Source organism: Vanellus vanellus (genome assembly GCF_965231255.1).
Source record: "Vanellus vanellus genome assembly, chromosome: 4".
NCBI lineage: Eukaryota > Metazoa > Chordata > Aves > Charadriiformes > Charadriidae > Vanellus > Vanellus vanellus.
In genome coordinates, this window is record NC_138909.1 from 17,915,741 (window position 1) to 17,987,829 (window position 72,089).

At 45.8% G+C, this 72,089-nt stretch overlaps 2 protein-coding genes across 2 annotated transcripts; one reads left to right on the top strand and one right to left on the bottom strand.

The window, feature by feature from the left end:
* Positions 1–17,973: 17,973 nt before the first annotated feature.
* Positions 17,974–49,840, bottom strand: CDS1 (CDP-diacylglycerol synthase 1; the record flags this gene model as incomplete). The annotated part of the gene is made up of 14 exons (XM_082482458.1): positions 17,974–18,041; positions 18,712–18,836; positions 19,980–20,083; positions 22,102–22,221; positions 23,170–23,322; positions 24,140–24,208; positions 25,289–25,376; positions 26,853–26,935; positions 29,139–29,197; positions 30,748–30,887; positions 33,208–33,305; positions 37,874–37,970; positions 41,612–41,739; positions 49,751–49,840. 14 exons carry the CDS (start codon positions 49,838–49,840, stop codon positions 17,974–17,976), a joined length of 1,422 nt encoding a protein of 473 aa, XP_082338584.1.
* A 17,208-nt stretch (positions 49,841–67,048) lies between these two features.
* On the top strand, positions 67,049–69,912 carry NKX6-1 (NK6 homeobox 1; the record flags this gene model as incomplete). The annotated part of the gene is made up of 3 exons (XM_082482607.1): positions 67,049–67,664; positions 68,416–68,588; positions 69,661–69,912. The coding sequence occupies 3 exons, from the start codon at positions 67,049–67,051 to the stop codon at positions 69,910–69,912; spliced, it is 1,041 nt and encodes a 346-aa protein (XP_082338733.1).
* Positions 69,913–72,089: the final 2,177 nt, after the last annotated feature.

Sequence of the window (72,089 nt, forward strand, 5' to 3'; positions counted from 1 at the left end):
CTGAAGAGATAAACCACAAACGTTGCAACTGATTCTGTTTTCGCTTTCAGGCACTGACCAGAAAGGCACAGGGATATACTCTTGTCATCAGCAGGAGAAAATGCTGACTATCACAACTGAGCAAAGTGAGGGCAGTTCCTGCAAAACTCCATTCTGGGAACTTGGAAGCGGCCAACAGAGCTTGAAAAACCTCTCTTAGCTGTTTAATACTGGTCACTACGTGTGTCTAAAATGTTACACTTTCCAGCAGATGCTACAGGAGTTAAATCAAGGTAAAGGAGTGATATCTATAAGGAAAATAATGAACGTCATATTCAATTGCTTCTAAATGTTACAGTGATGGACCTGTACAGACAACACTTCAGCTGTTCCTTCTCCATGTCACCTGATGAGAGATTACGCAAGGAGACTTTTCATCCCCCTTTGAAGGAAAGCCACAAGCCACCTTTTTCGAAGAGGACTGCCCTGCTTAGCTCTTCTTGTCAAAGTCTAAGAGGTAATGCTTGCAGAAACAGTTGCTGCAGTAATTCCATTCTCCAGCATCTTCAAGACATGCCAATCTTTTGGCTACCCAAAGCCTCAGTTATCACTCATAAGGAGGTCTTTGATCTAGCCTTTTCTATTATTTGTGACACTATTAAATTATTACCAAAATGACTCACCCTCAGTCAGAGGTAAGAACTGCAGGAGAAAATGTGCTGGACTTCAGCCACTGTGATACACACTCGCCAGTTACAGATGCTTATCTTCTCATTCCCCTCCCCTGGGAATCAAAGCTGATTCTCAAACATACCTATTACAGGTTTGAGGATAAGACTCCCATGGAAGTGGTCTTTGCTCCAGATTTTACTAGAACAACTAGTGCAAAGGAAAAATGAAGCAAATTTAAACAAATACCAGGACTAAAGCATAGAACAACCTGAGTTCACAGCACAATTCATACTAAGAACGAAATTTGTGGTAGACTGGTAGTATTGGATTGATTTTGAGGACTTTAATCTTTAGAAATGATGCAACCTTAAACAGGAAATATTAATTGGGAGAAAAAATCAATATAATTTTAAGTTACAGGATTTTTCTTTTCCTCCATGACTGTGTAGAGACTGGGGGAAAACAAGACAAAACAAAACACTCAAATTATGTTGGCTCATATACCTCATAATACTCTGAGAAAGGAATTACATTTCTGTGACAATTTTCCAGTAGTAACATAGCTTCTAAACTCAATGTGAGATTGCTTTGTCAACAGGTCTTGATGGTATAGTTGTACCTGCTGTAGGGGATTGTATTACGTGACCTACAAATGCCATTCCATTCCTGTTTCTCTGTCACACAAACTTCTCATCAGATTTACCTAAAAATGAAAGGTGACTCAGTCTCCCTTTCCAGAAATAACGTTGATATTTTTTGCATGAGTGTAAGCTCTAGCTTGCACTATGATGATAAACTCCTTCCTGAGACACCCAAGAAAGATCTCTACCATGTAGGAGTTTCCATCACCATTCCTAGAGGCTTACTGAGCAATTCACATGCTTCCCACGTACCACATTTCTACCATCTGCAGCTTTCACATGGTTTCCAGATGCCTATTGCCACTAGCAGTCTCCAGAACTGGGTTTTCTCACTGTTTCCAGGGCGATGCCAACATGGCCACGTTGTGCACCCAGCACACCAAAACACCACGTTCAGCCTAGGCAGCATCTCAGCACCTTCTCACCACCAGCCAGAAGGCTAAACTCAGGCCAGACTCATCTTGCTTTAATCGCACAAAGCTGCTTGGTTTCTGATTTACAGTCACACCCTGCTTTTCTGCCTTTTGCCAGTCCATTTGGCAAATCCAGCCTTTCCTGGTACTCTACCAGGATTTTCAGAGCTGAGTCTGCCCTGCCCACTGGCAGCAACAGGCAATCACACACACCACACGTGGAGAGACTTTCCCTAATTGTCCTCCTACAGGTGCTATAGGGGTGGGAGTGCCCTGCACATACACTCGAGCTTATGTTTTTTTCTGTACCTGAGCAGTGATTTGGAGCAAGAGGAATTGTGTCTAACAGGCTGCAGAGGGGATTTTTTGGAGGTAGGCAGCAAGGGAAGAGAACTGCTTGAAAGAGCTAGGTGCAGGGAAGGGCACAGAGCTTTTTAAGGAAGGGAGTGTTTTATAAGTTGAGAAAAAAATGGAGATGGCCTGAAGAGTATGATTTGTGTGCCTGAATAGGTCTAACTGGGCTAGCCAGCTTCAGTCAGGAAATGCTGTGAGCTCCTTCCCAGGGCCAGACGCAGCACACTGGTGCATGTGAGCAGCGTACATCAGGGAAACAGTCAAGTACGTACATCAGCGAAATAGCCAAGTTGGCTATTTTGTACAACTGCTTTCATTTTGGGTCATCTCAGTCCATGTAGAAGAACCCTCACCTACTTCTTCCCAAAATACACAAAAGGCTATTTTTTTGGCTCAATGAGCAGATTAGAAGCAGAAGTGGCCAATTCGGAAAGATGGTCTGCCCCAAATTGTAGGAGACATTTGCACGCTAATACGACAAAGGTGGATGGATTACTTTATTTTCAAGTTGTTGCACCTAGATGGGTCATAAGTTAGAAATTTACTTGGTGTTTTAAATAGCTAATTCTGGGGAAGTATCATCTTTCAGGTTTGGGGTTTTGGCCTGTGAATACAGCTAATTTAAGATTTACAGTTCAGTTTCTGTGGGTGTTGGATCAGGTGCTCATGGCTCTGTGGGACCACCAGGTGGGTGCACTCTGTAAGGCCACCCTCTGTGCTGTGGGCTGCCCTCAGGGTGGATGGAACCTGAGTAGTGCCTCCAGTACCTAATACCCTAAAAAAGAAAAAAAAAAAAAGATAAAGCCATTTTTGAGCTACTTCCTCTGCTTTGAGGAATTCTTTTTACAAAGCCTTGCAGAGGAGATGCCTGGCAAAGTCTGTGTTTCACAACTGAACAGGCGGATCCGGCACTGGAGCTGCAGGTGGCAGTTTGCAAAGGGGGAGCTGACCACATGGAGGAGAGGGAATCAGTATCTGCTCTGAAGCTGCAAGTAGCTTCTTCTGGAGGCAGCTACGCAACCAAACTCCCCAAACTCTTGTACTTGAAAAATCAGGCAGCGTTCAAAAAAACCCAAACCAATCCTGGGTTTTGTGGAACGAAGGGCCATAATCTAATGACATTGGGGGGACGTATAGCATCTAGTTTGGTCCTTCAGTCAGACAAAAGGAGATAGGTTTCATTTGAACTACCAAAATATATTCTAATTTGGTAGTCCCAGCCAAAAGTACTGTTTTTCAAGATACTGCATTCAGCTGTCAGTCTCTCAGTATCCGTGTGAATGCACTTCATTTCTAAGTTTCTCCTTAACTTGTCTCTCAGAAGTCTTGGTGTAGAGATTTTTGCTTTAGTGTTTTGTGTGTTTGTTTTTAAAGAAAAATAATTTTAAAAACCCCAACAGACAGCTATCTTTACAGCCTATCTGAAAAGGCATACAAGTATAAAATAACCCATTTACTAATTGTTCGATAGAGAATAAAGCTCAATGCCAATAAGCTTGATTTATAATGCATTTTCTCAAAAAACAATTATCAAAACAAGAATGTGACAACAAGGCATAAGCAAAGAATATGCATAGCATTTGTAAAAATAAGTTGCTATATTAATCCTCAGTAAAAAAATAGTTTAGTCCCTCTCCACTCCAACAGTATACTAGAACTACAGTCTGAGCAAATGTAGAAAACAAGGAGGTGATTGGTGACAGCCAGCATGGCTTCACCAAGGGCAAGTCATGCCTGACAAATTTGGTGGCCTTCTACGAAGGGGTTACAGTGGCAGTGGACAAGGAAAGACCAACTGATGTTATCTAATTGGATTTGTGCAAAGTGTTTGACACTGTCCCACACAATATCCTTGTCTCTATATTGAAGAGACAAATGGACCACTCGGTGGATAAAGAACTGGCTGGACGGTCGCACTCAAAGAGTTGCAGTCAATGGCTTGATGTCCAAGTGGAGAGCAGTGACAAGTGGCGTTCCTCAGGGGTCAGTACTGGGACGTGTGCTGTTCAACGTCTTTGTCTGTGACATGAACAGTGGGGTCGAGTGCACCCTCAGCAAGTTTGCTGATGATACCAAGCTGTTTGGCGAGGCAGACATGCTGGAGGGGAGGGATGCCATCCAGAGGGACCTGGACAGGCGGGAGAGGTGGGCCCAAGCCAACCTCATGCAGTTCAACAAGGCCAAGTGCAAGGTCTTACATCTGGTTCAGGGCAATCCCAAGCACAAATACAGGCTCGGCGGGGAATGGCTGGAGAGCAGCCCTGAGGAGAAGGACCTGGGGGTGCTGATTGACGAGAAGCTCAACATGAGCCAGCAATGTGCAATCACAGCCCAGAAGGCCAACCGTATCCTGGGCTGCATCAAAAGTGTGGCCAGCAGGTCAAAGGAGGTGATTCTCCCCCTTTACTCCACTCTTGTGAGACCCCACCTGGAGTACTGCATCCAGCTCTGGAGTCCCCAGCATAAGAAGGACATGGACCTGCTGGAGCATGTCCAGAGGAGAGCCACGAGGATGATCCGAGGGCTGGAGCACCTCTCCTATGAGGAGAGGCTGAAAGAGTTGGGGCTGTTTAGCCTGGAGAAGAGAAGGCTCCAGGGAGATCTTAGGGGCCTTCCAGTACCTAAAGGGGGCTTACAGGAGAGCTGGGGAAGGGCTTTTTACTAGGGCACGTAGCAATAGGATGAGGGGGAATGGCTTTAAACTGGAAGAGGGCAGGTTCAGATTGAACATTAGGAAGAACTTGTTCACTTTAAGGGTGGTAAGGCACTGGAGCAGGTTGCCCAGAGAGGTTGTTGAGGCCCCATTGCTGGAGGTGTTTAAGGCCAGGTTGGATGTGGCCTTGGGCAGCCTGGTCTAGTGAGAGGTGTCCCTGCCTATGACAGGGGGGGTGGAAATCGATGATCTTCAAGGTCCTTTCCAACCTAAACCATTCTATGAATCTATGATTCTATGATTATTAATCCAACTGTATTCTCACTTAGGTCAAGTTTAATTAAGACTTGTTTTAATTCAAACATTAATATCCCATCCCTGATAGAGAGCAAGTTAAAACGCCCCTTGCATTGAACACCATCACGTTCCCAAGAGTTTCAGTGTTAGCTCAAGTTAATTATGTTTAAATTATTTCCTTTGGTGTACTGATGTAAAGATCATCATCTGACCCCTTAGAACAAGAGCAGCAAATCAAAGCTTTCTGCCACTTACAGTGAAGCCTACCTTATCATTGCACCCTTGTGGTGAACTTTGCCTGCCTTAAATTTTAACACTGAAGGACTACATCATTAAAAAAAAAAAAAAATCATTGATAAGTTACATTGCTTGGCTTCCTACCTCTTAAAATTCTTCCAGGGAAGGTTTCAAAGTCCTCATCTTCTAAATACCTTCCTTTGTTGGGCCATGGCATGAAAACAAAAATCACTGCAGCCTTCCTTATGCTTTTACTCATGGCTCATTGCACAGAACTTACAAATCACTGCAAGTCCTCAAGCTTTTAAATCTAGAAAACACATGAACTGTGATCACCACAATGTTGGTGGTTTGCAATCACTTCTTACTAATGTAACAGCAGCAAACTTAAAGGCAGTTGCAAAGGGGGGCAGCTGGTTTTCCTCACTGCCTTGATGGACATAAGTGCAGACTGAGTCTCCAGTGAGTAGTCATACGTAGGCATCACAACTATATAACTGAGCATAAACGCTCGCCTGTGGAAGCTTTCAAGCATAGAGTCTCGCTACAGCACAGTTAAAGACAGATGCCTTCCAAGTGTGGCAATTAAGAAAAAACCCTGCATTTCTTGGGCAACGTTCCTTTGTGTTTGTTTTTAAATGACCCCTTCAAAAAGGGAAGGAAGGAGTGCAAGAAACTGGACAAAATTGCTGTCAATTAAATCTGTTTTACAAGGAACTTTTCAAAGTTTTTAGCCTAGGAGCATTCAAATTATCAGGCAATTGGGACCTTTTCCACATACTGGGAGTATACAGATGCTCCAGCCACAAAACCAAATCAAACAACCATGAACCAGAAAAATTTGTCTGAAGTTAGTGTTATTGAGCTACTGTGAATAAATCATCCACGTGTTAAAGACATGCCAAATCTCCGCACAAATTAAATAGCAACCATGAAGTACACAAAGGGACCTTGTCTGATTCTGACAAATGCTCTCTTCTGAACTTTTGTGGTATGTGAGTTTCTACAGACTGTACATAAGTAAATAAATAAATAAATAAACATTTAAAGCTTTCTCCTACAGACTTATAGATTGCGATCTGGTGGCTAGACATGATGCCACCTGCAGCAGACAGCCCGTTCTGTTGTCCTGCTGTATGCGGGTCTTTGCAGAAAAAAAAGCTCATGAGCAGAAGTCTACAAGCTATTCTTTTTCTTACAGCTTCTGTTCAAAAGCAGTGGTATTGCGTTTGCTGCATACCAGATGAGAGAAATATCATAACCTTGATGCTGACAAATTATTTAGAAGAACATAGAAGACAAATACTGTGCTGTTTTCTACCCAAAGCTTCAGAGGATGTTGTCCTTGGTTTGAAATGGGATCAAATACACCAACACCTACAGACTAGCACTCTTTTCAATGTCATCCTAGCAGAAGCAGGGTTATCTACCAAGTCTTACAGTGACTTATTAGATTAGCAAAGATCTTTTGGTTTAAGGGTTAGCACAGTGGAGGCTTGTGTCCTCGCTCAGTGACATTCTTGGCCTTAAGAGCTTCTATGAATGCCAGTCTCAGGGCTTCTATCATAGCTATGCCTTCTGTGTCTCTTTAGATAGGAAGTGTTTGTAAACATGTATTTTTGCAATGTGAAGTTATTTCAGTTGCACAATGACTATAATTTGTCAGTTTACAACAGAGCAGGCTAAGGTCAAACTTACATTCTGCTTTTGAAAGTACATCTGGCATTAGAAGAGGTGGGGATGCTGCGAGCTGAAAGAAAAGCTTCCCCTCACCTCCATTCACTTTGCTGAGTGGCCTCCCTAGGTTTTGTTTTCAGCTGAAATTGGCTACCTTGGGACTAGTTTGAAAACGTGTCTTTGCTGGAGAGAGAAGGGTCATTCAAGCATGGGAAAAGCTATGTAATAACAGGGCATCAGATTGCTTTGGACCCAAGTTGAAAACCTAAACTTTTTCCTTTGTATTTACTAAATGTATTTAGCCTTGAAGTATTACTGATTGCATGGGGGCAATTTGGTCACTTTGCTCAAGTGTCTGGGTATAAAAGCCCTTAGGAGAAAGTCCATCAAGGTAAACTGAAGGCTTTCCATTCAACGTGGTGCGTTTTGATTGAGTCTATTCCAGTTAATATGAAAGCTTGAGTTAGCAGCCTTTGCTGCATGTTTGAGAAGCCATATCCTTGAAATGCACGTTAAGTTACTTTTTCTCAGACAAATGGAAAGGTTATGGGGGATTTAAATACCCAAATCTGGATTTGTGCTCTGCAGGATTCCTGCTCGGTTGTTAACTAACCCTAAAGGTTTTTGAAAATGTAAATGCCTATGCACTTTCAAACTAAAGCTCCCCAGGTTCACCACCTTCTGCTTCTGGGTCTACTCAAAACATGGGTCTCTTTCAACCTGAGGATTAGCCTGCAGATCCACACTCATCCTGAACACACCAAGCCTGCATACATGGCCTTCCATGTCCTCTCCTCTGGAGGTGCTTGGCATGCAGCATCTGCCAATGTCAAATTTTTCCAGAAGGGAGCAGGAAGACGTGTTTCCTTCCCAACACAAAACCAGCACTAGGAGCTGTGACGGAGACCTGCAGCTTTGGAGGTGAACGCCTTGACCTTTAAGATAACTGAACACGCTTTTTCCTTCGCAGACAACCTCTGCATCAAAGATTTCTGCTACAAACAGCCACCATGGGAGATAAAGAGGGTCTCATTCCTGACATAGCACAGAGGTGCCCTCAAAGACAGCAAGGAGACGGGGCCCTGAGCTGGGCAACTATTCTTCCACTGCTGTATGCTGGAGCAGACATGGAGGGGTGATGGCTGCACTCCTGCCTGCCTCCTGGGTGCAGGGGGAACAACGGTCCTTGCTTCGCTCTCAAGGGAGAAGAATTTGTTCTCTCTCTTCAGCAGCAGGTACTTCACTATAAATCACAGCAGCAAAAGATACTGTATTCTGGTCAGAAATTTAAGGGTCTGGAGGATGCAAAGAAAGTCTTCTCCAGCTGGCTTCGCTAGTCCCCCATTCTGAAACACCTAATTCTTACAAACATTTCAAAAAATTACCTGATCCCAAGATTATCCTGAAGTCCTCAGATATATTTGGGCATCCAGCCTTCTAGCTCCAAAGCGACATACCCCTGGTGAAACTGGGAGTCTGCTGAGACACAGCTTTACCCAGTAGAAGCTGTCCTTTCTGCCTGTGACCTGTGCCATGGCTGTCCCTTCCTGTGCTTGCCAAGGAGAGCCCACTCTCCCAGGAAAGGCTGGTCTCCTGGGAAAAGGAGCACCAGGGAAGCAACTTGGGTGGAGATGCCAAACTTCTGCAGGGCTCACTTGCTTGGGCGTGGACTCTCTAGCCCAGGTGGTTTGCATATCTGCTGAAGCCACCAGACTTGGTCAGCCCTTTTTGTCTGCTGTGGTTTCCTCCATGTGATAGCCATTCTTCAGTTTCCAGGTTTTCCTGTTTGTTCTGAGAAAAGCACTCAGGGAAACTGTAAAAATTATGGCTCAAAGGAGCAGAGAAGATCCCGTGACACAAAGGCTTATATCCCTGCCAGGAAATGGAATTCGTTTTTCCCTCTCCTGCTGCTCAGACATCTGGCTTCAAGACTTCGAATGTTAACAAAAAAAAAATGACACGCGGCTCATTTTGTTGAAGTTTGCAGCTGTTACACATCAGGTCTGGGAAGAAAAAATAATAGCATGTAATTGAGCCAGGCACAAGTTTTATAAAGCATTTCTTCTGATGAGAGAGGGTTAAAGACACTCTTGGAAGTACAGTAAAAGACTTGTCTTCAACCTGAGTTTTAGCTAGATTCAAATGCCACCATACTCAGTGTTTTGAAAAGCTATTGGTTGGAGTTCCTGAAACAAGCCCCGAAAGACTGATGTGTTAGCACCTCCTCTCCCAGTCAAACACAGGTGATTGGGAAGGTCCTCTTTTAGAGCACAGCCCAGGTCCTTTTTGCTGCTCACATCAATGAAGTAAAACCAAGTGGTCACCTAACCAACAGCAAACAGGCCTCAGGTGGAGACCATCCAATGCCAGGACCTTTGTCTTTTGTGAAGGAAATTGGGTATTTATTCAACTCCACATGGGTGTCCTCTGTCCAGAAAGCAACTATTTCTTAAAATTCAATTTAGAAAACCACCTCACAAAAATTTAATTATTATAAGCAGCTACTTAGTAAAGCTATGTACTGCTAGAGAGTTTATGGACGACTCACCTCACGTACACAGCAGCCGTAGCACTCAGAGCAGGTTTGCTGATGAGGAGCAACGCCTCCCACATTTAACGAAGGCACAAACCGGACCCTCCAAAGGGCTTAAAACTATTAAAAACTTACAAGTATTTTCCTTATGGAAAACCAAACTAGACATCTCCCCTTAATAACCCCCACCTCCCACTTCCCCCTCCCTGTGCCACGGCCATACCATTCTAGTTTGGTTTTCCCATCCAGTCTTGCAGGTGACCCTACACTCACCGCAGCTCATACCCGGGATACAGTTGTGTGAAGACATGACATGAGAAGCAGGAAAAGGATATTGCACATGTCTGCACAAAAAAGTGCAGTACGCTGCATGTACTGCAGGACTTACAGCAAGGTTTACACCCCAGGCTTGCATGTCTGGAGGACAGTGGGCAATTCCTGTCAGCACATCGCCTTTCACCAGTCTTTTTGCACCTCTTCCTTTGCTTAAGCAAGGCAGAAACCTCGTGGGCAACTACCAAAATGTAATGGGAAAAAAATCTGGGTGAAACCTTGTTCTGTTCAGGTCTCAGAGTCGAAAGGCAACTATGCAAGGAGCAAGTTTTTCAAGGTCAACATCCATAGTACTGACAGCAAAAACTGGCTGTGGGTCGTGGGGCTGGCAGTCAGTGGCTCCCACACACGGTGTGCAAGAGAAGAGTGTGAGGAAGAGACATTGCAGTAGCGATAGAAATGTCAGTCTAAGAATACCTGCTAATGCACAGACTGTCAGCGTCACCTCTTTTCAGATCACGGAAGCGGATCATAACGCTAGAAACTGCTGACTAGCTTTTAGTGGATTACTCTGCACTACTGAATTAGGGTTTTCAGAACACCGCCTGTTTTAACAGCGCACCTTGTTGCCTTGGGTTTTTCCTGAAGCCCACACCCAGAAAAAAAAAATGGTAGCAGGACAGGCTGTTGCAAACTGGGTCAATCTTAACTCTTAACTCAAGGTAATAAATGAGTAAGAAAATGCAGAGTAAAACAAACCCACAAGTTACTCAGGGCACACTTTGCAATGGGCAGATCTGAGCATCAGCTAGAGTACTTGTTCCCATGCTCTGCAATTGAGCTGCGTGGTCAGCTAGCTGACCATGTGGTCCTTGCTCCTGTTGGTATTAATAGGAGACTGGCTGGGATAACAGATGCCACAACTCTCCAGACAGTGACAGCTTCTCTATTTTTAAGCTGGTTATATGAGGGTGTTTTTTTTTTTTTCCATCGGGCCAATCATAATCTAAGATTTCCTCAGCTAAAGGGCTGTAGCTCTCTTCAGCATTGCGCAGCAGGAGGCTGCAGCATCTCTCTCAAGGCCATCCTTGGTCGTGCCGTCCCAGCCCTCAGTGTTTCCACATCCCCTGGCAGAGGAGGACCCTGCGTCTGCCTGGAAGCCGCAGTGTTCTGCGGAGCTGGCTCACACCTGGTGTATTCTCCCCGGTGTTCCCTGATGTTCACCAGCTGATTGATTTTTGGCTACTGAAACCTCAGGAGGCTTCAGTGCAATAAAAATTGTCTTGTCTGTGATGACTTCACCTACCAGAAACATGAGTTTTGTCATACCGTGATGAGGATGCTGCTGGCTTTGCAGGGATGTGCTCCCTGCAAGGGGCCAGTGCTCTGCAGCAGGTGTCTCTGCAGAGCTGGTCATTCCAGGTGTGTCCATTTGCCAGGAGTCTGAAGGTGGAGGCTGAAGGAAGGGCGTGGAGGAGGAGGAGGAGGGAAAGAAATGGGTGTTTGGAAGCATGGCAGGGTGTAGTACCGCATTTGTAAGTCATTGCAGGTGTTACCTGCAGAGATACTAATTTGTGCCTTGTAAAATCATTGGGGATATTAGTAGAAGAGCTTTGGTTCCTGAAATTAGCAGCCTCTGCATCGAATCCCCATGAAGTCAAATACGTCCTTTTCCTGAAGAGCTCAAGCATTTGGAATTACAGATTTCATAAACACCCCTCTGTGTGAACGCAAGCAGTCATTTGAGAAGCTGTCCACCGAAGCCCTGGTGCAAGCACGGCAAAGGCTTTGGTTTTACTGTACCCGGCAGGGCTCCCCCTCACAGTGCTGGCCCTCCTGCTGCAGTGTCTCTCACCGAAACTCCTCTCGTGGTCCAGGCTTGCCAGTTCTTTTTCCAAACAGTGACCACATTGCTATTTTAGTTGAGTCAGCAGTCTTGTCCTATCTAATCATAGAATCACAGAATAATTTAGGTTGGAATCATTTAGGAGGTTATCCTCCCCCTCTACTCTGCCCTGGTGAGGCCGCATCCGGAGTACTGTGTCCAGTTCTGGGCTCCCCAGTTCAAGAAGGACAGGGAACTGCTGGAGAGGGTACAGCGAAGGGCTACAAAGATGATCAGGGGATTGGAACATCTCTCTTATGAGGAAAGGCTGAGGGACTTGGGTCTTTTTAGTCTGGAGAAGACTGAGGGGGGATCTTATCAATGCTTATAAATACTTAACGGGAGGGCACCAGGAGGATGGGGCCAATCTTTTTTCAGTGGTGCCCAGTGATAGGACAAGAGGTAATGGGCACAAACTTGAACATAGGAAGTTCCATCTAAACACGAGGAGGAACTTCTTTACTTTGAGGGTGGCAGAGCACTGGAACAGGCTGCCCAGAGGGGTGGTGAAGTCTCCGATTCTGGAGACATTCAAAACCCGTCTGGATGCCATCCTGTGCAACCTGCTGTAGGTGATCCTGCTCTGTCAGGGAGGTTGGACTAGATGATCTTCAGAGGTCCCTTCCAACCCCGACCATTCTATGATTCTGTGATTCTGTGAAAAGACCTCTAAGATCATTGAGTCCAACCACAAACCAAACACTGCCAAGTCCACCACCAAACCATTTCCCTGAGTGCCACATTTACAGGTCTTTTAAATATCTCCAGGGATGGTGACTCAACCACTTCCTTGGACAGCATCTTCCAATGCTTGATAATCCTTTCAGTGAAGAAATTTCTACTAATATCCAATCTAAACCTCCCCTAGCACAACTTGAGGCCATTTCTTGTCCTATCACTTGTTACTTGTGCCCGTCCGCAAGGCTTTTTCTCCATTAAAACCTCCTGCCTTCCCAGGCCGGAGCAAGAGCTGCAAGCCCAGTGGTGGTGCCCAGGCAGGGGTCCCAGGATGGGATACGGCAAACAGCATGGGACCTCTGGTGGCATGCCTGGTCCTGCCAGCAGGAGCACACCGAGCCCAGGCATGACTTAGGTCCTGCTGCTCTGCATAGTTACTAGGTGAAATGCTTGTGGAAAAAGTAGAGTCTCCTTTGGACTATGCAGTCTGCTTTGTTTAAAAAAAGGGAAAAAACAAGTTCAGTGGGAGTGATGTCCATGTATTGCAGAGGGAGAACTGGCCGCAAACCTGTACAGTTAGGTCCATTAAGTGAGGCTATTTGCAGGTAACACACACTTGTTATTTAGCCAGACTCTATGAGGGATGTTTGAGTCTTACAAACTGAGCTTAAAAAGGGAGGTCAACGATAAAAAGGGTTGTACTTGGTCTGACCAAAGGTTCACCTAACTGTCCTGTGTCCAACACTGACCATAAGCAGATGGCAACAAAAGCATAAGGCCAGAGCAGGTATTTGGGATACTCCAAATATTATTCTGGCCTCCTGTAATTTTCAGCTCATCCTGGGCCACATACCAGTGTTATCTGTTTAACAAACCTCAGTGCTGTCCAGACTTGCCTTAAACCCATGTAAATATTATTTTTCCAGAAGATCCTTTGGCAAGAAGTCCTGGAGATTTGCTGTCAGTTGGGAGAAGCCATCTCCTCAACAGAGACTCGCTGCACAGCCATGCAGCATGAAAACCCTGGTTCATGTCCACTCAGCCCAAGCCATCCTCTCTCATGTATCCTCTGCGCTGCCCAGGATCCTCCCTATGTCGCGGGGCTCAACCTTTCCTCCCCACCACAGCACGTTGCCTCATACAGAGGGCCAGAAGGCACAATGGGACAGGGTCTGCCCACTGGTTGCCTTGTGTTGCCATCCATGCACTCAGTGTTCAGGGTTTCACCCCAGTCCTGGCAAGGACATGCTCTGGAACAGCAGATCCCCTGCTCCACCTTCTGCTTGTGTGTCTCTTAGAGTGGGTCTCTCTGTCTGCGTTCACAAGAAACACTTTTTTCTCCTCCAGTATGTGAAAACCCTGACTTCTCCAGTGGCCCAGCACAGGCGGGCAGCTCACAGCCAGACCCACGCTGACACAAGGCTTCTGCAAGGCAGACAGCGAGAGGGCTCGGGCCTCCCCTGCCAGCCCTTAAATATTCTGGGGTAGGTGTCTGAGAAAACCAGGCAGCAGGCAAGAGGCTGTCTGCTGGGCTCAGGCGTCCTTCAGGTGGATTGCAACGTGGTAGATGAAGATACCGCAAAGCATCGCTAGCGTCGGCTGCGCAGGGGTTGAAAATTAGCCTGAAGGACACTGTACAAAGAAAAGGTTGTATGCAATTAGGCACCATTAGATTAAGTGCAGACATGTTGGTTTTCACGTTGATTTTCTCCTTCAAAACCAATGTGAGTCGACTGTCCAGAGGCTTGACGGCACCTTAGTTGCTGCAGGAAGAAAGGATGAGGCCTGTAGTTTTACAGAGCTTCCATTTGAATTTGAAGTCAGAAACTTGTTTTGGTGCAGCTGGACATGGCATAGGAGAGAGTCTGGCAGAGCTTGCTTCTCACTGCCTCGGGATAGCCTCCATTTGGAGGGTATGATAGTGTGTCACACCAGAAACAAGGTCAAAGTACGCAGAGGTACGCACACCCTTCAAGTACATACAATCCCCAATGATTAGCCACAGTTAAGTAGTTAATATAAGCCACTATTTGGCAATTAGAACTCTTGCTATGTTTTCTTTAGGGGCGTGCGTGATTCTTGCCAGATAGCACAAGTATTTAATTCCCTGTGATCAAAGAGCAGGGTCCTCACAGCAGAAGTGAAAAGCTACCCCTTTGCTCTGAAAGCTGCGCGTGGGATTAGCTCAAAATGAGTGCGTGCTGAGCCGGGGGCAGCTGGCCTGGGCGCTTCGCACGGGAGCAGCAGGAAGCAAACTCGACTTAGGCAAGTGCGAGTGAACGGTTGGCCATTAAACGGGGCTGAACTTTCACACCTCGATTTCCCTATGAGAATACGTTGCCTTTTCACACTTAACTTGCAAAGGATATGTCTGTGCTAGTGAAATCCTAATAATACCAGTCTTTCTCACGTGGTCCTTTAGTGATCAAAACGCATCCCTGTAATTCGCAGAACAAGCATCAGTATTGGGACATCAGGGTGCAATATGTACACAATGAACAAATCATAGTGTCTGTAGTATTCCCCGGTACGTTAGTGGTGGACATGATAGTGTTAGGTTAACAGCTGATGATCTCATGGGTCTTTTCCACCCTAAATCTTCTATGAGTCTATGTTTATGGGTGACACTTACATTACCTGCTGCGCCATCATCCCCACACATAGTGAATACCGACAAGCCTGTGCCAGCAGCGCCAGGAATAACAAACCGGAAGTCAGGTTCCAAAACAAGAAGATTTCACAACCCACGACACCAAGAAAACGGAAAGATTACTCATATTTCTAGAGGCAGAATGTATCACAGTATCACAGTGTATCACAGTATGCTAGGGATTGGAAGGGACCTCAAAAGATCATCTAGTCCAATCCCCCTGTCAGAGCAGGAACACCTAGATGAGGTTGCACAGGAAGGCGTCCAGGCGAGTTTTGAATGTCTCCAGAGAAGGAGACTCCACAACCTCCCTGGGCAGCCTGTTCCAGTGCTCTGTCACCCTGTCATGTAGTGGGGTGGGAAGAAGAGTCACTGAGTCTTCCCCAAGCAGGAGCTTTAGTCTTGGCGTTGCCACACTCTCCCCTCTCTGCCATTTCTTTGCAGATACCTGGAGTGGAAGCACGACCAGTGGTGGCCGGGGGCAGCAGGGCCATCCTTGTGACACAGCCAAGGGCCCAAACACCAGAGCAAGTCCCACCTGGCTGCCCCAGAAAGTGCCCCTATGAATGGAGCTCCCCCGTTAAGCAAGAACCACACTCACTGCAGCACTTTTGCTTGTTTGGTCTAGCCCAAGTGAGTGACGTCTCTTACTGGTTGTGAACAAGGGGGAGAACCAGGGGAGGGAGCTTTGTATGCCTGTGGCAGCCTCTTCCAGCCTCTCACTGGTGTGCTGAAGAGGACGCGAGCAGCAGTATTTCCTACTGGAGGGAAGTAATTGCAGAGGGCAATGAAAGCGTCACTTTTTCATTCTGTCAGCTCTGGATAACTGCAGTACCCACGCTGTGTTGCGCGCTGTGCATCATCCCCTCAGAGGGGGAAAGCACACGACGTTGAAGTGAGCACCTTTTGGAAAAGATGACAAGTTTGCCTGTCTTTGGAGAGGAGGGACATCGTACAAGTTGCTTGCAGCAAGTTAAGGATGGCCTGAAGTCCTGAGAGGCAAAAGGTAGAAAATTAATAGCAGGCTTTGCTATTAAGAACACAACTTTAAGGAATAATATAAAATATTTCTTGTTAAGAAATCTCCACCCACTCTGCACGCTATAGGAAATAAAAGACAGGAGGATTTCTGTCCCAGTTTTATTTATTTTTTTTTTCCACAATGCCTGCTTCAACAAAAAATTGAAACAGTCAAACTAAAACAGACCAGGACATTATATGCTTATGCCATTTACAATATTTACATAATATACATTTTTTTTTGCTCAAGGGGTAATTATCGCAACTTGGAACAAAAGTGCAAGTGAAAAGAATCACCGGTGTAAAAAGTTAAACTTTCCTGTTGATCATGTTGCAACGCTTGAACTAACAGAAGTAACAAGTGGGGTAAATGCACTTCATAGAAAGCAAGCGTAGTTGTCACTTCACAGTGACAGGTCCTGCTGAGCTTTATTTACACCAAGCCTAAGCCTAAGCTATTACTCTATCCAGAAAATTGATGAGTGAGTTCGCAAGTGATCCCTTCTTCATTTTAACATTGAACAGCAGAATCTCACTGTTGAAGTTTCTATTGTGCAAATAGATAGCAATTAATTTCAAATGCTCTGTTGTATTAAATGCTAAAATATATTTTAACTTCCTTATTATACGTGCTATAAAATTACACTAAAAAGTTCAAGTTTCTGAAGTAACAATTACCTTTCTATATATATTATATATATATAATTTTTAATTTATTTCTTTTAAAATACCCAGGATAAAGATACACCAGCTCCAGTAGGGCTGTGTTTTTTCATAAGCATCTACCAAAGTCCCATACATAACCAAAGCCTCATCTAAAAGTTAGTTTTCCAGGTATGCTACTTTGGTCACCCTCTCATTTTCCCTTCCCTTCTTTTTAAAGCACCTTCCCACATGTCCCACTTGGTGGCTGTGCTACCTTTTGACCTCAGGCTATGCTGCCCTTCCAGTGGAAGGGCTGAAATTCAGTGCCCTCCAATTAATAAGCCAAGTCACGTGGCCACTGACGGACAAGCAGCTGGGGACATTTTTCACCTCTTGGAGTGTTCCTTCAATACAGCACTGCAGTCTCCAGGTCAGACATAATTTAATTCTGTCAAACACCTGACATCAACAGGAATTACTTTAGACCCGGATTTTGTTTCATAGCCATGTACAGGGGTGCTTTTCCTTCCATCCATCCATGGGTTGTACACATGCTACCATGGCCTAAGTGCAAAACAGAGTGCACGGTGGTCTCAGCTGGGTGGTGTTCAACAAAAAGCAGTCTGAATTTCACAGATAAAGCTTATCACCCACCCTAGTGATTTTCTCCATGGTTTTATCCTCAAGTAGCACCAACCATTTGAAATTTTCACCTTTTATATATATATATACACATATACCTTTTAATATTTTCTCTCTATATACATACACACACTTATGTGGCACCGGTATGTTCACCGCAGGAGAAACTTATTTACAATTAGTCGGAAAAATTAAATTGTATCAAGTCACAGTATACCAAACAAAATTGGCATTTGTGCTTTCTGTTTGTACAGGAGCCATTTATGTCATTTCAAAAAAAGTTTATATTTTTATTTGCATCAAGACACGACACGTAGAAAACAGCTAGGACTGAGAATTACAGAGCATCAGCTTTCCTCATATGCCCCATTAAGTCTACAGAATAGCTGCTTTCTACAAAAATTCTCCATTCAAACACCTACATAATTATCCAAGCTTGCTTGAGGATCTTCTTAAGAAATAACACACAGCAGAAGAACCGTGCATCCTGGCTTGCACTGTGCACATTCATGAGATAAAAGTTGCTGCCTTCACTGAGTAACACAATAATAACACAGCACTTAAACTTCACTTTTTACTCGGGACCTCAAAGTGCTTTTAAAAAGAAGGAAATACCCCCATTCTACACAGTAGTTAAGAGGCACAAGGAATAAGGCTTGAATTACTGTTTTCAGACACTGCCGTGGAAAGCAAGGGCTTAAACTCCAGATTCTCCCCAATCTGTTTACTGGGTTGGAGAATCCCATTTTCTCAGGTAATCTCTACTCTTGGATGTAGATGCTTGTTTATAATCTGTAATGTTAACCAAAAAAATAGCAGCTCCACAGCCCAAACAGCCCAGCTATACTTCAGTAAAGGTACTTTTCTCTTGAAAGCATGAAAGTTTCATAAGAAAGATGTTTAATTAAAAACAGAGCTAAGTTTAACCTTCATAGTGATTTAGTAAATACAGGTAGTCTGATACAGCAGGCTGTAAGTACCTCTCTGACTGGGCTAACAAGTATTTTCTGGCCAATTGTAATTTCAGCAGTGGGCTACATAAAAGTGACCACCTGCCTCACCTGTTTATTGCTTCAGTAGCCACTGGAGACCAAAAACATATTGCTAAGATTTACAATATTAAATAACTCATTAAAAACTAACAGTGAATTTATTTTTTTTTTAATTAAATACAAAGCCTGTCAGGCTGGGTGCTGAAGGAAGACTGCTGCCATCCACTTCAGGAACTAAAATATACAGCATGTGTACTGTTATTTTGCAAGCATTTTAATTATTTTAGGAGTAAGAGGTCTTCTGTGTCCAAATAGGAAGTCATAGCATTCACATTCATTTAAGGAAACATTCACCTCTTCCAGACCACAGACTACTCTTCCGTTAGTTATCTATGAGCACATTTGCAATGCTTTTCCACAGGCTTCTTGTAAATGGAGGTTTCTTCTAGTCCTCCATTTTTACAAACTACCTCTCAGAGATGGCTGCAGGATCCCTTTTTCAACAAGGTGAGATTTCAGGGTTTTATACACGCTTAGTTGTTGCTCAGGCTGAAGTATCAACAGCTGTTTCAGTAATTTGCTGGGATTTGGACCCCTGTCAATGAAAAAAGAATTTTTTTTTTTTTGTGAGCAGCAGCTCTAAAGAAACTTTTCGACAGCTTTCCATTTTCCTCTTGCTGCACAAACAATGCTATCCCTTTTTTGGGGACACCAAGTTATGGATTTCTCCCAGTCTACCTCCTCAGGATGTATGGGCAAGCAGTACTGGCAAAGCATTCTCCTTAGCTCAATCTGAACAGATACTAAAAAGCGTTTCTTGTATTTCCTGTCAAATGGGGATATTAAGAAGGCTTATGACAAATAAGATTCACTGATTCATCCTTAATTACTGTAGTCAATGTTTTTCATCAACAAATCTTTTTTAGTTTAGTATCTGTTGCCAGATAAGATGCGTACTATTGAATGGAAAGTTGTCCAAATTGGTAAAGAAAACCACAAATTAAACCAAGCTTTTCTAAATAACAGACTCTTTTTTAGGTAGTCACTTATTTACAGTCTACTTCTAAGATGGATCGAATACAAGGCAATGAATCTGCTGCTGATTAGGTATCTAATAATTATTTAGCCATATCCATTTACAAAACTAAAAGCATGTATCAGTTTGGACACCTACAGCCCCTTGATCCCTCCTGCCCCAGGAACTAAAATGACTGACTGTAAGAGAATTGTCATTCCCATGATTTCTTCTGTAAAGCTGGTATGGTTCAGGGAAGATGAGCAGTATTTTTAAGATGTTGTCTCCTCTCTTTAACCATAGTGTTTTCATCTTAAACAGAAAATCCCAAGTCAAGTGACTGAGAAATACCAAAACTCACAGGAAGAACTGCAGTCTCACAGCCTACAGGCTCTTCAGAAACCACACAGGGAAAGCAGATATTGCAGCAACCCTCCTGCTCAAAACCCCATCCTCATACCTCTCTGTAATCAGTAAACTCAAGTAAAACTTTGAAGAGGCTGCTACACAAAACTGTCTGGTACTTAGGATACACAGGTTACCTTTAACAGCAGTCACAGAAACATTAAGGCATAGCTTGAACCTGACACAAATCCATATGTTTAGAAATTTAGAAACCTGCAATCTCCACTACGCTGACAGTGCAGAACACAACTCATATGAAGTAACTATGGTACAGCTCCTATCCAAGCTTAAGTATTTAATATTGTAAAAAGTCCATACCTTATGAAACTGGTGATATAGACATGAACAAAAGTGGCCATCAAGTACTGACAATCAAAGCGATCCATTATCCCACCATGCCCAGGGATTGTGTCTGCGAAATCCTTTTGGGTGTGAAGGACAGGGGAAAAAGAAGAAATAAGCACGGTCAGTGATTCCCATGAAACACACTAACGATGTATCATGTGCCAGCAGCACATTAAGGCCGCAATTAAGCTACGGTTTCACTGCACGGAGCCAAAAGTTAGCAAGAGCCTCCTTTGCTAAAGGAGTTTGTAACTGCAAAGGTGAGTCAAGGGGTGAGAAGAAAAAGAAGAGATGAAGCAACTTGTCCACAGTATCACACAAGAGGACAGCAGTAGGTCAGGTGCAGGTTGGCCAGTGCTGAGTACACTTGCGTGCCCATACATACGTCATTTTGTAGCGAGCCTCTTAAGCTAATGGCTGTTTCTTGCCTCTGCAGAATCTAATTCTCCTCTTCAATACTTTTATTGCTTTATCCTCTACAGGTAGCTGCTGCTGAAGCACTTGTTACCAGGGAACACGTTTTGCTAAAGAGAAGCAGTGACCTGAGGACTCTTTCCACTGTCTAACACTGGCTTTGCAAGTTGTAGTGCCCATTCACCTGCCATTTTTTTCACTGGGTTCTTGGTAACCATAGTTAAAAACCATAATGCATGCATACAATATAAATATATTTAAAAGAATCTAAAAACCCTGTAGTGAAAAAATTATCACTACTTAAAAAAAAAAAAGTCTGATTCAAATAAAGCTTGATACACTACCTTTGTGTTACCTGATCTTGTCTGTAGAACAGCTTTATAAGTCAAATTACCCTCACGTATCCCTTTTGTCATCCACACTCATTTGTGTACTCACTGGGTGAAAACCCTGACCATAGTCATGTGGGGCGACTTCCAGCAAGTTAAACCAGTCCTGTGCTGGTGCCACTTCAGCCCTCCAGCACTGGGCAGGCATGGAGTGTCCAACCTAACCTACGTGCTGCCTTCAGTAACAATTCCACAATATCCCTGTCTTCCCGACAGTCCTTTGGTCACCACCTTGGGACCCTGAAGTATTAAAAACAAACAAACAAACAAACAAATCTACTTTTTAATGTTCTACTTATTCTTAAAGTGCTGCTTTTCAAAAGCATTTTTTCCCCCAAAAGCCTTTCTTTGCACAGTCTTTTTCTACCTGGATGTACAGATATGACAGCGCACGAGGCTGTAGCTAGCAAAGTGCTGGGCAAGCTGCTCGGATTGGCATAAGAAAGAGGGGTAAGTACAAGCATGTGTATGGGAGTTCAGCACAAACAGAGAGGTTTATATGCTTCTGTGCAAAGCACATGCCAAAACTGGTGGACATAGGGAACAATAAAAAGAACAACAACAAGCAACAGGATAAGAATTACAGCAGTCCTACCAAGACATAAAGAAGGTCGGGAGAAAATTTGGGGCTGCCCTCTTCCCATACTCCTGCTGCCACTTAATACCAGCCAGGGACAACACTGCCACAAGCGACAGCGCACACCTTGCAATAAACAGAGGTTAGCACGTCACAACATTTGCCAATACACACTCTTGTTACAAGACGGCACTGTATTGGCAAAGGCAGCCAAACATCCCATGCTTTGGTGAACCTGACACGTCAGTGTCTGCGTACGACACAAATACTATTGGTAAAACACAGCCAGCCACAACCTGAAGGGTAAAACGCTGTCGGTGCTTCTCAGGCATCTACAGATTGCCTTTCACGTCAAGTAAAATATCTCACACCTTGCCTGCCTAAACCACTTCTGCAACATGACTTGAAAGAGTAATTATCGACCAAAACACATAACCAAATTATTCTTAGATTTCCAACACTTAAAGTCACATGTTGATTACGCAAAGTTTTAAGAACAACACATACATATATGTGATAAAACTATGTACTGCTACTGCTAAAAAACAGCTCCAACACCATCACACCTTAGTAGAAACACTAAGTACTACAATGAACAATTAAAAAAAAAACACCACAAAACACCCCCAATCAAACCCAGCCCACCAATTCACCAATTTATCAAATTCAAAGAGAAAAATCAAAATGAAACTGGCTTACAGGACTCATTGCTAACCTTGATTTTGAAAGCTCTTTTAAATCCACTGGCAAAGAATCCTCCAAATGGTCCAATCAATGAGGCAAATGTTGAAAGTGCAATGCTGTGCATCTGAAATGGGTACATATTCACCGTTTCCTACAAGAAAAATATTTCAATATATTTGATTGTAGGCATTTTAAGCTTAAATATTTTAAAATGGGGCTGTTACAGAGCAAATTTCCAGAAAGCTCCAGTTTTCTTACACAAAGTAATACTGTAAAGAAAGGAAAAGCAGACACACTGTAGAAAGCTGCTGAAACGTCTAGTCATGTGAATAGGATGAAGTATTTGGGGTTGCTAGAGCAGTTAACTTTAACAAAGTATGTGGTTTTCAGCTACTCACTTAGTTGATCATAACGAATATAACTACTAATTCCATAATGAATGACGGGACTCTCTAGTCTTTCCTGGCTCTGCTTTTCCAGCTGCATTTCCTGTAAACGAAGGAGCTTTCCACAAATTCCTAGTATTGCTCTAATAAGTGGCCCAATGCTGCAGGCTGGGTGTGAGGAAAACGGCCGGTGACTACATTACATGGAACTATTATTGGTACTCCTTTTTCACTCAGCACAGAAGTAATGGCACTAATGCACACGATGCTACGTGGTGAAGAAAGTACAAGTCCAATCCTAACAGCAGTTACACACTAGCTGAAAATGCAATGAAGTTCTACAAGATTACTTAAGCTTGCTACTAATTTGGGCCATAACAAGGCTTTGTCCCCTTTCCATAAAAACTTAAAGGTTGCTCTTCAAAAATGGGTTTGTCTGCAAAATGCTCAAGTGACATCCATTTCCAGCACAAAGAGGATACAGGCCACAACAACACAGGCGGGTGTCCTTGAGTGACTCCAGCAATGCATATTAATTCTGCATAAATGATCACCTCCTCTATCTGAGGAACAGACAGGCTCGTGGTATCGGTTCAGTTCTTACCCTTCAAGCCTTACCAGCATTCATATACCTCTCTAAAAAGGTTTAGAAAACCATTCAAGCTGGGAAGTACAGTTTCAATTTTACCCAAAGCCTTGTTCTTTTTCCTTACCCATCCCAACACAGCCTGAAGCAATGGTGGCACAGAGTATTTCTTCATCTGAAAGAGCTCTGAAGGTTCACACTCTGTCACAAATCTGTTGGTTTCACTGTTATATTCCACAGGGCAGACAAAGTACTGATGCTGAGCCAAAAAATAGGAGAACTGAAAAGCAAAACAAAGACTCCTGAAATAGGCATTTGTTGTTACAGTCAAAAATCATACTGTAATGGATGGCTTTGTCATCACAAACTGAGAATAATGAAAATATTTTTAATAACAGAGAGACCCAGAATGGAGTAAAATCAGCCTGTTTAAGTTGGAGAACGCCTCAATAAGGCAGACAAATGTTCAATGTGCTTAGTGATGATTTACCAGCTTGTTTTCCTTTTCATATCTCTCAGATTCATACCTACTGGATGTGTCTGCATTATAAAATCCCAAAACGTTAGCCACTCATCGTTTTCTCCAGTTCATTTCTCCATTAAAACTTGAACTGTCGCTTCTACCCAGTTTTTCAGTTACGAGTTCTGCTGACCTTGGTGATAAGTTACTTATCAGAATAGTTACTGTATGCTGTTATTACCTTCTGTGTATATGGTTAGTGTAAACTACTTCTCAGGAGAAATGTCATTATAAAGTATGTAATACAAAAGTACTATTATACAAAGCACAAGTAATGCGATCAATAAACTTCAATTTCAAGATAGGGATGCAACTAATACATAAAACAATTCCAGGTATAGCAACAGTAATGGCAAAAACGGCCAATATAACTTATTCAGGAGAGGTGCAAGCCTTGCCCAGCCTTTCCAGCTAGTTACAAATTGGCAGAACTCTCTAGCCAAAAAAAAAAAACCCCAAGCCTAACTCTTAGGCTTTCAGCAGTTTGAGATTACCAAATTTGTCAGCAATTTTACTTCAAGTAAAACCAGAAAGTTGAAGACTGAACCTATACAACGAAAGTCCTGTGATTACTTACAATAAATCCAAATACAACTGTGGAAAAGAAGCCTCCAATGAACCCTTCCCAGGTCTTCTTGGGAGACAGCTAGGCACAAAAGAGATAGCGTTAGCCTTATCAGTTGTATCACTGAGCCCTTTTTTACTCTATTTCTGGATTTTGTTTGTGAAAATTAAGTTCCTACTTGGTTTTTCAAAGGTGTGTGTGAAATACTGAATGTCAGCAGCTGCAGCCACTGAACATGATAAAGAGAGGAGCATGGCTAAGGACCTGTGCCAGGCAAGGAAAGTGCCACAGCTTGGTTGGTGCCACTGGGCAGTTTGAGGGAACAGAGAGCTCCCTTCCCATCTGCTGCTGCCGTCCTGAGGCTGCTGCCTCCCTCTGGCCACGGCTCGCCCCTGACTAAGCAGCTGAGCTCCTTCAAGCAGAAGGCTTGGAAACCTGCATGAGCATGCTATGGCTGTGTTGGAGACCTCTGCTAGCAAGTGCACATTTAGATAGTGACAGAAGCCTGGTTGTTAGACAACTCCTGCTGGGGACGCTCCTCGAGAGACGCTAGCTTCCTACATACAGACTGGCAAACTAATACAGCAAGTAACGGCAGGCCTAGAGAGATCTGTGTAGAAAGCTATTTTCTTCATCAAATTCTATCATGTTTTCAATTTAGGAGCAGTTTAATATCAGAACCATCTAAAAACCTAAAAGTTAACATGGCAACATCGTGAAAATAATAATCCATGGCTTTCTGTGGGGTCTTGCATACACTACCAGAATAGAAAGATTACTACTTGAGCCCTTCTCAGTGCTATGTCAACGAGACCAGATGAAGAGGAGGTGTATATACCCAGCAACTTAGTTCAAATTACAGTTTCTGTACAGTAAGGATGCAGTTAAACCTGCATATGAAATCCCAAAAGGAAGCAATTATAAATAATGATGCAATAAGCTGGAACTGTGTTATACTGTAAGGTCAATATTACATTCACATTAATCCCAGTTTTCACTCACATATCTTCAGAAACAGGATAGTCAATTTGGTTTTTTAGTAAAGATGTGTATCATGCAGTACAGCAGAAAGTATTTTTTCCATTAACGTGTTTTTGAACAAGTATAAAAAATGCTATAAATTCTTAAAGCTTGTTAGTAAGGAAGTGCCTCAGTACCTACCTTAATTAATGGAGTTCTGCCAAAGAAGAATCCAAAAATGTAAGCGGTAATATCATTGCAGATAACACTGGAAATTGGAACCAGAAACCTAGAGAAAGACATAAAAAGTGTCATGGAGAAATAGAAAAGCTGCCCAAACCTAAACACAGGACAGAAATTGAAACAGCAGCATTTCTTTCTGGCAAGTTTTTCTATAGTATTTAGAAGGAATTATGTTTCATAACGCGTTTACCTAGTTCCCCCATGAGCAGCATATTTAGCTATACTGGTTTTAGTCTTCAGCCAATCAAGACCATTACAGATCCATGTCAGTTCCAATTAAATTACGATTTTGGTGCACAAGCTTAAAAAGTGAACAGGCTGGCTTTTTCCTATCAGACTGGAAGACTGGTACCACAGTTAAGAAGAAATCAACAGATATAAACACGTTAATGTTATTGGTAACATCAAAGCAAGCAAATTCCTTGTAAAATTTAATGATACCTAAATTTAAAAAATAAAAAAGTTTTATTATTTTTCCTCCTGTCAGTTTGGAGAAGCCTGTGTTAGCTTTCTAAGTATTCTTTGCATGCAGACAGCATCTGAATTTGTTACTCAAGCCTGTTAACCTTCCCCCCCCCCCCCCCCTTTTCAAAGCAGGGATGAATTAATAAGCTAAAACTCAGATTTTGTGACCATTTGCCAAATCGCCTAGCACCAATGGAAATAAGAAAGAGCAGGCTAGCAAGGCAACTAGGTTCAGTTTTTGGCACATGAACACGATCACTATGAAAAGAATCTGTTTATACAAACTTTGTCAAAGGCTCTGGGTTTTCTTTCTAACTATGAGCACTGCAATAATCTCTCCAGTTGTACATATATCAGGAAAACAAAAAGGAGAACATGCAGTAATATATCCTTGGAAGAACACAAATCATCTTGCATGTGCTTCTTCCTTCTTTCTCAACTTGTAATTTACCCCGTCGCTAAAGAAGTAGGGGGCGGGGAAATACACCCGCTCTTTGAGGAGCAGTTTTTAGTAATCAAGTTTAACTGCATCATCAGAATTTAATATATTGCTGGAAATGCAGCATTAGGATGACCCAACAATATCCAAGATCTAAACTCTTAAAATATTTTAAGTAATCTGAATTTATCTGAACAGGTATGGCGGCCAGATTGGGGATTTCAAAATAAATGGTCCAACTTCAATAGCTCTGAGAAACCTGAAGCTCCCAACTAATTGAAAAAGAATTGCTGGATATTCATCCATTCAGCAAAATGCTACGGAAACTATTTCACCAAGCATGCAAGCAATCCTATTCCTTGCAAGTGAATGAAGTGGCTGTTCAAAACCACCATACTTGTGGCTGCCAGTCTAGTTAAAGAGGTTTCTGCTTCATCTCCTGTATCCTTTACCTCATCGCTCCCAATTCCTCCAACTCCCCTTCCAACGAGACATTAATGCTCCTTTAATTTGTGCTGCTTTAACTGTTCCCACAATTATTCCCTAACCAGATCTATGTAAAAGAGCCAACCTTTCAATGCAATAGAGTTACAAATCAGTTTATTACTGTCCCCTTACCAGATCATGCCTTCAAAGAGATTTTGGATGACAAGATGAGATTGAGTTACAGTGATCAGCAAAGTGACATGAGTCCATGCGAACTGTTAACAATGCAACAACACAACAGTTAGTGAAAACACCAATCCATACACCTTGATAAATACTGGCGTGTCAGCTAGAGGAGCTACCTAGGAGCTCACAGGAAAGACCAGTTCTAGTGACAATGCAAGAGATGTGTGCATACAGTATATCACAAGTTAGCTGGCTTTCTGAAGCAAGTACTGAAACTTTAACAGGTTTCCCCACCACTTACCTCCACCCAGAATTTTTTAAAGTGCAGTTTAACATCTGATTTAATAAGACATACACCTTCAGCGCAAAAGCAGCAAAGAAATGTAAGCAATGTGATATTCTGTATATACATACAACAGACATGTTAGAACTGTAACAATAAAATGGCAATGAACTACTCATGAAAGAGTCACATTACACAGATGTGGATATCTCTCATAACAGAATACCAGTCCTCTTATGAAAGTTCTCAGGATTAGCAAAACCAAAGTGCTAATTTTTATGCACATGGTCATTTAAACAGTAATTTTCTTCAGTATTACTGTATGTACTTGGTGTTTATTCTGTAGCACCGGTGTACAATGAAGTGGTTTCCAAACAGTTTACCTTTAAAGATTCTACAATAGAATTTATTTTCCAAAAACTTTTAATCAAGAACTGATGTTTTTTCCAAGAAACACCAAATTTAAGCACTCTAAATGTCTGGGCAATTTAACACTTGGAACATCCTACTTTTTTAATTCTCTTGTCACATGTGTTTTCCTATGGCAGTCAACATCTATTTCCAGTTGAAACAACTGAGGAAGGCTGAAAGGGGGAAGTTCAAGAACTAACTAAGTCTGTGAAATTATTATCTGCAGGTTAATTAAAACATCTCTGCAGCAAAATTTTTAGTATTTGTACAGTGATATTGGAACACCACCTAAAACCAAATGGCCACTCCCCTTGTCTGTTCAAACACTGTGTTGCCACACAGCAGACACAGAACTTCCCTCTGTTATACTGCAGTTCTTAGGTAGTCAAACCTTAATGTTTTCTGGGCAGGTACCAAGTCATATGACTGACACCACATTTTTTCTGCCTTCTTTCCAGAAGAGGAAAGAGGAAAATAAAACATGGAAAATCTATGTGTTTACCTTGTGCGAATCTGAAGATGAGGACTTTTTTTTGCAGGTTAGAAGATAAAGACCACCACTCCTAGAAAAGCTGCATCTCCCTCTGAAGCAAGTTCTCTCACAAACAGGGTAAATTTTTTTGAGTAGAAGACTTTTTTACATGCTCATACAGGGCTCAGCTAAGTCCTAGCCTAGAGTTAGGGATCCTCAATGGTAAAGTGCTACCTAAAGCACTGTAGAAACAGAGGGGTTAACTGCATTCCCGGAGCTTTAGGAAATCTTTAAGGTTGAGCGATGCCCTGACTGCTCAAGTTCTTTAAAGACAGCAGCTGTACTACATTACTGTTTTACTGCTGGTTCTACTCCTTCCTATATAGAAGTGGGGGGGGGGGGGGGGTTCAGTGGTTTTTTGGGGGTTTGGATTGGTTTGATTTTGGGTGGGTTTTTTATGTTGTTGTTGTTTGTTTTTTTTTCTTTTACCTGTGATGTTACAAAATTAGTTTTCGACCTATAAGATACATACAAGAAAAGGATTCATGCTCTTGATTAGCTCCTATGCTGTTTATTAGGTGGACAAATACAAGAGACGAGAACACTGGTTTCTTTTAATAGATTAATAATCTATCGAGGCATAGCAGAGCAGAAGACTAGAACTGCTGTTAAGTGTCACAGAATAAATCTTCCATAAAGGGGTTAAGAACAAGTTCCCTTCATAGTACTTCAGTGAGGCCTCTACAAAGTAACACTTCAGTCACAAGAATCACTTCCCATGCTATGCTGAAGTATTTGCCTTCAGACCTGCGAGGGAGATGCACACCCCTTTCTCCAGGAATCTCTTTCATATCAACCTATCACTAGAGCAAACATATCACATTGCATATGCAGAAAGTCTCACCAATGACAGCTTGTATTGACTGAAAGGCCACACCTCGTGATATAATAATAAACTGCAAGGTGAACAGATACCAAACAGCCCAACACCACTTGATTTTGTGCTACTGATTTTCATGCACATTTTCCACACCCCTCTTCCAAGCTATTTTATGAACATAGGGACATGACTGTTTCTAGTGACATTCATAATGTGAGTGACCACAGCAAAGTGGGTAATACACACCATGTAAAACTGCAGGCGATAATGTTTCTTCACTAAACTCAAAACAAACATGCAGAAGCCTGTAAAACAAAGCAAGTATAGTTTGTACCATCCTATATTTAATTACACTGAACTGTGATATACCATTAATTCTCTTCCCTTGAAGCAGCTTTTAATCCTTCTACTGCTAGGAGCATTTGCTTGTATTTGGTTAAGTGTATATATAGAATTATTCTCACTAGAGCACAAGATTTCATTCACAGTAAAGAGCATCCATTTCATTACTTACAAGGTCCTGTTGTAGACATCAATTTTTAGGGAAGGAGACCATTACCTCTAAAAACCACTCAAAAAACAGGTTGACAAGCTAGGTTTGAATAATTAACAGAAATAATTGAAAGGAAAAGACCAGCTTGCCCCTTTCCCCAAGACAGGCATACGGCTGCATGCAATAAAAGCATGAAGGGCAGGTGTCAGAGAATTCAGCCGACTGGAAGAAACGTTCTGGGGGGCTAACAGAGCACCTCTTCTCCCTTAGGGCAGCTTCCCATGCCAGCAGGGTCAGAGGCCCTCAAAAGACCCCTAACCCTGGGGACAGCCCCTTAGTGCCCCCACGATCCCAATGAGACAGCCCCCAAGGGACTCTGCTATGCTCTGCCTCCTGCTTTTGCTTATGACTGGCTTCTCCCACCTCTCCCCTCACCACCCTTCAGTGGTCACGATGCATTAGTTAAGTTAGTTTCCTCAAGCCAAAGCCAGCTGAAAAAGGTCAAGTCTTGCAGAGCTGGTTTCAAGTTTGTGATCTAAGCACTGATTAAAATTGTTATTTGGTTTAAAAAAAAAAATAGCAGCAGACTGACAGTTCATCATGAAGATCAGGTTTCTTAATATATTTCACAAATATCTGTAGCATAGCAGTCTCCTGTCGCTTAAGCCAATCTGAGTCCTCAATTGATCTAATTTTAGGCTAAAGTAATATTAACTGCATTGCTGAAAACACCGTGGACTATATTTATATGTTCACAAAGCAGTACCTCCCCCCCCTCCAAGACTGCCAGCTTATGTCTCTTCTTCCTAGACAAGACGCTTTTTTAAAAGTCTTTCTTTGGATAGGGAGGAAAATGTATGCACAAGGCAAGCATCTGAATATCTTGCAGACAAAATGAAGCCTCAGGCATTTTGAATAATCAGTTTAAAATATATTGGTAAATCTTATTGTTGTAGACCTAGTAGAATACTTGCACAATAAAGCATCGACCCAGCACAGCAATTACTCATTCAAGTCATGTCAATAGACTGCCAAAATAGCGTTTGTGTATTCAGGTACTGAGCCTCAGTTCTTCAGTGATCAAAATTAATTCATGACAACTTCTCTTAAGAACTATTAGATCAACTTTCACAAGATCATCTACTTGTTTAAGCTGCTTTCTTATTCTCAGTGAATGCAAAATTTATATTCAGCTTTTTACAGGAAAAATGGAACTGCGAACCCTTACTTTCCTCAAACATCAAGAGGAAAAGGAAACTGAAAGTGCATAAAGCTGGGGAGCAATTTTTTTTTAAAAAAGAAATGAGCACAGAAACAGATGCAGCATAAAGTTCTTTCATTTTTGCAATTTCCTACACTTACCTGTTAAATAGAGTGCAAAAGATATAAACCTGTGGTAACGAATTAGGAATTGAAGCTGTTCTCTTCTCTGAACAAATGTAGCGAAGTAATCAGCTACAGTCTCTCCATAAAAGAAGTAGTTCACACAGAGCAAAAAGTACCTACAACATACAACAGCTAGCAGTTATTTTAACAAGATAATATGTATTTAAGTGTCATTCTTAAAAAGAAAACAAAACCAAACCCTAAACAAAAAACACCACACAAGGAAAACCAGAAGGGTAGAAAAGACATGCAACAAAAATAAGTTCAAGTATAAATCCAGTCTTATGCTTCCAGGTCGGTGTCTCCTCTGACAATTTACTCCTTCTAAACCAACAACACTAGAAAAATAAACACATTTTGCCTGATACGGTTGGAAAATTCATTTCATCCTTAACTACAGTATTGAATCCTCCAAACCTATATGTCATTTTCAGATATTCTAGAAGTACAGAACAAGTATCTGCTGTCATCAATATTGACACAAGCAATTCTGCATATTTTTTTCCTGCATCCTAATAAGAATAGTTTGTGATTTCTGCCTGACAAACAGAAAAAAAGGTACTTGCATAAAGAATCCTCTAAGCTTACAGGACAGTGAATTTGACATAGGGCTTGAGGATCTGAATGTAACTGTACTTTTGCCATCTGGCCTGAAGATTCTCATCTGGAAGCGTTACTGCCACATCTCCTGCTCAGTCCACCATGCACTTTGCCTTTTAGCTTTCTTGACAGAGCAATAATCTTACAGGGTTAAATCCATCAACTAACTAGTAAATGCAGCCGTTACTACAACCATTTCAAAACAATTCTGTAGGAGTGTGACCACACCCAAGGTTCAACTGAGGTAAAATGTCATCTTCAGCCATGTCTTTTTGAAAGATCTTCAAAGAAATGCCTTTCAGTCGAAACAGTCAGTACACAAGTAATTCTGTCACAGGTTTTCATACGAATTCAGTTACTCAGCTTTCCAGAGTTAAGTCACAATGGGACCTCAAATGCCAAGGCTGAACTCAATAAAACCCAATACATAGCAAATCCAAAACCACTAAGAGATGCACCTGTCTAGGCAACATACTTTTCATCTTATTACCAAAGTCAGCCACAGAAGATGGCTGTGGTTCAAGACTGGATCTCTGGATAGTCTCAGAGTAATCAGTACTCATTCTCTTCCCCCCAACAGATGTTAATGCTCACTTTGCAAGGCTTTGCGTCTCTACATAAGCCAAATAACTGATGTTCAGACTAGTAACAGGATTCTCTCATCTCACTGAAATGTCTTAATGTTTAGCCTCAGTGGCAAGATGTTGGACTCAAAGGAGCTTTGATGTTACCCAGTGTGGCAATGCAGAGGAGTTGATTTTGAGCTCCACGTATGAAAGTGATGGTGGTCAACTGCAAAAGCAGTCTAAGTGATAGATTGCACATCTCCTTGTCTAAAAATTTTGGCAAGACCGCAGAATCATTCATGTATGAGTCTGCTCTAGCTGTAGATCCAGAAGCCATGGACTAAAGCAGACAATAGATCAGTCCCCTGGATAATCCAGGAGTAACCAGAGGGGAACTGATTAGCATTTACACAAGAGCCGACAGCAGGAATCCACTACATTACACAGTAAAGTTACTTCTAGAAGCAAAGAAGCAATGTGACAAGAGACAGGGAATAACCTAGATGTATCAATTCCTTAAAAAACCAAACTCAACACAAAAGCAAAACAACACAACATAGGTCATGCCTGAAGACTTATGTCCTTAAGCACCTTAGAGATTACATGTGCCCAACACCTTCCCATAACGCTGACTCTAATCAAAAGTTCTTCCCAGAGCTCAGAAGAAGCGTTGATTTTCCCAGTTCTATCCAGCCCTATATAAGCTGGACATTGTCACAAGTATCCGGGATTTACCAGAAAAATTAATCTCATCTTTTGGCTTTCAGAAGATCCCCCAACACTATATTTACGCAGTCCTGTGATTAAGTGCAAGATTGGAATGGTTTTAAAACTTGTATATTATTATTTTCATTCTCTGTGTGCATGAAGAGGAGCCTTTAAGGTACCTATTCTATTTATTTCTTGTGCAAGGTTAACAGCCAAAAAAACAAAAAAACCAAAGGAGTTCAGGTAATATATATCAGGTGATTATTTAGCTATGCACATCTTTAGATAGCTTACACATGCTCAGTTACGACTTAAAGCATATATGCACGCATACATATATACATATTTATAACAAGTAAAAAATCGAAGTAGTAAAAGGCCAACTGACTTGTCCAAGTTCACAGGTGGGAGACAGCTACAGAATCCTGTATTAGAGGCAGATGTCGAGTTTTACATCCACACATGACCTACAAAGCTATCATTCCACCATGACAGGATATGAAGAACATGAAGTTTTAAGTTTGACATTCCTACTTACTGATGTTCTTTTCTTGCTACTCACCAGCTGAGGGATCTAAACCACGGTAAATCATACGAGTGGTAGACTCTGTAACCTATAGTAATGATTTCGTGGTAACACTTCACTTGGATGCTTAAGACCTAAAATAAGAGAAATAAAAAAACTATGTAAATATGCTGCAGTTGTTTCTTAAGGCAACCTGCATTAAGGGGAGAAATTATTCTGAATTCAAATTCCACACAGAAAACAGACAGCTTCAAAGCCTGTCCAAGGAAAACTAAAGCTCCATTCAAACCCCCCCAAAACCCAACCCATCAGGCATACTGAGAAAAAAAAAAAACAACACATTGGGCTAGCTGTAAGAATATGCTCGTGAAACAAGGGAAAGCTCCTGACCTTCCTTCATTAAACAGCTTGGCAGCAGCAGGTCAAAAGTACTTCCTACAAAGAAGGCTCTTCTATTTCTTTTGGCTATTTTATCTTTAAATTTAGTTTAAGAAGTGTTTTCTAGGCTCAATGGAAAAAAACTAGCTGTGCGACACAACTTGGACACCCAGGTCTTCCACTTGCAAGCATCTCATTAAGGGCAATTAGCATTGATTATTAGAAGCAAAGCTTGCCTAACCCAGGTCTGAATGTCACACCCTCCACGGCCTTCATTTTGTTTTGCTGATCTCACTACTTCAGTGCTTGCCCGTGCAAGTCTGGTAGTATGTCCTGTCAGTCTTTGGACTCCAAAAGACTCTCTGCGAGTTTTGTCTAATCCACAGTCACCAAGCAGATTGCCCTGCCCAGATATCGAGTATTGCCAAATGCAGGTCATCAGTAATCCTGTGCAGAGGCAGGAGTAAGAACCTACCCACGCCGATTGCGCATGTCGGCATGTTGGCTTTGCAGTATTCTCTTACCACCTGCATTTATGAATAAATTTCATCTTGCTCAATGTGTGAACGCAGTTTAAAACAGTCATACAACACCTGAGTTACTTCTGAAGGTCCCCTATCTCATGCTCTTTCGTCTGCTTGGCATACTTTGTAAAACTTAAACGCCATACGCAAGAGCAACATTAAAGGATTGTACCTTACAGTGGAAAAGGACGCTGGGGTCCAAAGCCATGGATATCTGTGCCTGTTACCTTAGTAGCAGGCAAACACACCTCTAAACTTTTTAGAGCAGTCTGAGGACTTGTTCTCCAAACTTCACTGGATTACCCTTCCTACAAGTCTCCGAGCATTTTCAGTTTCAGTGTTAAGATTTGGTTTTAGCATGACAACTCTTGTTTACATGTAAGCTATTTGATTTCAGTGAAATGAAATAATGAACAAAACTGTTTTTTCCCTCCATTATTCTTTTTACAGTCTCAAACGTCAACTTTATTAGCTGTTTATTATATTAGAAGATGGACTTTTTTGCTTTATGTTACAACAGCGCAAGAACTCTATTCCAATTCTATACTAACTTTAATTACTTTTTGGTTCATCTCTTGATAGCTTTGCCCATGATTGCAATCTCAGAGTATGCCATAAATATACCGAATCAGGCTGCAAATTGATTAGTTCCTTTTTGTTCATTGTCATTATTCTCAAGTGTAACAGACTACTAAAGGAAGGATTGGGGAAAAAAAATATCTCTACAATGACCAACACTTTAAAGGGGCTTTTTTTGTTGTTGTTTCTTCACACACAAAAAAGAAAATCACCAATGAAACAATGAATTACTAGTTTCTTAAGTCATTCATTTGAAACCAGGAAATATAAACCAGACTAATTCAGATGTAGAGACTGTAATGCAGACCATAATACTGGCAAAACAGCATTGCAGTCTCTCAAGACAATACAGGGAAAAAAAAAGGGAATTTATAGCCTTTGGAAGAAGGGGCAGACAACTCAGGTCTACAAGGAAGTTGTGAGGTTATGCAGGGAGAAAATTAGAAGGGCCAAAGTCCAAATAGAAATTAATCTGGCTACTGCCATAAAAGACAATAAAAAAACACTTCTATAAATACCATTAGCAACAAAAGAAGAGCTAAAGAGAAGCTCCATCCTTTATTGGATGCGAGGGGAAAGATAGTAACAAAGGATAAGGAAAAGGCTGAGGTACCTAATACCTTCTTTGCCTCAGTTTTAATAGTAAGACCAATTGTTCTCTGGGTACCCAGCCCTCTAAGCTGGAAGAGGAGACAGGGAGGAGAATGAAGCCCTGATAATCCAAGGCGAAATGGTTAGCGACCTCCTACACCACTTCGGCACACACAAGCCTATGGTGCTGGATGAGATCCACCCAAGGGTACTGAGTGAGCTGGCAGAAGTGCTCACCAAGCCACTTTTCATCATTTCGCAGCAGTCCTGGCCAACAGGGGAGGTCCCAGTTGACTGGAGGTTAGCAAACGTGACGCTTATCTACAAGAATGGTCAGAAAGAGGATCCAGGGAACTACAGGTCTGTCATTCTGACCTCAGTGCCAGGGAAGGTTATGGAGCAGATCATTTTGAGTGCCACCACAGAGCATGTACAGGACAACCAGGTGATCAGGCCCAGTCAGCAGGGGTTCATGAAGGGCAGGTCCTGCTTGAATAACCTGCTCTCCTTGAAAACGTGACCGCTTAGTGGATGAGGGAAAGCCTGTGGATGTTGTTTACCTGAACTTCAGTAAAGCGTTTGACACTGTTTCCCAGAGCATTCTCCTGCAGAAACTGGCTGCTCATAGCCTGGACAGGTACACTCTTTGCTGGGCAAAACCTGGATGGATGGCTGGGCACAGAGAGTGGTGCTGAATGGAGTGAAATCCAGTTGGTGGCCGGTCACAAGTGGTGTTCCTCAGGGCTCGGTATTGGGGCCAGTTCTGTTTAATATCTTTATCAATGATCTGGACAAGGGGAATCAAGTGCACCCTCAGTAAGTTTGCAGATGACACCAAGTTGGGTGGGAGTGTTGATCTGCTTGAGGGTAAGAAGGCTTTACAGAGGAATCTTGACAGGCTGGATCGATGGGCTGAGGCCAATGGTATGAGGTCAACAAGGCCAAGTGCCAGGTCCTGCACTTGGGTCACAACAACCCCATGCAGTGCTACAAGTTTGGGGAAGAGTGGCTGGAAAGCTGCCTGGTGGAAAAGAAACTGGGGGTGTTGGTCAACAGCCAGCTGAAAAGAGCCAGCAGTATGCTCAGATGGCCAAGAAGGGCAAGAGCATCCTGGCCTGTATCAGGAATGGTGTGGTCAGCAGGACTAGGGAAGCGATTGTCCCCCTGTACTTGGCACTGCTGAGGCCCCACCTCAAATACTGTGTTCAGTTTTGGGCCCCTCACTACAGGAAAGACATTGAGATTCTGGAGCATGTCCAGAGAAAAGCAATGAAGCTGGTGTGGGGTCTAGAGCACAAATCTTATGAGGAGCAGGTGAGGGAACTGGGGTTGTTTAACCTGGAGAAAAGGAGGCTCAGGGGAGACCTTATCGGTCTCTACAACTACCTGAAAGGAGGTTGTAGCAAGAAGGGGGTCGATCTCTTTTCCCAAGTAAAGAGTGATAGGATGAGAGGAAACAGCCTCAAGTTGCGCCAGGGGAGGTTTAGATTCGATATTGGGAAAACTTTCTTCACTGAAAGGGTTGTTAAGCATCAGAAGAGGCTGCCCAGGGAAGTGGTTGAGTCACCATCCCTGTAGGTATTCAAAAGACGCGTATATGTGGCGCTTAAGGATGTGGTTTGGTGGTGGACTTGGCAGTGTTAGGTTTATGGTATGACTCGATGATCTTAGAGGTCCTTTCCAACCTACATGATTCTATGAACACCAAAAGGTCTTTCCCAGGAGGCCATGAAAAAAAGTAAAAGCCCATTTTGACAGTTAGACAAACTTAGAGTAAAAAATCAAAGCAGTTATCCAGAAGTACCAATTTCAGTATTTTAGAAGCCACATTGCTGCCTGTTACTTGCCATGGCTGGGAAAGACAGTTAAACCATTATTCAATAAAAATACCAGCAATAAAAATGATGGAAAGAAGCAGTAAAGGCTGACCAGGTATGCAGGGTGTATGAATTTTTTTTTTTTTTTCATTTCATGACCAAAAAATGCATGTTATCTCTGTACCTTGGAAGGGGATCTAACTCCATTCTACAGATAAAACCAAGGCCACAAGGAAGCGCCGTAGAGAACTAGGGAATTAATGGAACAAGCTTGAGGAGAGTCTTTCAGTGCCGGTCACAGACAACAGACCAGAGCTGCCTGCCTTCCTCAGCCTCAAACATGAAACTCTTGTGTCTTCATTTTTTGGGTTTTTTTGAGGGTTGTTTTTTTTTTTTGAGGGGTTTTGTTTGGTTGGTTTTTGGTTTTTGGTTTTTTTTTGTTTGTTTGTTTGTTTGTTTGTTTGTTTAAAAAAAAAAAAAACAAACTTCAAAGAATGTAACAGCAAGTGATGGGAACTGGACAAGGAAATGGATGACAATAGTTTAGTAAACTTCAAGGCAACAATCGTTCAACTTCTTAGATTTACTTTAATTCCTACTTCCAAAAAAATTAATTACAGCATATAAGAAGTCCTTAATTCACAAGGCCCAGTTGTGAATCTGTCAAGTGTTTTTCAAAAGCATTTACATTTACACAAATGAGAGACAAATTGCTCCAAACTGTCTGTGCAGTTTGCTTCCAGCTGCTTAGGGACAATGAACGAAGAGATCAAGTAAACTCCTGCATGGCAGAACGTATTTAAACAAACTTACCAGGAGCATTAGCATAAATGATCCCAGGTATATGATCAGAAAAAACACAGAAATCATAGCTAGAGTGAGAATTCCACGAATCCACCAGTTTTTCCATCTATTAAAAAAAAAAAAAAAGATAATAAAAAGCAAGCAGTTATGAATGAAAATAAATACCACTTCCTTTACTAACTAGAGATTAAAGTGTGTTAGAAACAGTGGAAGTTCCAGAAAATTTCATGCTTAGTAAAACACATACCAGGAAACACAGAATCAACCAACTATCCAACTAAACAGGATACACAGGAAAAGAAATTAGCTGTCTTTTGTTTTCCCCCATGCTCCCCTGCCAAACACTGTTCGCAATTAAATGGCTCAACCCCATATTGAAGCTGCTGTGAAAATACATCAGGGCCCTCAAAAAGCATCACAATCAGCAAGACTGATGGGGCCCCAGCCATGTAAAGCCTTACATACAAAAGAACGGCTGTCAGGTATACTATTCTTTGAGGACTAACAGGCAGAAAAAACAGGCAATCACCAACTTTCCATAGCAACAAAGTAGCTGTTTTGCCAGGTAAAGGGTTATCTACTGAAAACAGTCCTGTGCTTTTGTGAGCACTGGAACTGGGACAGGAAAACACCTCACAATGAGGGGTGATGAGTCAAACTAGCTGTACTTTTTTGCCCTTGTAGACCTTTGCAGCTGCTTGTGGCTACCTAAGGAAAGGTGGAATAGAAATTCCTGTTACCACACAATCACAGAATCACGCAGGTTGGAAAGGACCTCTAAGATCATCAAGTCACACCATAAACCTAACACTGCTAAGTCCACCATCAAACCACGTCCCTAAGTGCCACGTATACACGTCTTTTGAATACCTACAGGGATGGTGACTCAACCACTTCCCTGGGCAGCCTCTTCTGATGCTCAACAACCCTTTCAGTGAAGAAAGTTTTCCCAATATCGAATCTAAACCTCCCCTGGCGCAACTTGAGGCTGTTTCCTCTCATCCTATCACTCTTTACTTGGGAAAAGAGATCGACCCCCTTCTTGCTACAACCTCCTTTCAGGTAGTTGTAGAGACCGATAAGGTCTCCCCTGAGCCTCCTTTTCTCCAGGTTAAACAACCCCAGTTCCCTCACCTGCTCCTCATAAGATTTGTGCTCTAGACCCCTCACCAGCTTCATTGCTTTTCTCTGGACATGCTCCAGAATCTCAATGTCTTTCCTGTAGTGAGGGGCCCGAAACTGAACACAGTATTCGAGGTGCAGAATGCCTTCTTTGGGAAAAAAAAAAAAAAAAAGTTCTTTAAAAAATGAAACAAAACAAAACAAACAAAAAAAAAACAAAACACCAACAAAAACCCACCTGAGAAGTCTTTGTTAGGTTTGGGTTTGTTTGGGATTTTTTTTGTAATTTCTAGAGTAACCAAAATGTTATTTCCCACACCTTCACACACCCCCCTCCGTCCCCAAAGGCCAGTATCAGGAAAAATCAAGAGCCCTGTTAATTTAAAAAAAAATAAATTGTAAATAAACACATCACATGCTCCACTCTGCCATGAAAAAGCTTCTAGTTATCAACAGTCTGTATTTTATTGTTCATATTACTTTTCAGTAAGTTTTTCTCCTCTTTTGCCTATGTTTTTCCTGTCAAGAGTTTTGCCTCTAAAAGCACACTGAACCAACTAATCACAAGTTACTGCTAAACACAAAAAAAAAACTACTAGAGCTTAAAGAAATTCTTTCTAATGTTTTGCTTTGTATCAGTCTTGTGTTTCATTGCTGCATCAGGAGATACACCCGTTTCAGGGGATACTGTTAGTTTTGCAGCATACTCCAGTTTTAAGCTAAACTTCAACTATATTAATTTGATTTTCAAGGACGTTATTCATCGGCAGGTTAATGGCAGCTAAAGCCACTAATTGGATTTGCCTTAAGTATCAGAACAAAGGCACAACGGGCTTTATCGCAACAGATGCTTTATGTTCCTCTATGACAGGGGCTATAGGGTAGCAGCTTGCTCCTAGTGGCATATCTATAGTGAGCAAGACTCTGTTAGAAGAGCTAAACTTCCCTTAAGAATAATGTTAAAACACCACATAGTATCTTTATGGTGTTGACAAGCACAGCACTGGAAAGACAGATTCAGTAAGTAAGACAAGAAGCTCCAGAACTTAGGAAGCCACCTCACAAGTTTATTGTATCTCCCTGGAAAGTTAAGGATATATTTCCTCTAAAGGCCGGATAGAAAGAAAAACAGTATTTCTGAGAGTTACAGTGCAACTCACTCATGTTGCGCATTACAACAGCTCTGGTGGGACTGCCAGGTACTAAAATAACAGGTAATTTTGAATCTAGCATTCATAAAGCATCAAGAATTTAATTTTGCACTCAAAGCACCTTTGCGCAAACACTCCAGTAAAGAATTTCAAGTATGTGAAGCAGGAAAAGTTTTGCCTGCACCTCTTAGTTGCAGGCTTTAAGGCATCACCACGCAAGTGCCCTTTGGAACGAGTCTGTTTTGGAGACCTAAGGCTTCTGCAACATTTAATATGACAAGAGAACTCTGCAAGTGATAGGAACTAGATATTCCTTGCAGTGCAATGGCAATAAAGAACATCACATTCTGCTCGAAGCCGGTGCAGTTTAGAAACATGCTTTTTGAAACGTGGGAACAGTACGCTTGTTTATAGCTCCCAAAGTTCACTACAGAAACAGACAACAGATTAGAAAAGCAGCAACTCAAAAAAACGTGGTTTCACACTGCTATTGGAGACAGCTACTGGAGATCAGGTTTTTTACAAGGACTTGGAAGTTTTTAATCGTAGTCTGGATTGGAGGTCCTTCTGACTCTTGCAAGACCTAAGTTGTGTCTAAAATGTGCATTGTATATTGCTTGGTCTGTTATGTTAAGCATAAAGTATATGTGATAGACACATTCTTTTTGCAAAGCAGTTTTTTGGTATGTGATCTATCAGGCACCTAAATGCTCTTTCATTGCATTAGTGGAAAAAATGTAATGTGAATTGCCACCTCCAAAAGGTCTGACTGATCAAGTGTTGTAAAGGCATTGTATAAAAAAATTATCCTAGGAACTTTATTTGCTAGCCTCCATGAATATGCAAGTCCCCACAATTATCTGTCTATCTACACACATACACACACTCCCGCATTTGTTAGTCTTTAAGCTCCTGTAAACAGGGGTTGAAGGCAGAAATATAGGTTTGAAAAGAGATGGCAGAAAAAAGGTACGAAAATAAAAGTGATGTTGTGGAAACACTGTCACAAAAAGCTCACACAGAGAATTTACACTTCTTCCCTTTCCATTTATACATAAATACCACCCCCTCCCTTAACCTTGGATGTAGGAAATCAGTTTATTATAACCCCCAGAAATAGTTATTCTGGATAAAAAACCAAATGACTATTCTTTAGACCATTTTATTGCAATGCTTAGACTGAGCAATGGCAAACATTTACATAAACTGTAGCTAAACATTGTAGCTTAGAAATGTATGCAACTTAGAAATGTATGCAATGGGCAATCTTCAGGTATACGCAAAAAGTATTACACTGAAGGGACTATCAAAGCATAAATAAATCAATGATATCGAGAATTTATTCTTGAATTTTCATTTGTATCATATGAAATTTAAAACTGCAGTACAATCTGTAAGAATTAAAACTGCAACATAATCTGTAAGAATTTTAGCCAGCAGCTATTAAATTTGAGAGCTATTTGGTTTACTATACCTGGCAGACAAGCCTGACAAAGCCCTTTTGAGGATTTCTGGGGTGGTGTCTGTTGGTGGAGGAACATCAGGAACATCTGAATCACTTCTAAGATCCAACTCACCAAGTCTTTCTTCTAAATCCACTTCCTATGACAAAAAAAACAAAACAAAAAAACAAAACAAAAAAAAAAACCAAAAACCAAACCAAACAAAAAAAAAACAAACCCACAACACACAAGATTATTAGTTATTATGTCAGAAACCACTATTCAGATCATAAACATTACTGTAGGAACTGATAGTATCTACATTACCTACTAAAAAGACAACGACGATGTACTAGTGAAACTGTAAATGTTGTAGGAGACAAATTTATCCCGATAAATGTTTTTAAGAAGGCCAGTACTCTGATGTTTTGACATTACCTGCTGCACTCAAGAAACTTCACATTCTAGGCACCTTTTCAACCCATGTACATAAGCATGAGGACATACATTTCCAGGACTACTACAGCTGACATAGAACATGAGTTTAACAGAAATCCCCAACCCTCAAACACATTCGCTCATCTACATCTCAAATTAAACTTTTATGGAATAAGGAGAAGGGTCTTCTGGTGGTTTAATGTCACGTTAAGAAAAAAAAGGAAATGGAATGCATGAAAAAACAGTCCCTTTGTACGGTGAAAAGAGGTTGCTGGCGCAGTCTCATACATACATATGCTAGGACTTGAACCCTCCAGCTTGAAAAGAATGATCCAAAAACAAACTATGAAGTGACCAACTGTCCTGTGGACACAGTATTACTCAGAACAGTTTCTTGTATGACTCCAACACTGCAGTTGTTCCTTCAGTATTCACTAATGACCACTCAGGAAGACATCATCTACACAGACAGTGTGTCTAACCCAAATGCAAAACAGGCAGTACATAAATTTGGTGACAATGTACAAATTGTCACCAATGGTCAGAGTAGACTGCCAAGACTATTTTTCCCTCAGTTAAAAGCCAACGCTAAGGGTGCTGATGGTTTACTTCACTGGTTCTAATGACACAAACACCAGAACTCCAGGGAGTCAGAAGGCTGTACTCAGCCCTGGTGCAGCAGTAAAGCAGAGAGCTGTGTCTAGCTCAGTGTCTGGCTCTCTTGAGAGCTGAACTTCCTCCTGACCTCACTGACTTGCCTTACCTCCTTACAATCCCAAACAGCTTCCAGCCTGCCCTGCCACCACAAGTTCATTGATTCTTAACAGCTCTGGGGACTGTGAAGTAACTGCTTGAAAACTTTTTTTACCACTGCTATACTGCTATTTCTCAGCCTCCCTCTCTCTCCAACTTCCTCATCACAGATCTCGGTTCCTTCTCCTTAATTTATTTCCATGAAAGCGACTGATTTTCTATCCTACTTTTCCTTAATAATATTATTTTCTTCCTTTTTTTCTGAGTATTTTTGGCATTTTAGAAGCCGATGTATATTCTCCCTCTCACCCCCTCCATAAGAAACCACAGAATTAAGGCAGCCTGCAATCCCAGCCATCGCACGGTTACTCTGTTTATAAGCCATCGCCTTTTCCTCTCATTCCATTGGCCTTTTCCAGGAAGTTACACTCCAGTGTAACCATTGCCCCAGTGACTGACCTCTGTACACAACACAGGTGGAAAAGAGAAGGCTTTTCATCCCTCGCCGCCCAAAGCCCCTGCCCAGGCTGGGGAGGGCTGGGGGCCCGGCCCCGTGCCCCAGGAGCTGACCAGGGTGCTGCAGGCGGGCTCTCCCCACAGCCCCGCCGGCCGGGGCTCTCGCCTGCAGCACCCTCCCCAGACCCTCTCCAGGGACACTAGCCCGAGGGAAAACACCATCCTTTTCATTTTTACATTGTTTTAATCTTTTTAGAACCCGAGACCGTGAGCTGGCACTGTAGACATGCACAAGGGAAACAGAACAACAGGAAAAGTAATTCTCTTTTCTAACATGTTAGGTGTGTGTTTTTCTCATTCACTTTACTGTACTACACACATGCCCAAGACAAAATTCTTGAATGGATATTACATCTTTTACTTCTTTGAAAAACACAATCAATGTTTTTCTATTCCTGGAAACCCCACAGTTGAATAATTATTAGACAGACATTGTCTATAATTAATACAAGTAAAAAGAGCAAATACTCCAACTGTGGTCCAGACTTCAAAAAGTCTGTAGAACATTTGAAAAAGCACATAAATAAATTAAAAATTACTGTGCTTGCAACTTTGTTATTCAGAGATGTTTCTCATAGTGTTATAGCTTAGGAAATCAACTATAGATATGATTGGGAGGGGGTCACAGATGTCTCCCAAAGCCATGTTGCCACTACTGTGACCTGCACTGGATATAGCATATCTATATCTAAATATCAAGCTATCTGTATAGTTCTAGAAGACACTACTCACTGTGCAGATGATGGGCGGTAATCCTGTCCCTAAAACCATAACTTAGCGTCTTTAATATTAATCCCTGCTTGCACATGGCAGAGATGTTCTCTCTTTTAAGCGCTCAGAACTAAGAATACCCCCAAACTTTTTTACTCCATTTTGGGGCTTTTGGGATTACAGAAAAAGTTTCCACGCTCAACCGGTGCTCACACGTAACAAAAAAATATATCCATACTTAGTTTTTATTCCTCTGATATTTAGCACACAACTGCCACTTATGCACCTCATTAGAAGCAATATTTTACATTTGCTATTTCCAACATCTGAATTCATAAATTCATGGCATTTTTCAGAGTATCTGAACACCTTGAAGAAGGAGCCTGTGTTTATCCGATGTGTTTTTCGTCAGCTTGTGCTTCATATTGATGCTACTGGGAGCTTGGCTGGTGCAACCTGCCAGTTGTGTAGAACTCAGTGCATTTGGTCCTTTCTTTGCTTCACATTGCTACAGTTATTGCTACAGTGGGAGACAAAGCCCCAACTATCTTCAACTTCCCTTTGTAAGATACCTCAAAAAATGACCTTGAATACTTTATTTTCCAGTTAATTGGTATAATGGCCACAACCATTTCCTGAATAAGGCATTTAATTTGCCAAGTCAGAAGCCAAAGAGGAAGTTGTTCACTAAAAGCTAGTTAATTATCTTCTGCATCATGAGGTGCTTAGAGAACCCCATCACTGGGAGACAAGTCTTTCTTGCTAATTGTTTTCTTAATTATTTTACATGATTGATTATAAACATTCCAGTTTATAGCCATGAATAAGAATGAACATTATGGAAGGAAACACTAAGTTAATCACAATCAAAGCCCTCAAAAAAAAAAAAAAAAAAAAAAAAGTCTTGCTACTTCAGCTTGACCTCACAGAAGTGTTTTTGGAATTCAGTATAAAACCAAGCAGCCTCTCCTTCCCCTGCTCTTCAGGTCTGGGATTTGGCCAAGCTGAACACACAGTAACAACAAGGACCTGTGACGGGTATTAATTGAAATGCCCTGCGTTTCACCCTGTAGGCAGGTATTTACAAGGTTTTCAAAGGTTAATTGAAAACAGCAGAAGTTGTACTGTCCTAACTGACTAAGACACCTTTCAACACCAACTCCAAATTAAATGTTTGATCCGAGGTGTTTTCATTTTTTTCTAGAGTTCTCAAACTGCAGGTGACAGAGCGTTTTACATGCAGAACATGTGCCACTCCTGTCTCCTTGGTACACAACCGAAGTGTCTGTAATGGATAGATGTTGCAATGAGGTCGTTGCCTTGCTTCTCTGCATTTGAAGGCACATGTACCTTCAAGAGAATCTATCTAATCAGCTCATAGAATGCAAGTCAAACAAGGCTGAGATGATGCAGGCCCAACAAGTACAGGGAAGAACGCAAGCACAACAGTTATTCACACGCTACAAACAGCTCAGCGCATAATAAACACACCTATCTGACACACTAAGAGGCTCATTGGTTTTCATCATTTCCAAAGTATCCTGAGACAAAGGTTTATTTAGTTGCAGGTTTTTGTTTTGTTTTAATTTTGTCATTCTTAAAGACAAGAATTTCATCCTTAAGCTAAATCTTCTGTACAAGAAATACAAATACTTGGCCATACAACGGAGGGACTCAAACAGTCAAGGGCCTGAGCCTCCCTAACAGGAGTTCAAAACATGTCACATCGTGCCACAGATTAAGCTTCCATGTGAATTTCTGTTTGCTGGCTACTTTGCAACAGCTACCAGAATACAGCCATGTGTCATGCAGAAAAAAATAGACATGTCAACCTTTCATCATCTAAAAGGACATATGCATCTGAATTGATGGTTTGTTCCACATGCCCTCCACCACAATTAACACATGCCGAGTGAACCACGCACAAGAATTATTCTAGTTACAAAGGCACTTGCAATGTTTTGTACGTACTGCATTTTTTCCAGGACACAATAAGGAACTCCCAAGTAGAAAATAAATGTTTTTCATGGAGAATGCAGCATCTACGTGAAGAGCAACTGAATAAATGAAGAAGTGTCTTCCAATAGCTTGTGTGAAAAAGTTAGCAAGCAAAATAATTTAATTATTGTCATTTTACCCATATAAGTGTTACTTAAAGTAAGTTTTCTTCTCCAGCTTTGACCTTTCTGCAGTCTCTCACAAGTTTTACAATGAAGTCAATAGTTCAATTAGACCGCATTGTAGCATACTTAATTAGATGTACCTTGATACCTTCCTCTGAAGTCAAGATATCGAAGTGTCGGAAGATCCTGAATAATGAAACCTTTTTTTCCGAACTGTTAAAGCCTGACATATACAGAAACACAAGCGAGAGAATTGCACACACTGAATTGAAGACTGAAACCTAAGGATCCTTTACTATCTGCATTAGAACTATTTCACCACTGCTTCCAAGAACACAGAGCTTTGGAAATAGTCAGCCCTTATTATTATTACCACACTTGTAGTAGGCAGCATAGAGGTCAGACCTCTCTGTGAAAATTAAAACAGATCCATTTTCTGGATATTCCAAAGTAAGACAAATGAAGTAATTAAGTGATCCACGTCAGACTCTTACTGTTCCACCATAACCCATACTGCCATCAGGAACTTATCTTTAGGTGGGTTTGGGTAGCTTTGGCATCAAAGACCCAAGTCCCAAACCCAGCCTCACAGATCTAAGAAACTTATCTAGCAATTAATTTCCTGGAAAGGCTGTCTCATGGAACAGAAACAGCTTTTTCAATACTGAGGAAAAACGGTGATCAGTGATTCTGGGCTTGTTTTAGTTACAAATAATTAACAATGACCCTAGGCAAACAGGCACTTGTTCCCACGGCCAGCAATGCAACACGATTCCACCATCCCCTCCCTGTCCTACCCCAACAACTTTGCATGGTACAAAGAGGAATAACTGTGTGATTACGTCCAGGATACACTAGTTTTTTGGAAGGTTTTGAAAGCAGTGTCACTTGCTTTTTAGTAAAGAATGCAAACAACTGGAATTTTAAAAGGAGCATGATCAATCTGTAAAACTTTAACTGACTTACATATATTAAGTATTTGAATGCCAAATTATTCCACTCGCTCCCAAGAGCCGCAGAGTATTTATGAAGGCACTTTGACAAAACATTCTTAGGAAAAAAGCATCCAGGGCAAGCAGCAGTAAATAAGAAAGGGACAAGTGAAAAACCACTCCTGCATGCCACAGGGCAACACAAAGAAACAACAAACTCACAAAATTGCAAAGCTGTACAGGGCAAAGGCATGTTCATGGGAATTTTGCAAAAAGTCATGAGCTCAACAAGCTAGTAAGCAATTGAAGACACAGACTTGCAGAGCTTGGGAACTTCAGGAAGAAGCTTCGCAAAGGGCATACCCTATTCTTTCACACAAAACCAAGGAAGTCAACCTTTATTTGAAATTATATGGACATAGAAATGGCTACCACTTGTTTCCAGTTAGTGGTAAAAAATCTCTCATGCAAATGAGAAAAAAAACTTCACTAAGCTTCACTTAAATTCAGTAAGAAATTAGCATCTATGGACACAGTAAATTTAACATGAAAAGTATCAGATTACATACTGAAAACAGGACCAAAAGTACAAAAGACAAAACCCTCCATACATATTCAGTGCCATGGAGTTCTTCAGCAAACACAGAGCGCTTCTCTACTTTGCCAACAGGATGCTTTAAAGCATGTTGCCTTTACATATTTGGAAGCCTGAATTAATTGGGTCAACAAGAGCAGACGCAGCACAACGCAGCTACCATATGAAAGGAGACAACTGAGTTTTTTTTCCCTCATTACAAGTGAGGAAGAGGGTGATGTTTCTGAGCTGCGTACTACGAAGCAGTGGAAACCCACTGCATCATGGCCATCCATGAACAAAAGAACAAGTTTTGGGTCCAAATACACCATCTCAAAATAGCCAATGGACAATAAGCTATCCACTTGTAAAGGTCAGGCGAGAGGTAGTGCAGGAAGATAACCATCTAAGAAGGCATATAATGTGGCATCTGTGAATCCAGATGACCAGATGCTTCCCATCAAATCACCTACACCTGTGTACTCACATTCAAAACTGTGACCCACTCATAGAAAACCCAGTACAAAATGCTGGTTTATCTTTACAGTTACCAACGGCACTAAAGACAGCTTAATATGTAAAATCAATCCTTAATGTCACTTGTGAGCCATGACAAGGGTCACCGGTGCTGTGCATATCGCAGATAGGTTGAACAACTCTAACAGGAACAAGGAGTTCCCCCAAATAATCCATCAAAAAGTCTTCTGTGCAGTAGAAAAGGCTTTCCATATCTAACAGTTCAAGCAACCATCACAAATGCATGCATATTGAAATTCATCTCCTGTAACCAACATCCTAGCTGCATATGCAGCAGCACAGTCTTTTCTGTTCCATCTGAAGCTGGATGAAACACTAGACTGTCAAGCAGCTAAAGTAAGAGTGCAGTAGGCCTATAGGCAAGAATAGCATTTTTCTTTCTGGAAATCATGTAGGTAAACCAAGAATAATATTAGCAAGTTTTAGGTGCACCCTTTTGAGGTCCACAGAGTAGAGTCTTCGAACAGGAAGAATTCTTTGAAGGCAGTTCACTGTGCACCTCAGAAAGGAACTTCGCCAACAAAATACAGCAAACCTGAACGACTACACAGAAAACCAGCTTTTTGAGCACACAGCTACAAGAAATCTCGTTAATTCTTGTCTACAGAGAAATACTGTCTCCACAGCCATAGTCTAAACGTCACCTTATTTGATCACAGCCCTCAATGCAGCACAGTACTGCAAATTTTCAGGTTCATTCGCTTTGAGTTCACACAACCAAAGCGCAGAATAAGAACTGACTGGTGAGTTTCACTCTCCAATTCCTTTCCACAATGCCTAAGGCAGACTGCACACCCTGCAGCTTCAACATCCATGCAGGTTTAAATAGTCACCGATTTGGGAGCCCTCCGTCATGTATTGTAAACTCCATTTAGCAACTAGAAAGCTTTTTTTCTTTTTTTTTTTTGTTAATTCCAGTTACCAAAATGAGAACACCTCTTTCATTTTACTCAGACAATTCGCAACTGTGATGTGCTTAGCTTTGGTAGAGATAAGCCTTAACTCCACGGCAAACAAAAGAACAGCACTGTGGCTGTTTTGCCACTATAATGAACCTGATGCATAGACTTAGTATTTCGAAAAACCTCTTGCCTTAGCAGAAATGTCATACTGTAAGTCCTTTCCGGGCCAGAGGTGAATGCCTATCGCTTAAAAGGCCATAAACCAGAAACAGTTGCCGGGGAAGTGCTGACACAGCCTTTAAGGGGAGCAGGTCACCAGCAGCCCGCGTTTGCCTCCGCGCTCGCTCCGGCCCAGCCACGCTGCGGCGCGCCCTTTGCCTGGGAGGGGGGAGGCAGCGGGGCAGCACTCGCGTGGGCCGCGAACGCCCGCGCACCGGGCGCTGAGGCCGCTGGGCACGTCGCCCTCTCCCCGCTGCCGCCAGGCAGCAGGGACAGCAGTGTCACAGCACGGGGAGGGTTTCTTTCCGAGGCCGGGGGCGCAGCGTGCCGCCCCACGCGCGGCGCAGACCGCCACCGGCGATCCCCGGCCAGGGGGAGGCAGCGCCGCTGCCCGGGCCCGGCCCCTCCGCTCGCCTCAACGGCCTCACACCTGCCTCAACCACCGCCAACGGCCGCCCGCCCTCACCTTGTCGCTACCCGCCGCATCCTCCTCCTCCGCCGCCGCCGCCTCCTCCTCCTCTTCGGCGGCCGCCCTCCGCCGCCGCCGCGCCGACATCGCGCCGCGGGAGCCCAACGCCCAGCCGGCTGCCAGCGGAGGCAGCCGGGGCCGGGCCGATCGGGTCGGGGAGGGCGCGGAGGCCGCGCCGCGGAGCCCGGCCGCCGCCTCCGTCTCCGTCTCCTCCTTCTCCTCTGAGGAACCCGACGCTATACCCCCCCCCGGGGAGGGGGGCGCTCTCGCTGCGGACGCCGCCGCCACGGCTCGGGGGCGCGGCCGGACCCCACCGCCCCGGCAGCGGAGAAGCGCCCGCTTCCCCGCGGCGGCGGCTGAGGCGGAGAGGGCGGGGCGCTGTGGCCCAGGTGCGCCCGGCGCTCCGCCCTCGGCACTGGCCCCGCCCCCGGACGGCGCAGGGGGCGGGAGCGACGGGCCCGGGCCGGGCCGGGCCGCTGTTGTGCCGCCCAGCGCCCCGCCGGCGGCGATGCTTCCCCGTCGGCCGGGGGCCGGAGGGCCGCGTGCGCTGGGCACTCCTTCCCGCGCCTCCCCGCTAAACCCCGGCAAACGCGGGCGCCGACCTCGAGGTTGTGTCCTCCACGGTGTCCGCGTGGCGCCGGCGCGCGGCGTGCCTGTGAAACCCCCCGGGACATGGGGGCGGGCCATCTCCGGGGACAGCCCCGGTACCTGCCCGGTGCTGCAGCCCACACGGGCATCGCGGGTTGTCCGTGGAGCGCTTTGCTTTTCTCTGCGCGCTCCTGCCCACCTGCTGTATGGCCGTCTAAAAAGGCAGGTTGGGTGCTTGCCCCGTTCCTGCCCCCCCCCCCCCGTGCCACGCGCCTGCCAAGCGCGGTGCGCCGGCCTGTGCAGAGACATAACACACCTGCCTAAGAGTTCACAGTCAAAAATAATGCTCTGCCAGGGCAGTCACACGTGCTCTGCAACACATATTGCACTGTCCACTCTGTCTTCCGCTCAAAATACCCGCTGTTTACCAGACGGGAGCTGTGCAGAGGGTGGGTGTGAAAGGCACCCGGCGCATGGGCCCTCTTCACCCGAGCTGCACCTGTGCAGGAGACGTCGGGGGCAGGCCTGGGTGTGCAGCAAAGCGGGGCGCATCCCTGCGCAGGGACAAGCAGATGCTGCTGAACACCGTGACCTGACGAGCTGTCTGGGAGTCACCCCTGTCTGCTGAGACGTGCTACGATGTGGTGTCATCCCGGCCCTCTGGTCCAGTTCAGATGACGGTGTCGGAGTGCCTCTCAGCTCTAGCACGCTGCTGTGGGGTGATCAGGAGAGCAAACACTACCTTCGCTTCCCAAAGCCTGCTGAATTCCTCTGGCTGCCCGGTTACAGTGCCCGTCCCGCTCCGCCATGTTTGTATGGCTACTGACAGTCTGGCCATGGCAACAGCCCCAGAGCATTCCCATAAAGACACTCAGTCTAGATGTCACCTCAGCGTCCACATACTGGCTTACTGTGTCCGCAAACACAGGGCCAGCATCTCTTGCAAGGCAGAGCCGTCCTTTACATTATCCCTATGGTGACCGGTTTCACAGAGCTTGATTGGGTTTATTTCATTATTTAGTTTTATTATGTAAACAACATTGTTATTATGTCCCTCTGAAGGCATGCTTGGCATGTTTTTAATGACAACACCGCGGTTCAGGAAGTTAGAGTGAGCTGCTCTGAGCAGACACGGATTAATGCGTTGATAAGCCGACTCCGACCTCGCTGCCGGGAAGTGTGGACCCTGCAGTTTTCAGGAAGAACAGCCGTTTCTGTGAAACGTTTTACCCATGCACCGCTGACGATGTCAGGAGGTAGCATGCATGCAGCACCCCCAAGCACGTGCAAAAACCTGGCATGCTAAGAAAAAGGCTGCTCCAGCGCAGAAGGCAAACCAGAGACCCCAGTGTCAGACCAGCCAGGCCACAGAGGCACAGTTTCAGCCATCGGGTCCTTAATGGACAAAGGTGACAGTGGCAACCCACTGCAGATCAGTGTAGTGATGTGCAATATGGCCATATGGCCTGGATCCACCAATACTTCACTCTTCCTAAGTATAATTTTAAATTTATTTCTCCATAAATGAAATATTATGCGGGCAAATGGAGTCAAAACTCAGCTCTCCTTCCTCAGAATATGTGATGGTGGGAAACAGTTGCCCAGCAGGGAAGAAACTGAAGCCGTACAGGGTGAGCTGGGCGCAGAGTGGATCCCAATGAGAAATGAGGCATCCCTTCCACTCTCTCCTCCTTCAGTATGTTTCTACTATTAAGCTTTTCCTGGTGAGCACTTCTCCAGCAAAGCTTTCAGAAGAAACCACGGTTTCCCTTACTTCAAGCACAAGATGTGCGTTTACTGTTGGCCCTACAATGAGACTGACTGTCTAGAGGAAAGCATAAAAATGTAATTTTTTCTGCATAGAGAAAATAAGAAGGGGTTTGTCTGGTCTCTGCAGCTTTGCCACCCATGGTGGCTGTGGCGCGTGGACCAGACATCCAAGCTGTTTCCCCTGGTGTGCAGATCACACACGTGGGTCAGTGGCCCAGGTTGAGGTGGACACCGACTGCCCTACAGCCACCATGGAGCAGCTGGGTCTAGCTGAAGAACTACATGCCTTGTTATATACCTTCCTGGCAAACCTGGCCTAAAAAATATAGGGCTGAGAATGACTGGATGCTACGCTTTTGCCACAGAAAAGGCCCTTCTGTCATTGACGAGACAGAGGCAACACTTCAGTACCTGCATAAAGATCACTAAGCAGATCTTTACAGCCCATCCAGGAGAGGAGTAAGAGCCTCAATTTCTCCTACATTTTTGCTCCATCCTTAACCTAAACAGTGAAGGGGAAAATAATTTACCTAGAAAAGCTCAGAGGAAAAAATATTTGTTTAGCAAGTAGTATGATGGAAGAAAGTCACAATAATGGCAGAGGAGGAGAAGGTAAGTACTCGAAACATATTAATGAGCAGAGGCAAGGTGAGTGCAAGAAGATGAGTCACTGCATTTTGGTAATAAGAGAGAGAGCACACAATGAACAACTGGTGACAGTGGGGTGAGAGAATGAGCAATCTTCTGGGCAGGGCCACCAGGAGAGAGAGAATTAAAAACAAGGACCAAGCTCCAGCGGGATCAGGTGGGAGCCCAGCCCCAGCTTCACTCCTCTCTCCCAGCCGGGCACTCCTGCTGCTGCCACCGCGCACCTTTTCACCCGCGGAGCACTCAGAAACGCAAGGAGGGTCGGCAAAACAGCTGTATCGAAGGAAAGGGTTTCAAGCCTCTCCATCCCAGAGGAAAAATGCAAGGGGCTTCCAGAAGAGCTGCGGGGCAGGGGACGTAGAGAGCAAGCAGAGCATGGGAGCGTGGTTGTCCCGCTTCTCGGTTACAGCCCCTTGCAGTCATGGGAGCCCAGTATGTCTCTTGAGTCGCAGCTGGTTAGACTGGTTGGATGGGAATTTTCCAAGTCAACACCCTGTTACTCAGGTTCCTTTGGGGCAAGTAACTACACTGGCTGGAAGGTAACAACACTTCTCCAAACATTGTGACCCCCAGTGGTTTCACAACATGTGGCAGAAACCTCCATGTTCTCCGCGCACAAAGGTATTAGCACGTCAGCCGCTGACTTTTCTGGTATGCAAATATTATCACCTCTCTTGTATGGAAGTTCAGTATCTTGATGTGTGTGGCCTCAGAGGTTTTTGTTGCTCTGTCTTGCCTTTGCCTTCTCCCTGTATTCCCATGTGAATCTACTGGCTCAAAGCTGCCAGCAAACAACCCAAACCCTAGTGACCTGGTCCAACATTTTCTGCAGTGTGGGAAAGCCCCTAACAAGCACATCCCTGCACTTCCCCCAGGTGCCCAAAGTTAAGAGGCATCACCTGCCGTGACCACGCTCCCCCCTGCTCCGCACTCCAGTTACCCACAGCAGGCAGATCTGCCTTGCCTGCTTAGATGGGAGCTGCCTCTCTGCTGTGTGCCTCGACCTACCTACAGAAGGGGGAGTTCTCCTCAGGCAGACGCAAAACTAAAGCCCTGACATTAAAACAGTTATATAAGCCCTGCATTAAAGCACTTACATAAGCCGCATACAGCCTCCCGACAGAAAGGCAGCCGGCTAGGGGCTGCTGTCGTCTCCACTGGCCAACAGAAAGTCCCTTGCGCAGGAGAGAAACCGAGCGGGGCTGCTTCATTGCAGCTGCAGAAGCGAATGGAAGGAACCGGTCCCCTGTCCGCTCAGAGGCTGAGGAGCAGAAGGTACCCTGCTCAAAACGCATGCTGGAAAGAATGGCACATCTGCAGATGTAACAGTGAGGAGCCCTGTTGCTGGCAATCTCAGAAACAGAAGTCGTTTGCAGCTTTGGGTTTTTTTAAATGGATTCCTACTGATGTGCGGAACAAGTGAGACAAGTGGAAAATGTTGATGCCCACTGGTCAGCATAGACAGCACTGTCAAATGATGTCAACAGCAGCTCAGTATCACCTCAGAAAATATTACGAATGATATTGTAATGTGCTGCATTTAACCAATTTATAATCTTTTGCATCCCTAGATCACTATAAAGAGGATAACCCCAAGCCAGAAAGAAGCAGAGAGAACAGTGATACAACAGCCTGAGATCACCCTGTGTTTGTTCTCCAAAACACAAGGCGAGCTATTAATACCCTGTGCTCCCCTGACAAAACTGAGAACTGCAAAACACTGCCTGGTGCTGCCTTGAGACGGCGCGTGGGAGCAGGGCACTGGAGCCCAGGTGCTCGGGATACGCTTGAAGCTGAAATTCCAGGTCAGAAGCTCGTTATTACACAACCTGTGCACTCAGATGAATCCTCCTCCGGCTCTAAGCACTAGACTCAGATGCTGAAAAAAAAGGAAAGCCCTGCTGGAATATAGAAGTATATGAGTCAATCAGGAGGCCGCTTTTCCCCCTCTAAATGAATACAGCATGAGCTCTAATACTGTCTTGCTGGGTTTAACATGGGTTGAAAGCCAATGGTGCTTTGCCAGGGCATCCTGAATAAAGCATACATATCTATATTTTAGTAATTTAAATCCACTGACAGCACTGAATTGTTCTCTTCTGTTTAGTTAACGTGTCGTGTAATCTGTTTACATTTGCTAGTCTGGCATAAAAACATCATAGTCCATGGTATTTATGGTCAAGAATTATTTGCTTATTACTTGCAGATTTGAACTTTATAAAGTAGGTCACTTATATGCCAGAAAAAAAAAAAAAAAAACCAACAAAACAAACTGACCTCATTACTTCCAAATTAAGCACAAAAGTCTGAGGAACATAATCTAGTGACCACCATGAAAAGTCTGGCTGCAGAAACCTTTGCCCCAGGCAGCTGTCACCTTCTATTTGGTCCAAGTGGCTGAATATTGCACAGCTACTGAGTTATTCTTGATCCTTCCTTCCTACCACAATCCCTGGGATGCTCTTTCCTTTTCCCAAAAAAGCGTTCATACGTGGTGGGTGTTTGGCAAACTGCTGCTGTTTTCATATAAGATGTGAAATTAATTCTTGAACTTAATTGTTGCAGCTGTCTGAACATGCCATGAATCTGCAACACACCCTTCCTGTGCGGTTTTACATGCACTGTATGTTATATTATCCACGCAGATCCTTTCTTTTAATACAAACCTCTGGTTGGAATACCATAATTTATCAGCTTGCAACTCTTCACTGCTGGTAGGGGTATCTTTTGCAAGGAGTGTGTGGCCATGGAACATGGTGGGGACAAGCCTGATGAGGAAACAGACTGGTTGATGCCAGGCTGTACTATACCTTTGCAAGTCCAGCTGGTTAAGGCTGAAGGGGTGATCACTGGATCATTTAAAGGGACTGATGGCACTGCTCTGTCAAAATGAAAGTGACTGCCAGAGACAAAAGAGGAGCTAGCTCCGTTCTAGACCAGTCCCATGAAACGTAGCACCAACAGAATTATCTGTTCCCCACCAAATTCAGTTTAAACTCTTTGGATAAATTACCTTACTCTCTGGGTGTTTTGGGCAGGACTGAAGAGTAAACCACTCTCCATAATGTTTTATAAGATGCTTTTAAAAAGCCCTCACTAGATACACAATAGTTCCCTCAGGTGACCTCACAGCTGGGGCTGCTGCCCGGCAGCTCACCAGTACCTTCAGAGTGGTACCAACTTGGCAGACACTCAGGGGGTGCTGGGACACCTGATCCCTCACAGAACAAGATCAGGAATCCTAACCCACAGCCTGCAGCAGGCAGGGCAGGAGGGAGGAAGAGGAGACCTATTGCCTCCTACACAGCCCCACCACTTTGGCAAAACCTCCTTGACAGGAGAAACTTGGCCAAGCAAACTCATTGTGCCCAGTACGCTTCCCAGTGGTTTCATTGGAGGTGGAGACCATTTATGTTAACACATATATGGCTGGCGCCAGCCTTAACACCGCAAGTGCTTGTGTCTAACAGCCAGCTGTCTTCATCTGCAAGAGATAATCCCTTCTGCACGATCTCAAAGGGACTGTGCTTGTGCCCAAACTTTATTTTCCTTCTTCAGTCTCAGGTCATTCTGGTTCTTTCTGTGTCATTGAGCAGACCACAAAGCTCTCTGATGGCTGGGCTCTCAGGGAAGGGGCTTTCGTACCACACTATGAGCAATCCCCATTTCGTCCTGTTGCAACAGACACGTGCTCCCCCACATGCCAGATACGAGGCTGAGCCCCAGTCCCATCAGTGGGTATTTTGCCATCCTCTCGTGCTCAGGCAAAAGCTGTTCTTGCAGTTTCGGCAACATCTTATCCCATTCTCGGGCCAGAGTAACACTACCACGTGAAGTATTTACTGTTTACTTGATTTGTGGTGCACGGAGAACACCTTGCACTTGTCTCTGCTTTGTGTCGCTTAATTTGCTCCCCTCCTTTTTATACTGCTTTCAAGAAGTTTTATGTCATTTCATTTAATCAAACTCTAGTATTACCCACCCTATTACTTTCCAGTTCATAAGAAAAGTTCATCTAAGGTATAAGCAGGCACATCACCATTGATTTTTAGCAGTTTTTGAAATATCACTCTGTTTTGCCAGCAATACCATCTTACTATCTTATCTCAAGGGACAGGCAGTGTATTTTATAAGTGGTGAGCAGTTGGCAGGAGGCAATTAAGCCAAGTATTACAGTCACGATCTGGAAAGGTTGCCCTGTAAAGTCCTGGTTTGCTGCCATTTTGTTGTGATAGTCTTCAGATTTAAGTACATCTTGTGCTTTACAAAGGTGCTCCTATATATTCACTTAGGTGAATTCTCTGAGAGGTACTCTCCAGTGGTATAGTCATAAAAACACACTAGAAATTACTATCTGGTTATACGTTTGGGATCTTTGCCATCTTTCTCCACACCCTGTATACTGGAACTTTGTTACACAAGACCCTGAGCTCTTTATTAGGGAGATACAGGTTGAGAGAAATGTTTTATCCTGGCCTAAAAAGAGATGAGAAAACGTCATCTACAAAAGATAGAAACTCAAGGCCTCTTCTCTTTTTTAAGTTTTCAGGATTGTGGATGAAAACCCCTCAGCAAATCTTGACTAGTGACTTCTGGATGTATGCCACAGGACTCCTGTTCCTGATCTCGCTTCTCTCCTCCTTAAATCACTGGCACACACGGGGGCAGCCGTTGGCAAGTTTTTCTTATGCCTCTTTTTCTTACCTGGAGGTGCCAGATTTATTGGAAAAGCACTTGATCCTGAACAAACATCTTTTTCTAGAGACACGCTCTGTGTGCTAAATGGGCCAAGGAAGTTGGGGTCAATCACCCTATTAACTGTCCCCAAAACTCCTCAGCTGGCTGCCTGCCTCATGCTGAGATCATGGTGAAGGAGGGATCTGCAACACCAGAAGGATCGGGTACTTGTTGCCCAAAAGAGGCACCAGTTCTGCTTCTTAGCAGTTTTAGCTCCCTCTGGGGCTGTGACCAAACTGGTCAGCATCCTTCATGCCACCATGACAGCTAACCAGACCTAGTACTGGAAGAAATTATTTCTAAACAGCAAAGCATCAAGAACACTCCTGGGGACAGAAGAGACAAAACCCCTGCCTATGTTACTGCACCCAAGCATTCCCTGCTGTCCTGTACCACTAGAAGTTGATGCAAGCTGCAGAACATGACTCCTAATGACACCACTGTTTATGACAGATAAGAAGGAAAGCGTGAATGTGAACAGGAGCAGGAGCCAGTAGAGATGACTGAGAAACCTATAGAAAAATGACAGATACCTCTGTGGGGCAAGAAATGGCAGCATGCTTTATCCCAGGAGTCCTTGGCAATGCCACTGCAAGCTGAGGTGGGAAGTTGGATTCAAACTCTCATAGTAAGAAATTGCCCCTTCTGGCTGCAGGCTTTTTAGCAGACTGCATCTCCTCCTTCTCTAGAGAGAGGAAAGCACAACAAAAAAACAACACCCTGAACAACCCTCCTCTTCTAAGGATTCCGCTTATTACAGAAAAATCTGACCATCAGTCCTCCTGCATCCCTCCACAGCTCCCAAGCTCCACAGCATTTTTCCTGTCTTCCCCATCACACCTCTGCAGAGCAGGTCCAGCCGTCCTGCATTTCCCTCTGGCTGCAGGGCCAGGTAGGCAGCGCCAAGCGTGAGGCACTTCATCCTCTCCCCTGGGGAGCAGGCTTGAGCCTAGCAGAAGCCATCACATCCCTTGAGGCCTCTGAAGGTGCCACTCATCTCTCAATGGCATAGCATTCACAGCCCCTGTAACAAAACCCCACACTGTTATTGGGGCCAGTAAGGTGACCTGGAGTTTGCAAAGCTGCATGGTGCTGTCGATGGGAGGGAGGGAACTAACTCCTTCCTGCTGCTCAACCTGCTGCCAGGTTGCTCTGCTCCAGCAAATCCCAAGGGAAACAATGGTGCACACCTAAAGCAATGGTGCCTCCTACAGCCCTAGCCCCATCCAGGAGGAGATGCCCTTGCCCCTTCCGTTACGGCACAGCAGCCTCTGCTGGCACCAGGCAGGCAGAAGCATCATGTCCTTTATGATTATGCAAACAGGTTTGTGTCTTCCCTTGTTATGTTCTAATAAAGTTATAAAGCAAGCAGCTGGCCTCTGTGCAGGACAGGACATGGTAAGGTTTTACACTGGTGGGAAGGAGAGCACAGGGTCTGCTCTCCTGGTCTGCTGGGACAGGGGGACTGGCCCAGGCAGCACGTGGTGACTCCTCTCGATATTTACCCATGCACTAACCGGCCACTTGTCTTCTTGTCACTGATTTATGCCAGGCCAGAATCAGCATGGCCAAGACAGCGGGGGCCTTGCTGAGCCTGCCCAGCCTTGGAGAAGAAGTGAAGCAAGGGGCTTGGAGCAAGGAAAGCTCAGTGTGACCTGAATGCATTATGGTGATTCACGAGCAAAGACGTTAGGGGTGGCAGTTCAGATAAATTTCATTATTGAGATCAAACCCCTGTAGACCAGTTGAGGTGCTTTTTCAGAGAGGTGCTGAAAGCATCGAGTTCCACCTCGTTCCTTGTTCCCTTCCCTGAGAAGGGCTTCTCTCTTCCAGCCTCGCTCCTCGAGAGGCTCAGCCAGAAAAGCCGTCTACTTAAGGTGGTCCTTGCCCCCTTGCTGCGGGGCTGGAGGGGAGCTTGCCTCCGCCGGACCCCTGGCCTGGCTTGGTGGGACCGGGACTGGGGAAGATGGGGAAGACTTGGAAGACCTGCCTTGCCCTACGGACACAGCGTTGTGATTTCCAGCGCTGGAGAGCCGGGGGAGAGCCAGACCGGCCGGCGGGGACGAGCGCTCCTCGCTAGGTGGAGCTACCGCGCTGGCGACCGGCTGCGGCCCCGGGAACCCGCCGGCTCCCGGGAAACCTCCCGGGGCTTCCCGAGACGTGCCGCGTCCCAGCCCCGCTCCGGGAGCGCTCCCGGCGCCTGCACACCGCTGGCGCCCCGCGGCGTGGTGTCACGCTGAAACTGGAAGGCAGCAAGCGAGATCTTTTGTTAAACAAAGTCGTGTTACAAAGTATACTGCTCTCGGTCATTTTCTCTATCGTTTTGTCTGAATCTGTTAATCAATGCAGCCCTGTCAGCCTTTGATGTGACGGAAAATGCTGAAATATGATTTTCTAAAAGTCATAAAAATATGCACATAATGATAGCTACTGCGGCCACTTTCTCCCTCCCATCCCCATTTAGATTATCAATTTAACGATTTCCAGTTCCCTGACTCTGGACCACCCTGTGCCAACAATTTCTAAGCAAAGCGCTCTCTGCTGATTTCCATGGGGGGCTGCTTAAAGATCGATAGCCAACGATGGCCTACTGTACCTATATTTGTCTCACAGAGTGAAAGAAACTATATAAAAGCTCCACCTATGCCAGTTAAATTTCCATACACTTTTGCTGTTAATGTGAAACCAAAGTAAAGCCAAACATTAGTTTTAGCCTTGCGGAATACCTGGTTATCCACATCAAGAAAGTGCTCACATGAATGCCAGGGTAGTGCCTGCACCCACACCCAACAACTGCAGCCGTGGGGACACTCACTGCCCTGCACGTGCCTGTGTGGCTTGACTTGCCAAGCAGGGCTGGGGGAGAATGGATGAACTTCTGTTGACTCTAAATTGGTATCTTTATCCACACCTCGTGTGCATATACACCGCACAGCAGGAAATTTCTGTGCAGCAATGCACAATGGAAAGAAAAAGGAAGGTAACTTTGGAAGGGTGGCACCTTCACAGCCCTTAGGTGCAAATAAATGAGGGAGAAGGATCCCCAGTGCTCCTTGCTGTTACACATCTGGCCTATGACATGTACATTTCAGTATGACTGTTTCTAAAATAGTTTCCTTGCCAGCGTCTGATCAGCCACACAAGTCCAGTCCTCACTGGGTTCCCTCAGCTCACCTGGAAATGGAGCAGGCCACTCAAGAGCGATCACGCTTCAGACTGAGGTGGGCAGAGGCACCAGCAGTCCCTGGCGTTGCTGCTTCCATCTCTAGTGGAAAGAAGGGCCATCCTTACCACAAGGACTGCAGTCCTTTGCAAGCACATGGCTAGAGGGAAATGCCTTGTCTGAATGCCACGTCACAACACGGGCACATCTGTGCCAGCTGCAGCTCTCTGTAGCACCATGCAGGAATAGACAAACACAGCAACGTTGAGAAATCTGTTGTGTACTAATTAATTAGGATAAAAGGAGACCTGGTAATCAGTAATGCCACACGGCTATTTCTAGCAGGGCTTCGGAGCCAGGATGCCGGTGGACAGCTGGGTGCACCTGCAGCAGGCCCCTGAGGCCAAATTAAATAGATAAATGTTGCTTCCACACCACTGCGTAACAGCAGAGGTGGTGGGCAGTCCTTGGAGATGTAAGCTGAACGAACTTCAGGTAAGGCTTGTACTGCAGGAAGGGGAGCGTGCAGTGAGGGCAGAGCCTAAACAGGGCATGGGCCTGGGGGTGGGAGAAGGGTTCGGAGCAGGACTGCACCAGGAATGATCTCTGGTGAACCTGTGGATCCCGGAGAGAAGGACGCTCTGCACTTGTAATCCTCTCGTCCTGGCTTTCCCCCAGCAGGGGTCAGGCTGGACCAACGATCACAAATCAAAAGTAAAAGTAACTACTCTGCTCCAGCATTGAATATTTTCAGTGCTGCAGAAGGGAGAAAAATATTTTGCCTTACTAAGGATACGGAAAATCCTTGAACAACTCATTTAAGAAAAGCGAAAGAAATATTGAAATGGCAACAGAGGTGACTGTAAGCAGCAGCCCGTGACACTCTCCTTGTCCTTGCAGCTGTTTTAAAAAGGCAATGGCCAGGTCCTGTTTCCACTCAGTCTCATTACAGTCTCAACCTCCGTTCCCAGCTAGTCTGGATACACTTCAGTGTAAATGCAAACCGAAATTCGGTCAGGATGTGAGGACCACGGTGTCAGAGCAGCAAAGTGACATGAGCGTGTCCTTAGAAGTGACTGGAAGTCCCTGGGGAAGGCAGAGCTCACAGCATCTGCCGTTGGCTGGAAAGGAGAAGCTGTTACCCACAGAAACCATTCCTGCGCAGTCAGACCAAATAAGTCACACAAAGTGATATCAGTCCTAGGTTGACATCTCCAGTACTGCTCCCCCACCAGCTGGAGCTGGCAGCGTTTCATGGCCCGTGGCACTGTTAAGAGCAAACCAGGGTGTCCACAGTGGGGTCACCCGTGAAGTGATGCCTCTGCCTTTGGCTGTCACCAGCGGTCTGCAGGCAGACACTCTGGGACAAGAATGCTAAAAAGCAGGTGAGATGTATCCAAAGGCCTGGCTGCTGAAAAATGTTCTGGCCAGCTTTGCCTTGGTTTATCGCCTAGCAAGAGAGGACACAGAGGATGGCATCTCATGCATAGAATTTTAATGATAACTTTATTATATTTTAGTGTATTATTGGCTTGCGATTTTGTAGTCTTACAAGAAATTTCCGTTTCCACATCTCCATTAAATGTCTGATTCATTTTCTTGGCTCGTGGTAATGCCTCAAATCTACATCACTAAAGAATCAGTGCTCTGCATTAGATAAATATAAGACCAAGTCTGAATAACCTATTAACTATTTTTAATTAGCTTTTACTGTTCTTCAGATATTCCATGTTTTTGAGGAAGCAGAAAGAGAATGAGAGCACACTGGTACTATAGAGCCATATAGAGCTAGCATATGGACCGAGATTATTCATCATCATTGGCAGGAGCTCTGCTGTAGGGAATCTTGCAACAACATCACAATTTTCCTGCTAGAGTGAATGCCATAATGGACACATTTGCAGCGTGAATTATGGGCAAGATAGAAAAATTTTAAATCTTTATAGCATTTTTATGCTCTGTCTTCCTTTTTGGTAATCAGATCTTGATTAAGAGTTGGAATTAGCACCCAGAAGAACATTAGGCTTTCCTGGCTCAGTTCCTTTCCACCATGTAGGGCGGGCAACAAATGATTCAGTGGCTTTACAGTGCTGCTACAACAAAAAGGTGTCTAAATACATATCCATCACTTTAAGAAAGTAACTGACTGTTTGCTTGCAATCAAGAACATACGGTAATGGCAAAACATTTTATTTGCTAAAGAAAGTGATTACTTGATTTACTTCAGACAGAAGGGGTCAGACAGACCCTTCTTCCGGTCATGATGACTTCCCAGGGCAAAAGCTGGGCAAGGTGTGGTCCCTGGCATCTGCCCCCGCTGCTGGAGGGCTGAAGGGGCTTCTGGGCAGGGCAGAGCCAACCCTCCCGTGAAGGCACTACCCTGGGCATAGCTGGACACCACAGGTGGCATGGTGCAGCAAGCTACAGTTAGGGTCCCCGTCTCTCTCAGAATACCTGACCCTGCTATGCCAAAGCACTTCGGACCTTTTAATTTTAGGTGTTCTCATGTACGTTTGATTTTTTCCTTTCAGATATGCTGGGACCATTCCAGCCAACGTGAATTTCAGAAGCGCAGCTGCTCCAGCACTTGTACTTCCTATGCCTCGAACGAGCAAACAAAATAATTACAGCTTTTTCCTGACGATGCTCCTTCTGCGTACCTCTTAATTCCTATCTCTTCTTCGCCTCCACTCTGTGTGACCGGGATCTCCATCGCTACTTCAGCCCTTCTCTGCCTCCGCCTCCTCCAGCCCTTGGTCCCTCGTTGCCCGGGACCCCTCCGCACCCGCAGCCCCTGCAGCCCCCCAGCTGCAGCAGACCCGTTCAAGTGCTCAAGGGGTACTTTGGCTGCGGTGTTTTCAGGCTGCCGTGTGCTCACCCCGTTAGTGAAGTTTATTATTGGGGTGGGTTTTTCTCCCACCGCTGCCTAGGGTGCTCTCGGTGCCCCCTCCCGCCCTACCGCTCAGCTGCTGAGGGGCACAGCCCAGCCCCCGGCTGCCGTTTGAGTAATTTTGCCTGTCTACGGCTGTGCTTAGGAAAAAAGCCGAAAACCGAGTATGGAAAAGGAACTAAATATCAATATTTTCAAATATTTCTGGGTGACAGTTATTAAAGAGAGTGAAAGGGGGTAATGTTGGCGGCTGCTTTTGAATCCGAACTATTTCTCAAGCACGGGTCAGCCCTATTGGCGCCGTCTCACCTGTGGTGCTATTTTTAGGAAAGAAGTTGCCCGAGGCGGCCCCCGAAAAAAACGTTCTTTTTCAAGATGCCACCCGTTCTTTACAGAAGGAAGGGAGGAGAAGCGGTTTGTGCGGGAGGGATTGTTTTGGGTTTGCTTCCCCTAGAAAACAAACCCAGAAGTGCTGGGGGCTGAACTCCCGCTTTGGCCAGGAAGACAGCGCGGGGCGAGTGGCATGGCCGGTGCCGACACCCCCCTCCCTGCCCCCCGACCGAGCACCGCTCTGGCACCGCCGGCTGCCCGCGGCGGCCCCGAGCGGTACCGCAGCCCGGGACCGCACGGTAGAAGCGGGCGGAGGGCGGCAGGATCCGTCCCCGCGGGCTCAGGCCCCGGTTCCCCCCCCGCGGCTGAAGCTGCCGCCGCCGCTACCGGTGGCCGCCCCCGGCAAAGCTCCCTCGGGGCGCTCCGAGGAGGGAGGCGACGGGTCTGGGGCGGCGGGGGGGGAAACCCGTGTCTTCCCCCGCCCGAGCCACACCGGTGCAGACCCCGGCCCCGCACCTCTCTTCTGCGGGCGGGAGGAAAAGCAGCTCCGCTGGGTGCCGGCCACACGGCGGGGCCGCCCCGCTCCTGCCTCTACGCTTCCAAACCCGGGTTAATTTGTCTTCCCCACAGCCCCCAATTAAAATGCAAATCGGTCACTTTCGATGGCAGCCTCCCCCCTCCCGACGCCCGCTTGCCCGAGCCGAGCCCCGGCGCACCCGGGGCTGCGGGGCCGCCGCGGCCGAGCGCTCGCTGGCTCCACCAAAACCGGCAGGAAAAGGACTTTTTCGGCTTTACTTTTAGAATATTTGAGAAGTGCCCCAAGGCCAAATGAAATAATAATAATAATAAAAATAATAATAATAATTTAAAAAAAATCAGACCCGTAGACTTCAACGCGAGCTTCTCGGAGGCGCAGTTTGTGTGGTTGTGCAAAAGTTACGGCGAGGCAAGATCCTGCTCTACGCGCCCTTTCTCCGCGTGTATTTTTTTGCGGCTTTGTGAATGAAACTAAAACAATTCCGAGCAACAGGGGATATTTAGAAATAGGAGGAAACACCGTCGCAGCTTGAGAATCAACATACTTCCGCTTTATCTAAGACCTCTAATTACAAAAAAAAAAAAAAAAAGGAAAAAAAAATCGAAATTCCACACCAGCCCCTTTTTCCATAGTCGAAGAAATAGGGTTCCCCACAGGCGCACGCACTCGGGGCCCAGACAGCACAGGGTAAAAATTGTTTAGGGTGATTTTGCACCGCTCTTTTCTCTGTGGGGCGCTCGTTAGGGGCTACACGGGATTTTTTCCCTACCAGCCCCAGGCGACGGGCAGGGCCGCGAGCGGCCGGGGGCGCTGGGGACAAGTGTCGAGGGGGCTCGTAACCGCGGGCCTTGGGTGTACCGCGTTGGCCAGTGGCCGGGCAGGAGGCGCTGGGGGCCCGACGGGACGAACACGCTGTTCCGACGTGCAGCGGGTACAGAGAGCACCCACGCGGGTCCAGAAGCGTGCGGGGAGGGTCGGGTCGCGTCGCGTCCCCCGCCACCGGCTCGCTGCGGCCGCACGGGGGAGGCGCCGGGGAAGGCCCGGTCAGGAGCCGAGCGGCTCCGCTCCCCAGAGTCGTTCCCGGGGCACAGAGACAGAGGGAGGGAGAGAGAGAAAGGAAAAAGGGAGAAAGAAACAGAGAAAGAAAGAGTGAAAGGAAAGAAAGGAAAGAAGGGAAAGAAGGGAAAGAAGGGAAAGAAAGGAAAGAAGGGAAAGAAGGGAAAGAAGGGAAAGAAGGGAAAGAAGGGAAAGAAGGGAAAGAAGGGAAAGAAGGGAAAGACAGGAAGGAAGGAAAGGAAGAAAGAAGGAAGGAAAGAAGAAGAGAAGAGAAGAGAAGAGAAGAGAAGAGAAGAGAAGAGAAGAGAAGAGAAGAGAAGAGAAGAGAAGAGAAGAGAAGAAGCGGGGGATGTGGATAGATATAGAGAGAGAAGAAAAAAGAGGGACGTAAAGAGCAAAAGATGAAATGAGAGAGGGGGAAGGAAAAAGAAAAGGAGGGAGAAAAAGAAAAAGAAAATGGATATAAGAGAGAAAAATAAAAAGGAAAAGGAGAAAAAAGAAGAGAAAAGAAGAAGAAAAAGAAAGAGAAAGAAAAAGAAAAAAAGAAAAAAGAAAAAAGAAAAAGAAAGAAAAAGAAAAAGAAAAAGAAAAAGAAAAAGAAAAAAAAGAAAAAGAAAAAGAAAAAGAAAAAGAAAAAGAAAAAGAAAAAGAAAAAGAAAAAGAAAAAGAAAAAGAAAAAGAAAAAGAAAAAGAAAAAGAAAAAGCCTATGAAGAAAGTGGAAACGAAAAAGCAAAGGAAAAGGCAAAGCAACGGAAAAAGGAGGGGAAAAAGGAAAGGGAGAAGTGAAAGCGAAAAGGAAAGGCAAAAGGGGGAAAGGAGGGGGAAAGGCAAAAGGGGGAAAGGAGGGGAAAAAGAGGGGGAAAGGAGATGAAAAGAAAGAGAAAGGGAAACGAAGAGGAAAAGGGAGAGTAGAAAAGAGAAGAGGGAAAAACACAAGAAGAGCACAGGGGAGAAGAGGAGAGCAAGGCGAGCCCGAAGTTGGCGGCACGGCGGGCGCGGCGCGGGTGGGCAGGGCCGGCCGCCGCCCCGCCCCCGCCCGCCGCCGCCGCCGCCGCCGCGCCCGCCGCCGGCCGTGCCCCCGCTAAAGGCGGCGGGGAGCGGGGCGGCGCGGCAGTGCGCCCCGAGCCGCGCCCGCAGCCCCGACAGCCGCGGCGGCAGCCAGCCAGCGGGATCAGCGCCGGGAGGGATGCGGGGCGCCGGGGAGCAGGCAGGGGCGGCGAGCGCGGCCCCCGCGCCGCTGTAAGCCCCCAGCTCCTCGCAGGCACAGGGAGAGGAGATATATATATACGTGTATACGCACGGACCCTGCGCATATACGCGTATATATACACCCGCCGACAGCAGCACCGCTTTTTCTCCTCGGGAGCGGCCGCCGAGGCGCAGCCCTGATGCCCGGCGGGGCGGCGGGGCCGCCGCTCGGGCGCGCAGCTCCCCGCTAAAGGCGGCGGCGGCCCCCGCGGGCTGGATGAGCGGCGCCGGTGCGGGCGGCACCCCCGGGCCGGCCGCCGGGGCCCTGCGGCGCTAGGGGCCGGCCGGGCCCCCCGCCCCGGCCCGGCGGCGGCGGCGGCGCGGGGATGCTGGCGCTGGGGCAGATGGACGGCGCGCCCCGGCAGGGCGCCTTCCTGCTGGGCAGCCCGCCGCTGGCCGCCCTGCACAGCATGGCCGAGATGAAGGCGCCGCTGTACCCCGCGTACCCCCTGCCCGCCGGGCCCGCCTCCTCCTCCTCCGCCTCCGCCTCGCCCGCCTCCGCTTCGCCCTCGCCGCCGCTCGGCTCCCCCGGCCTCAAGGCGCCCGCTGCCGCCTCCGCCGCCGCCGCCGCGGGCGGGCTCTCGGCGCTGGGCTCGGCCCCGCCGCAGCTCTCGGCCGCCACCCCGCACGGCATCAACGACATCCTCAGCCGGCCCTCCATGCCCCTGCCGGGCGCCGCGCTCGCCTCCGCTTCGCCCTCCGCCTCCTCGGCGGCGCCCGCCGGGCTGCTGGCCGGGCTGCCCCGCTTCGGCAGCCTCAGCCCCCCGCCGCCGCCGCCGCCCGCTCTCTACTTCAGCCCCGGTGCCGCCGCCGCTGCCGCCGCCGTGGCCGCCGGGCGCTACCCCAAGCCGCTGGCCGAGCTGCCCGGCCGGACGCCCATCTTCTGGCCGGGGGTGATGCAGAGCCCGCCCTGGAGGGACGCCCGCCTCGCCTGCGCCCCCCGTGAGTATCCAGCGTCGGGGGGAGCGGGCTCGGGGAGCCCCGCCGGGAGTTCGCTCCCGGTGCTGGGGAGCCCCAACGACCCGCCATCGCGGCGAGACCCTCCCGGGCTCCCCCATCCCAGGGCCCGGCCGTGGCCCGGAGTACTGGCTTTGCCTCGCTTTCTTTTATTTTGTTTTTTGTTGTTGTTGTTTTGGGTTGGGTTGGATTTTTTTGTTTGGTTGGTTTTGTGTTTTGTTTGGGGTTTTTTGTTCGTTTTAGATTTTTTCTTAAGTTTGCTTTGCTTTCTCCCTCCCTCTCGGTCGGCGCGAAACCCTGTAAAATGTCGGTTGCTGCCGGCGAAAAGAAGAGCCCTCTCGGGGGCAGGCGGCCGCGCTGCCGCCCGCCTTCACCGTCCCCGCTGGGGACTCCCGGGGCCGGTTTCAGGGGCGCGCACAAACTTTCCCCGGGCAGGCCTGTCCGTTACCGCCCGCCTGCGCTGGCCGCAGCTTTCCTAGGAAACAATATCGTTTGCCCGCTCAGATTTTTCGATCCTTAAAGGAGAAATAATCGGGGGGAGCCGGGAGGCTGGCGCCGCCGCCTTGTCCAGGCAGCAGTTTTGTTACAGACCTCCCCCTCTCCCCGCGGAGAGATTCCGCCTCCCCCCCCCCCCCCCCCGCCCCGTCCCTCAGGGCCGCTTGAGAGCGAAGCGCTTTCCCAAATCCGTAGATTAACGTGTCTGTCCGTGCCTTCCCTTTCTCTCCCCCCCCGCCAGATCAAGGCTCAATTTTGCTGGATAAGGACGGAAAGAGAAAACATACCAGACCCACTTTTTCTGGCCAGCAGATTTTCGCCCTGGAAAAGACTTTCGAGCAGACGAAATACCTGGCGGGCCCGGAGCGAGCCCGGCTGGCCTATTCGCTGGGGATGACGGAGAGCCAAGTCAAGGTGAGAGGAGCGGCTCCCGCCGCGGAGCGCTGCGGGGCTGGGGGCGCGCAAAGCGCCCGCCCCGGACCGGGGGCCCCAGCCGCGGAGACCGGCTCCGGCTCGGGCGGGCGGAGGATGCTGCGGGCCGGGGTGGGAGAGCCGGCGGGCACGCGGCGAGGGGCTCCCCCGGCAGCTCGCCCTTCATTCCCTTACCGGCGGGGCTGAGAGAGATATTTTAAAGCGTATCTTATTTGAAAAACAAACCCAAGCAAGAGTGAGAAACCCGGTGAACGCCACGGGGGTGGCCGCCGTGCAGTGGGAGGGAGGAGAAGTGGGGGTTGTCGGGGGGGGGGGCAGCGTCTCTTCCCCGCACCCCACAAAAAAACCACCCGGCTCCTTCAGCGCCGGCCCCGCTCCGCGGCCCCGGGGCTGTCGGGCAGGAACCGCGCACCCCGCTCGCCCTGTCCCGCTCCGAACTCTCCGTTTGGGTTAAACTCTGAGCTGCGGGAAAAGCGGGGCTGTGAGGAGTTTGGGGGTACCGGGCTGAGCCCTCCGGGGAGGAGTCCGCTCGGCGGGCGCGGGGAGACGAGGTGGGCTCGGCCAGGGGGGCCCCTCGGCGGTGCTCATGGCTTCCAGACTGATCCAGAGACCCTCCTTTGTCACTGCAAATATGTCCCAATGGCTGCGAATAAATTATCGCAGCTTCTACAATGAAAATACCCCCCTCCTCTGGCAGCGCCCTGTCAGAGAATAAATACATCTGGCGGGGCAAGGGCGGCTGGGAAAGGATTCACCCCCAAATGTGTGGGGTTTTTCCCCCCCCCCGTGGGCAGGAGGACGGGCAGCGCCCCGGGTGGTGGGGGTGGGGGGTTGGGTGCTGGGGGCGACTGCTGTCCCGCAGCGGGCGGGACCCGTGTCGGAACGGGTGGCTGCGGCTGCGGGGAGCGCGGTGCCGCGGGGATGGGCTGCTTTTCGTTGACGGGGGAAACTGTCTGATCGTTGGCGCAGCGGGAATCGCTGCCGCGGGCTAAGGACGGGGCGGGGGGCGAGCGGTGGCCGGTGATGGTGACGGCGCCGGTGGCGGCGGGGGCAGGTCTGGTTCCAGAACCGACGGACCAAGTGGCGGAAGAAGCACGCGGCGGAGATGGCGACGGCGAAGAAGAAGCAGGACTCGGAGACGGAGCGGCTGAAGGGCGCCTCGGAGAACGAGGAGGAGGACGACGACTACAACAAGCCCCTGGACCCCAACTCGGACGACGAGAAGATCACGCAGCTGCTGAAGAAACACAAGCCGGGGGGCGGCGGGCTGCTGCTGCACCCCCCCGAGGGGGAGGCCTCCGCCTAGTCCGCTCCGCCCGCCGCCGCTTTCGGAGATGTACAGATCTATTTTTCTAGACTCTACGCGCCCGGGAGGAGGAGGAGGAGGAGAAGCCGGAGGGGGCAGAGAGGACTGCGGCGGAGCGGGCCCCCCGCGGGCGCGCCCGTCCCCCCGGCGCCGCGTGTTATTGTAGGGTCGCGGGCGGCGGGGGCTGCCCCGGCCCGGGCCCCGCTCCCGGCGGTGCGGCGGCCGCCCGTTGCGGGCTCTTTGTAAATAAACCGTGAGTCACCGCGACCGTAGGCGTTCCTTACTGTGAATATTTAAAATGTAAAATACCTTCTTTTTTTGTACAGCGGGGGCCGGGGGCGCCGGCCCCCCCGCACGTCGTCCCCTCGCCGCCCCGCGCTCCCCGGCACCGGGGGGCACCCCCGGAGATCCGGGGACCCCCGAGATGGGTGGCAGCGGGGTCGCCGCCGGCCCCTCCCTCGGGCCGAAACTGCAGCGGCCCCGCGTGCTATTTATTAGTATTTTTGAAACACTTTCCGGCGCGGTCGTCGTGCAGAGGGAGGGGGGGAGAGGGCGAAAGGGACAGAGTTTGCTTTCACTTACACCGTTTCCAATCAACCGCGGGTTGAAAAAAGTAGCTGGTGGGAATTGTCACAACCACTTTCAGTCAAAATATAAAATTCATTTAGTTGCTGTAATTGAATTTAAAGTGTGTTTTCTTTTGTATCATACGGAATACTATAGAATGTAAATTGTTTTCTTTTTTTTTTAAGCTAATAACGATGATATATCGTGATATAGCATCTTAACATTTATTAATTTATATTAAAAAATAATTCGGTTTGTAAAGAGAAGAAAAGCCCTTTGCAAGACCAGTTAAATGTAATGCACTTTCTGTTTAAAAAAAAAAACCAACAAAACAAAACGATAAATCAATTAAACCAGTTTAAAGACGTCTGCTGCCTTCACTAAAGGGTACAGATAATCTGATCTCATCAGAGATTAAATAATGAAACCACGGTACAGGAGGAGGAAAAAAAAAAAAAGAGAGATAATTTTCAGGATCTTTTGTTCAATCTCTAGCGGGGTTTGGGGTTCTGTTTTGTTGATGCTTTTTGCTTTGTTTTTTTGTTGTTTGTTTGGTTGGTGGTTGTTGTTGGGTTTGGTTTGTTTGTGGCTTTGGTGTGTGTTTTTTTTTTTTTTTTTTTTTTTTTTTTTTTTTTAAACGATGGTAGTTGTCTACTTTCTTGTGGGGGTTAAAGAAGGATACAAATAAAATAAGAGGCGGCTCCTGTCCTCGCTGGTCCCTCTGTGAGCGGGCAGTCAGAGTTTCCACCCGGCTCCCGGAGCGGTTCATCTCAGCCCAAATTAGGCTGTATTAACTTTTTAAGCAGCGGGCGACGCAAGCTGTTATCGAGGACAGAATGTTACCATTATTATGCGGGAAAAAAAAATGCTTTCCGAGAAGAAACCCGCAAATTAAATAAGAGCCTGTCTAAGGGTCTAGAGTAAATAGTTAGACCCAGTACCGAAACAACTGGTTTAAATTGAAACTCATTATTTAGACGCGATCATTTCCATATTTAAACAGACCAGAAACAATCGCTTTTTCTTTTTTTTTTTTTCCACGGCTGCAGCAGAACAAACAGAAGCGCTGACATGAGAAAAGGGCCAACTATTCTGGAGGGAATAAATAAATAAATTAGTACTCTTCCGTAAATTTGTGAATCATTTTCTAGGCGGAGGGGAGGAAAAAAAAAAAAAAAAAGAGAGAGAGAGAAAAGGTGGAGCAAGGTTTGATTCCGCTTTCGGCTTAGACAATGCCGGGGCCGGGAGGAGGCACCGAGCCCTGGCTCTGTGCTGCTGCCTCGGCGCGGCTGTCCGGGCTCTCCCGGGCCGGGATGCCGGGGGCTGCCCATCGCTCACCGGCCTCCCTCCTTCCCCTGCACCCCCCAAATCTTTCCCGAGGCAGAAAGGGGAATACCGGGCGGTTTCCAGAGTGCCGGCTCTCACCGTTAGAGATTTCCCCGGGGGTTTCGCGGGGCGATGGGTACCCTGCTCGGTAGAGCACCCGCTCCCCCGCCGACCGGGGGGTGTCAGCGCCCTCCCCGAGCTGCCGTGAGTACCGCCTGCCCCGTCCCCTTTTCCAGTTGACTGCAGCACGGACTGAAGCTTTCCAGTTAATTTACTTCTGCACA